Source organism: Melozone crissalis, unplaced genomic scaffold (genome assembly GCF_028551555.1).
Source record: "Melozone crissalis strain CALT ecotype California unplaced genomic scaffold, PUWL_Pcris_2 ptg000023l_1, whole genome shotgun sequence".
NCBI classification, from domain to species: Eukaryota; Metazoa; Chordata; class Aves; order Passeriformes; family Passerellidae; genus Melozone; species Melozone crissalis.
In genome coordinates, this window is record NW_026535801.1 from 18,012,247 (window position 1) to 18,084,335 (window position 72,089).

Here is a 72,089-nt window from a genome sequence, read left to right on the forward strand (position 1 = left end):
ACAAAATAGAAACCGCACATGATATTTTACTCCATCTAGACTAAATCTATCCATCTGCAAAGATTTAACTTTGAAAGATAGCTAATAGAGATAGAAAATATCTCTTCTTAACTTGTGAATTTATTTTCTTTTACAGCCTGCTCTTTGGAAGCAGTGGCATCTAAGTGCAGCAGCACCATTATTCTAAATATATGGTCTGTCTGTCTGAGGGGAAAGAGACACTCCGAGAGAATGAGCAAGTTGACAGGCACCGGCCAGTGCACCAACGCCTCGTGTTCCCTAGAGCTGTTGGATTTATGTAAGTGCTATTTAACTTTGTGGAGCTAAGCAGCTTAATGAACTTGAGAGAGATGGAGTATGGGGCTGGGAGCATCTACTTCACCTAATCTATTGCAGCTTCTAATTTTTAACACTTTTGGGGTAAAATACATTTTTGAGCGAAATGTCCGTCCTTAGAGTGCGACGTGCGGCGGCTGTCGAGCAGAACGGGCAGCAATCGCTCCCGCAGGCATCCATCCCCAAGGGGAACGGGAAGCCGCGGGGTCTCGCCCTCCTGCACCCAGGGTGCCGGTGCGGGCTCGCAGCCTCTCCCACTGCTCTGCCGGGCGAGGGGAGCCCGGCGCGCAGCTCCCGCACAGGCCGGGCCTGCGGGGCTTGCGGCACCGCCCCGGGAGCGCACCCGCGGCTCCGTCACCCCGCGGCCAAAGGCCCCGGCGCAGGCGGCCGTAGCCGGTGCGGCAGCGCCCCCTCGCGGCGCCCGACCCGCCCCTACAACTGCGTCTGGGAAGGGCGACTCGAGGGAAAACTTCTCACGGGGTTTGACGGTTTCGCTGGCTCGGTCTTTACTTTTTTTTGTTTCCCACATGGAAAGGTAGGAAATTAACTGGACTAAACAAGGCCAGCACTGGACTTGTTTTGTCCTAACTTTAGTTTTTATTTATGGTCGGATCCAGACACTAATGTTTTTTATTTAAGAGAGGTAATTCAGGTTATTTTTACAGTAATCAATGAATGAAGCTTAATTGATACCTTAATGTTTTTAGTTCTTCATCAAATCCATACTGATGAAAAAAAGTGCTATTTGAAAACAGCAACATATAATAGTGAATAGAATAAAAATGTCACTTTTCTGTGGTAACTAATCATTTCAGTGAAAGGCAGTACATTTGCTTTCCAGTTAACAGGGAAACCTAGGAAGGAGCAGAATAGCATAGGGTGTATTAATATTTCTCCTCAGACTACAATTTTAAAGTTGTCTGTCACTTTAAGTCCACTGCTTATAAATTAGGAACGGTAAGTACTGGTAACCTTTATTTAGCATGTGGTCAACAGTCTCAGCTTGGTGCAAATTTTCACAAAAGTACACACATTTAAAATGCTGGAATACATAAACACAACCGTTGACTTCTGCAATGGCACAAAGCTGCCTTCCTGAGTGTAAGAAATGTCATCACACTCTGCTGTACTTCAGCAGTAGCTTCATTCCCTTCCCATTTATCACTTCTGCATTTGCAGCCCCACTACTGCTGCCTGGCATTGTGAACGCATGTTAGGCTTCACATTTCCTACCCAACTGTATCCTTCAGATATAGGTCCAATGGCTGTGTTCAGAGGAAAGGTCTCCCACAAGATTTGTGATTCACCCTGTCTACCTATATGATATCCAGAAAACTAATCTCCAGGATGACAGCTCATTCAGCACTCTGGAAATTTACCCACACTGAGCTCCTCTTTAAATAATGACCTGACATTTGTTCTGTAGAGGGAGACAAAGCCCAGACTGATGAAAACGGTTGGCAGCTGCTTTCATTTGTGCCATTCAGAAGCCAGATGATAATTTGTCCTTAGGGACCCATCACTTCTTGGCAATCAGACCTGTCCACTGCACTTTGCTATTACTTTTGCTGTTACCTACTACCCCTGGTGCATGCAGCGCACACAGGGTCAATATTCAGAGCAGACTAAGCTAAAATTTACTGCCAAGAGTCATGAAGGATTTCATGTTTCTGCGAAGTGGGAGATAAGATGACGTATTAATTTGGTGTTGATAAATATAAAGCAGTAGATATTGGGAAAGACATTTGTTAGATCTACATAAAAGGGTAAATTAGTTATTGCTCAGAAAAAGAGATCCCAGCCTCTCCGAACAGTTTAATGAAGGCATCAGCTAAGCAATAAAGGTCAAAGAGGCAAAACATTCTTAACGTGTAGGCAAACAGATCAAACTGGAAAACATTGTTCCAGATGAACTTTGAGTTCATATTTTGCATGCAGTGTGGAGCGCTCATTCCTTTAAATTAGCTAGAGCAGAATTACAAAATGTACAGACAAGGGTGACCAGGATCTTCAGAGCATCTTCTATATAAGCCAAGATTAAATAAATGAGGATTTTCCAGGCTGGAGAAAAAGGTTACTAGGAGCTGACAATAATGATGACACATAAAATCATCAGTGGGATCCAGGAGAACAGACTTGGAAACACCATATAAATAGATAAGGCCATCCACACCTCAGCTGTGGAAGAGCAATAGCAAGGAGAAGACTCTATGCATTTATATTCATACATGTGGTCCCACCACATCTTAGATCCCTTTAGATCTGTGGAGCCTGTGGTCCCCATGAAGGGAGAAGATATATATATGATATATATATTTTTTTTCATACTGTGCCTCTTCTATCTATTCCTGACAGTTTTTATTTTTAAGGATCCCCAAATTGTTGCTAGTATGTTGGATGCCATCTATCCAGCAACAGAGGAAGTCATAGCTGCCCTCCAGAGACATGCATGCAGAGAGATGGGGAGAGACAAGCTGAAGCAGGCTTCCCTTTAAAAGGATTAAAAAAGGAAAAGCCCTGGTGTGCTGCAAATGTTCCAGCCACTATTTTCCAAGTACTTGATCTGCTCTCACATCTAAGCTGAACACTTGAATGTGTCCAACTCTCACTGCAAGGTCAGGCAGCAGTACAGGCAGCTGTGCCCTGCTCCTCCCTTTGGAACCAGTGCTCTATTACATAATCCCTCCTGTTGCCCTGGAACCTGTCTGCAGCCACCTTGAGTCGGTGGTTAGTGAAGGAAAGGGAGTGGGGTTCAGCCTTGGAAGTTACTGTGCAACACAAATGCCAGTGGTGCCACCAAGGAGAAGCTGTGCATAAAGCAGTGCCAAGTTCTCCAATGCATCTGTTTCCCTGGCTATAGCACAGGCTGCCAAAACAAAATGCTGCTTTATGGCTGAATCAAATTGCACTTCAGTCACACTACTGTCCCTGTCCTCTGCAACTGCTTTAGTCCAGAATTCCTGCTCAAGCCTTCCTGCTGATGATTTTTGCTGAAGAAAATGCAGGCAAAGTGGAATTCACTCTTCAGCCTGGAGTCAGGAGTTCTTCCTTTGGTGCTTCTGCCCACACAGACAAAACCTCAGAGGCAGAAGGCCATGAGCTCTTTGTAGAAGCTGCTGCGGTCTGCAGCTTTCTTCCCTCCAGCACTGAGGGCACTCAGGCAAGGCCCTGGGAAAGGCATGCAGCCAGGGCTGCCCTGTGGCTCAGAACTGCACCCAGCCACTGCAAAGCCCTTCAGCACTGCAGCTTTCCTTCAGCACTGCAGCTTTCCTTCAGCACTTTCAGTCATGGTGCAGGCAGGTGAGAACACCCGTGAGAGGCCACAAATCTGGTTCTCACACATGCAGGTGAAGAAAGGAAGAAGCTTGGTCTCATTTTCAGCAATACCAATGACCAAAAATAAGCTGGTACAGAACAGGAACTGGTGTACCACAAACCCTGAAAGAGTTTCCTTTTCCCCCAAAGGGTAGGGAGGGAGCAGAGCATGAAGCAGATCTGGTGCAGTTGATTTCCTTACAAGGCTGCACTAGCCTGGTCCTTGGCTTGGCTGCTCTGTGGTCTTGCTTTCTATAACTCTCTCCCCTTCCAGGCTATGGACTTGGAGCAATCACTAGTCAGCATTGATCAGTGAGACTGTCTCTTCATCAGGCACACCACACATCACTGAGACACCAAGAACATGTTACTGCAGGAACAACAAGGCTGATATTTATTAGCCTCTCCATTATGCACAGTATTTTTATTTTTTAAACACTTACATTTACCCATCCCTTCTCATTTGCTCTGAATGTAGCCACCAGCTCAGCTGAAGAGGGGTTTGCCCCTCTCTGTTCCTCAGGTGTGTCAGAGGCTGGGACTGCTGGTTTCCACACCAGATCATCATGGAACCCAGTTTGGGCAGCTTCCCAGCCAAATGCATGCATTCCCCATTCAAATCACAAAGACAACAGAAAAAGAAAAGCCCATCCAAAATGGAGAAGAGGGCATGTGCAGTATCTTCAGCTTTACACAAAAATGTAATTTCAGTTCACTGTTTCCCAAATACAGAGCCCAGTGATTGGTGATAATTTTCTGTTCTAGCTTCTTAAAAATGTAAAAGAGGATCAGTGCCATTCTTTGGTAGCATACAGTATTCACCCCAGCACAGCCAGGAAGGAAATGGTTTGAAACAACAGATGCTGTTCACAACCAGTGTTTTGGATCTATTTCCAGCAGGGGTTTCTTCCCTCCCCATGAAAACAGACACACATTCTCATTTAACAACTAATTGATTTATTTAACAATACAAATTTCTTTCTACTGCATGGTTTAGCAGAGAGAACGTGAGAAACAAAATTATCTTCTTTTCTTTTTCTTTTAAAGTTTAAATGTTTACACAAAAACAACCTTTACTTCAGTAAATATAAAATTTACACACAAAAAAAAATCTACATTAAAAAAGAACAGAATCATGACAAACCAACAGAAAAAGAAAAAAAAAAAGAGGATGGGAATTCAGTGTAAAGGATCCAATTGCAAGGAAGGCAAGATGGGGCAACACTAACAAGGCATCCCATTTGTACACCTAGGTATCTGAAGCTGGAGGTACAATACAAACCCAAAATACATTAAAATTATAATTAAAACCTGTATTTTTATAGCAGAATATTTTATGATATAAATATCTGTAAATTCTGTAGGCAACACAGTTAGTGCAAGAACTCCATAGTTTGCTCTCCACTGGAAGGTCACTGGAGTGGTGTAGGAGCACCCTGTGGCCCACGAGTGCACTAATGGTCAGCAGGGAGCAGACTTTAGATGTGCAGCCTGGATGTGATAGCCCCTTGTTTCTTTGCCAATCTGTGCTATTTCTCACACATCCAATGACATGACAAGAAATTCTGGTCACCTTCAGCAGTGATTTCCAGCACTTCATCTCCTGGCATTAGTCTGTTACCTGACTTAGGCATATTCACCTGCCAGATCCTGTTTCTCATTCCCTTTTGCACTTTTTAACCTGAACTCTAAAGCTATCTTGTAGCTACCAAGAGAGATTGGCTTCTAGGTTGAAATATTTGGGATACACAGTTCTTCAAGCCACCTTCAGGCATCTGTAGAAATATTTAAAGTAGGGTGAACAATTCATGGTCAAAGGTTATGTGATACAAAAACAGGGACCTGTATAGTAATGGTTAATTTTAGATCTAAATCTTTAGTATTTTTTGTATTGATTTAATATTTAAACTTAACATTCAGCTTTCATATATTAAATGAGCAAAGCATGTTATGGATGGAAGTGCTACGTTATCTCCAAAAACACCAGGTAGTAAGAGAGACTGTAAAATTTAAAATTAAGTGTAATTTTAAAATCATTTAAAGGAATCAAGTGTATTTTTTTATAATCGATACTGTGACTGGCAAACTATAAAAGCTTAAATTATAAAACTATTAGTGACTCTACCTTTTAAACTGTATGTACTATAAAGCTGTATTTTTGTACTTACAGATGTTACAAAATTTCCAAGGCAGGAAGTGAAGGGGGGAAAAGGTAGTCTAAAACACTTTCACAGATTTCATTTTTACTAAGAAAGGTTATTTCCTCCACAACAGTTTTATGTCATATAAATCTGAATAAATTCATTGTACTTCTCTCTTTTCTGGGTAGATGATACAGTGTTCAATCATGCTTTGGAAGACCTTTTTCAATGGATAACTCAGTTCTCTAGGTCAGCAAGTCCAACTTGCTTTACTCAGAAAAAAAAAGCACCAGACTATCTCTAACTTGGCCATCCTCCTGCAAAAAACCTTTGTAGCAAGACTGAGGCAGCCTGTTCTGAGAGCAGGACTGGCCCTGAAGCAACCAGCTACATTAACTTCTGGAGTAAGCATATGAAATGTGATAATTTCAACTTGAGAAAGAGCTGAAAAGTATTAAATTTCATAAAATTTTAGAAATTTCACTTGTTCTGTTAAAAACAAAACAGGGAAAACTTAATCCACAGGTGTGCATTAAATATTTAATAGCAAGCCTTTGCTTATGCATATTAATTTAAAAATTATCCACAGGGATCTGTGATACATTGGCCTTGCCTTGTTACTATAACTAAATTTATTAAAATATTAATTTAAAATAGGAAAACAAAGAAACTACTCCTTGGGGAACATGTTTATTGTGTTTGAGATGATACACTGGGTGCTCTCTGAGCTACAAAGGGAAAAAGGAAATCCTTTCATTACAAACTGACAAAGGTAAAAGTTAAAACAGTTTTCACAACAGCATGTACCACATATTGGAAATAGATCTGGGTTTAATACAAATGACATAATTCCTAGTAATCTACAGCTAACTTTAATAACTTCATACAGATAATGAATTAGGCTAAAATGCACTATAATATTTGGTTGACTTCAGGAACAGTATCCTTAGTACATCACAAAATACATTTTGATATCCCAAAGAAGCAAGACTTGCAAGTAGGCATTTTAAACATAACTAATCTACAGCTACAAACTTCTACTCTTGATAGCATTTACCTTTTTGGGGAGCAGTATCCCAGTCTTCAAAAGGATAAAAGCAGAGTAGAATCAGTATAACATATACACAGAAGTCCGTATTGTAAAGGCTATAAAGATTTGTTGCACACTGCAAAGTTGCCTTCTGCACCTTCACACTGCACAAGTAGTTTGTCATTTATGTTGCATATCTCTTGGTCCACTGTCTGGCTATCCTGTCATGTTCTGCTCTGTTGGTCAGGTACTGAGTGGCTATGCTTCCAACCAGAGGGTCAGCTGCAAAAGGCAGGAGAAAATGCATCAGAATTCATCCCACAAGTAACAGTCCCCAAGATAAAACATATTTTAAAACACAACATCCTTTCCAAAATATAGTTTAGACCAGAAATATAGTGGAGCTCTCATCATATAAGACATTACCAAGAAACCACGCATGAACAAAGCACAACAAACAGGAAAAATCTATTGTGGTTATCTGCATATGAATGAATCTTGCCTCAGGCAGGTGTTCTGCTTTCAGCCCTTTGCCTGTAGGACCCATTCAGCAATGCTGCCCCTAACAGGCACCCTCCTGTCAGGGAGGTGCACAGGATTAGTGGGAGTTAGAGCATTCGGGCTGCAGGACACACCGAGGGGAGCCCTTCAGGAGCCATCAAGCCTTTGTACCTAAGAGGCTGATCCATTTCTCCCTCACTGTGACCACTTTCTGTAAATGAACGGTCCCTTAGCACTATTGCTCAGTTCCTGCCCTGACCGCAGGCAATTAGCATCCATCGCCTAATGACACTGGTCACACATTGCTGCTGAGAATCTGTACTGCTTCCATGGAGCTCCTCCCCTCCCCACAGGATCAAGGAAGCCTAGGGAGAGTTCTCTCTGAACATCACCTCCCTCACATTTGCAAGATTAAGCCTTTCAACTGCTGTCTTAAGAGACTTCCTGCAGCTTCTTCCAACATGCAGGATTTATAACTCAGAAGAATGTTGCTCCTTTCCTGGACTGAACACTCCTTTGCTGGACCTCCTTCAATACAGACCTTCAATGACATCAGCTTATTTTCTCCATCATATCTTGGAAAAAAAGGACTTAGTGCTACTTACTTTCTGTTGTGTCACAGTAGTAAAAACACCATTAAAAGAGGGATCATATCCAATATGGAGTGCTTCACCACAAATTAAAAAAAAATTAAATTTTATTTAATCTGCATGCAATCAAATATACAAATTACATTCCATGGCAACTAAGTCAAATGACTGAGAGTCTCTCAGTGAACTATCAGCTCCTCACCTGGGTTGCAGTCTGTCAGAAGTGAACAAATAGACAGCAGAACCTTTGAAATAGTCAAAGCAGGGCTCCAGTTGTCTTTCAGGATATCCAGACAGATGACTCCCTGACTGTTGATGTTGCAGTGATAAATTCTGGTGCGGAAAGTAACCTGAAATCACAGCATAAGAGACACAGAGAGTCATTCAGTGCTATCCAGGGATGGTGCCCCTTGGCTCTGAGCAGCCTGGGGGACTCCCACTTCTGCAGAGCTTCTGCAGACACAGCTCCTCTCTGCTTGGCTTCCAAACCACAATTGTTTAACAGAAGAGTGACTATTTTCTGTAGCCAGGCCTGCCTTTAACAAATCTACCATGATGAGATTAGGGGCATAAACTGCTTTCACACAGGCTCTCAGGATGGTACCCACAAAAACAAGGACCTACTTTATATATGGTAGCTATTTAATGAATATACCACATGTCAGGAACATTCTAATCACAAATGTAACTTCACTGTCGTTTCTGAAGGTAAGGAAGTACACAGAATTTGTCTGCATGTGCAGTATTAGTTGATCTTTTTCTTTCTTTCAAAAGACTAAATACAGACCATGAAAATTAGTCTTGTTAAATTAACAATGAAATCTTTGTCCTTACCCTTCATTAGGCAGAATATAATATACAGCCAAAACAATGCTATTATACTAACTAAATCCATCCTTAAATTATTTCAGACTAATATTGATAGAACATGTGAACATTCTGCACAAATAAGAAGTGAGAAAATGTAACTGCTTTAATTACACAAAGCACAAGAACATATGGAAATTTTTCTTTTTCATACTGACGGGGGGGGGGGACTAGAATCCACAATGCATCCTGAAAATTTAAAAACTATTATGCTCTAAAAAAATCTACAAGATTTGAATGAGGAATTTGTCTAAAACCGTGCATCACTTCAGTATAACATTCTTAATTCAGAACATACCAAATGCTGTGGGTTAAAGAGAAGTGTGAAATACAGAGTGTATATTCTTTATGTTGCAATCATTCTAGGAATGTAAAAAGGATTTATAGTAACATAGTTATAGCCCCCAAAGATGTAAGTTGTAGAATGCTGTGTGGTAAAATGTATTTAGTTATGAGAGTTTTGCAGTGTCTTTTCTGGTGACTTGGTCAAGAGTTGTAATTTGGCAGCAAGGGAGAGGAAAAGGGAATGACCTTTACATTCTTTCATATCCATTAGTAAATTACAATTTATTAGGTGTCCATACTATTTCTGAGCAAGGAACTGACATTTTAATTTAAGATTAGTTTAATGTAATAAGAAGAGCTTTTGCTCAAAAACATTATCAAACAAGATTGCTTATTTTAGCGGTCATAAATAGACATTTTAAAATAATGGAAATTCATCACACCAATTTACCCAATTTTAAGACACAACACAATGCTCCAGTTTTCTATGTGAACTTCTTATAGCTTTTTCTTATTTCTTAAAAAGTTACTGATAATATTTAATATGGAATCTGGCTCATAATACGAAAGACTATTATACATATATTTTAGTAGCTAGAATGAGAAGAAGGAAACATAAGAAAGTCTTGTGTTGTCTTCTACTAGAACTAAAATTTCTTGAAGCTTACCTGTTGATCAGAATGATCATCTCATTTATCACTTGGTGAAGTTTGAAAATCAGTACTGACTGTGGTAATCAAGAAGTAAATTAGATGGAATTTTTCTGAGACTGCAAGCCAAGATTTTGGACCTTGTAGTTTTCAAGAGACATAAACAGATCTGATATTCAGAAAGTGATGTGCAGTCACTTGGCTGCAAGCTCATTCTTCTCACATGAAAAAATGATAAGCACAATAAAAACCTTACCCTTACCTTTGGTGGCTTGAATGGATAGTCAGATGAAAATGTGATATCCAGGAAGAAAACACCGCCTTCATATACAGAACCTGGAGGTCCAAGTATAGTAGATCTCCATTCATAAATGTTATCTCCTTTAGGACCAGCACTGTGTAAAGAAAAAAGGGGAGAGAAAAGAAAGAGTCAGATGTACCCTTGAGAGAGGCATTTTATGGATTCCTTCAGCATTCATTTTATTGAATAGAAACCATTTGATTATTTTTAACACCTGCCCAATTTCCAGATGATTTCAGTGGGCTAGGTGTTTTAAACTGGCACAAAAGCTAGGTACTCTGCTGTCCCTCTGGAGAGACAGCAATGAAATAGAATGATCATGCAATACTGGTTTTTCACTGTCCAAAACATATCCCCAGATCTATTTTCTTGAGTCATTGCTCTGAACTTCTATGTCACCCTTTCATCACCTTTTCCATACCACCCTTTCCATGCCATCATATTTGTACACAAAAGGAGTTTTACATCTTGACCATATTCATCTTCTCCAAGCTTTTAGCAGATCACACCGTCATAAAAAATGTAGCTTTCAAGTACATTGATACACATTTATTGCTACTTGTTTCATAGGCTAGAGTGAAATGTGTTACACCTCTGGGCAGCAAAACTAGGGAAGGGCTAGAGAATCAAGTAACAAGGAATTGAGCTTCTTGCAGCAGTCATTCCAAAGCACTGTTTCTTCAGGATATATCTGTGTTATGCCTCTGGGCAATCGGCAATGAGACAACGAGCCAAAAATACTTTCTTTTCAGAATGCATTTCTCACTAGGGAAAGGGTTACTGCATAATTATTATTAAAGTAAAAGTTTGGAAGAATGGATAATGACCCAGCATTTTCTCAACTTCTGAGCTGTCACTAATGCTATTATCACACAGTAACCATCTAACCTCCTCACAAAAACCCTAACCAAACAAAAAACTCCTCTCCCTTGTCCCCCAAAGGAACAACCACCAAAAAAATCAAATCTTTAGCAAGCCTGGATAAAAATTAACCTAACCTTCCACAAAGGGTCCTGAACCTGCTGAGAGCCAAACTTACTGAACTGACTGCTCTGGAGAACAACAGCAGACACAATGGCTTGATCACATCTGTGCAGATAAGCCAATAACACAGCACTGTGAAAGATCCTTTCAGTTTTCCCCACCTGGGCAGTTTCCCAGGCGCCACCTCTATTTCCCAGCCATGCTGAAGCAGCCCCATCCTTCTCCCTCTGTGGTGCCCAGGATCAGGCCCTGAGGACTGTCACACATGAATTGCACATGAAGCGAGGGACAGGGCATGGCACCACACCGCAGCCTGGGAATTTGTGGTTTCTGGAACTGCTCAACACACAGAGGAAACTCCCAACAAATAAAAGGCTCTTCCTATGCCATGTCACCCCACGTATTTGTCATACATATGTTTGCAGTCTGTAACACAACATGTTGGACATCCATCCTTACTATGTAGTCAAACATGGAGACACTCATCAGAGACAAGGAATATGAGCAGTCTGCACTATAGATCTGCAACTCCCCACCCCCACCACCGAAATTTAGCTATTTTTACATTAAGATCATTTTTGAGAAAAAAATGCTAATTTTGATTATGAATTCACTTTCAATTCATAATTTTCCAAGATGCTTTTTATCTTGTAGACATTTCATGTACCAAATGTTGCAGTTCTTTCATAAACAGGACAAAATAATAATGGAATTTGGATAACATCCTATTTATTAAAAACAAAAAAATATTTTATGAAGCTGTAGCTATTTTCCTGTTGCCAAAATGAAAGTAGATAACAACAGAATGCTGGCCTCCAGAGCACAGCTAGGGGAAAAAAAACCCTACAGGTGCTGTCAAAAATAAAGTTTGGATCTAAAATCTTTCTTTCTGTTTGCAATGCATACATAAAAGTGGAAGGAAAATACTAGATACATTTTAAGGGAAAAAAAGGGAAATCTAGAAGCAAACAGGTCCATTTTTGGTAATGCAATGAACCATTTGTACCTTCAGTCACTCCAGAAGATAATTTTATTCACGCTCCCTAAAAACCAATTAGTGTAAGAACTGAAAATATTGGGGCAGTAACGACAGCATTTAAAACCCACACAGGCCACTGAAATGTTTCAATTAATTCTGGACATTCATCAAGCTTACAGCTAATTAGTATTGTGCTTGAAAACCAAATTTCTGTGGAGCAAATCAATTTCAGCATAAGATGTCCTAATGACTGCTTTATAGTTGAATGCAGAGGTTAGTGCTCTTGCCCTGCATGTCAGGTACCTTTCTTTCATACACCCCCAACAGCTGGATGCATTTCACTCAAATTAATGAAATGGATGGATCAAATCTGTGACATGTTCCAGCCCAATGAATCAGTCACGATTAAGTGCAGTACCAGTCCAGGGTCAAACTCTCTGGTAATCACTTACCAAATCTAGGTAAATAAAAAAAATCTAGAGCTAGGGCATTCATAAGCTGGTAGCCACAAAACACAAAATCATTCAAACAGGTCTGAATGACAACTTCAGTGTTTTGGCTACAGAGCATACAAGTGCAGGCCATTGCTAACAGCCTGCTATCCTCCTAAATTAGCTTCAGAACATTACAAATTTAGTAAAGGCATCAATACTTCCTTCTCAATAAAAAATCCACTTGATTAATTTTTTCACAATATGGGCTAAAAAAATCTCAGACAAAATAACAAAGCAATTTAATTGAAAGGACAAAATATTATTTGCAGAATTAGGGAGGTTTACTTCATACATTAAAGATGGATTGCTTTTTAAAAATAAATTAGAGTTAACTGGCTGCATCTGCTTCCTAAGCAAATATTCATTATGCCACTTCACTGAGGGATATATACCTGATTCAGACAAGACAAAGGATTTATGACCATGCTGTAGCCAATCTAGTCCACAGAACAGATTAAATTTACAAGTGTGACTTCAGGTGGTAAATTTGAAAAGACATGAGGTTAAACTTGAGGGGCCCATGGGTTCACAGCAGGTCTATCAAACCTAACTCTGCTGAACCCTGGCTCTCAAGTTTTCCAAAGACGAAGCACAGCTTTTCCAGAAGAGTGTTAAGAGCATTCATGTGGATGCAGCAGCATTCACACCAGCAAGAAGCCTGTTAGACTCCCAATGCAGTGGTTACAGAAATCCAAGTTCAGCTTTTGTTACAATCTATTAAATCAAAATGCATTGAAGCTGCCCATATGGAACGAAATGCAGGACAAGAAACTAGGACAAGAAACTTCCAATCTACAATGATGCTGGTAGCATTTGAGGTCTACACCTCAAAAAAAAAAAACACTGGGGGCGTCTACATGGCACAAGTTTAAATGGTGGAATATTTTCTCATGTTCTCCTCTCAAAGGCTCCACCCTCAGGTGTGATACCCAGGCCGGCAGAATTATAGAAGTGTAAAGGCTGGAAAAGATCTCTACTCATTATTACCAAGGCAGCAGCTAACAAACCAAATGGGGCACCTGGGGTGAGAATTACGTAAGGAAAGACCTCCCTCCATCCTTCCCAAACATTTATTTCAAAATGAGATTCAGCCAGAGTAAAACTCTGGGAAGTTCTTCATAGACTGCTCAGCCACAATTCTGTCACTATATAATTTTTACAGCAGTGTAAGTGAAGTCAGTGCTTTAAGAGAGGGATAAGATATCTCTTTTGATTTTTCTTATTTCAAATGGAAGTACTAAGTAAAGAAAGAAAAATGCCCTCAGGCATGTTTCACAACCTTGTGCTTGAAAAATCCACTTCATAATGGTACAGTATAGTAAAGCTCTGCAAAATCTTCAACCAGCTTTGGAAATTGACTTTTACAAATCCTTCTGGAAGAAAGGCACTCAGGACGTTACCAGCACAAAAGGCTGTGTTTTGGACACACACACAGCTAAAGCTGTTGAATTATCTAGTTCAGTGTGACACCACGAGATACAAAAGGGGCTGTGACAGATCCCACCAGCGTATACAATTCAGGTAAATGTACAGACCCCATCTGTAGGGACTCTGCCTGCTTTACTGTCTCAGCTTCTGAGCTTGATGAACTCATTTCCAGCAGAAGAAAAATGCCCCAGGCTCAAGTAACTTCAACTTATCACAGAGGTGGAGATCCATATTTACCATGCAGGATATTTAGTGTGGATGCTAATGTTTGCCCCTCAGGCTACCCAGACAATCAGGCCAGAGAGAAGAGTGATTACAGCCCCCAGAAAATCTAAATACTCCCTAACACCAACATGCTCCATCTCCCTCTGGTGACCTTTCACCAACAGCATAGGGAGCCTGGCTCCTCACTCAAGCCGCTAAGCTCAGCACTTGAGAAAATCCTCCTCACCCCTCCATGTAGTGAGAAAGTGAGTGAAAACAGAGCTATACAACCCTACCTAGTAGCACACTACCTTTTTATCCAGCTACAGATACACACTGTCATTTAAGACCAAAAAACAATCTCACAAGCAACCAAGGGATCTTTATCTGCTGCAAGCTGTCTGACTTGCTCAGTGAGGCCTAGAGAGAGCACAAACACTTACCAGTAGTTATGTTTTAATGTTGAGCATGGGAATAGAAAATGCTCAAAATACTTTCTTGCTTTGATATTTTCAACATTTTGAAGAAAATTTGTCCATTATCCTTCTTTTTCTTAATTCTCCTTTCCAAGTGTGGAGGCACTCTTGTGGATTTGGTTATAGAGTGCAAGAAAGGAAATGAACATTAATTAAAAGGCATATGTTTGTGTGTGGCTTTCAGTTCTACGACCTGTGACAAGCATAGATAACAACTTATGTTTTCTTTATTTTTCAATGCCTTGTTTACAAGGCTCTCTGCGGTGCTTATTCTCAGCATTCATATTATCAGTACCAGTGCCTAAGCACCTCTACTTAAAGAATCTGGGTACTACATCCTGTAGATACAGAAAACATTCTGTTTTCACTGGCAGGAGCTACAAGTATAGCCCTAATTTTAGGATTACAGCATTTTTCTAAGGTTGGACACATGAGGGCTGTCTATGGCAATGTATCAAAACTGTGCAGAAAACATATTTTGATAAGGTGCTCACTATTATTAAGGTTTATAGGTTATGTGCAATTTTTTACAAAGAAAAAGTTCCAGTCTATTGTGTTCTTTATATAGCTACAAATGTTTTTATTTTACCTGCCACTGAACTACCTGCTACATTTGTTTGCTGGAAAAGGTTATTTACTGCTTCTAGCATATCCACAGAGGCTCTGTGGAATTGAGGATTTAAGGATCTAGTTCAGTGTACAAATCTCTCCTTGTGTCACTTCCCTAAAGTCTATAATGTCCTCATGATTGAAATCTAGAAATCAGCATTAAAAAAAAAAAAAAGAACCTATTTTTACCTCATGGATCCCCTGATAATTCAGCTGGTTGTAAAGCAGTGCAGGACTTGTGCCCAAGGACATGGTTCAATGCAAAGCAAGTGCAACTTGAGAGCTTCTCAGAAGCAGCATGGCTACTCCAAGCACAATGCTGGTCCAGCCTAAACTAACTTGGCCAAATCATACACGTTCACAAACCATCCATGGATTATTAGCTTTATGCTTAATCAGGTGTCATTTGCCCTCCTGCAGCCAGAGCAGGGCATGAACTTTAGCTGCTTGCTCTGGCTTAGAAATGCAACCACGGGGCTCTGTTTGGTTCAGGTCACACTGAACCACCAGGGGACCTCAGCCGGTGGAGATCTGCTATTAATCACCCTGAAGGGAAAGATGTGTTTTACACCACTAGAACCTCCAGTGCTAAACTTGCCATTACTAGAAGAATATACACTCATGTTACCAAAGGAAGCTAAGTAACAAATCATTTTCTAATTTCATCAAAGCTGTAATATGTAGAAAACCCAAGCAATGTATTTTGGAAAGCTGACAGTATTTCCACTGCCTAAAGCCCCATTAAATTGGTTCATTGCAACAATAGCTTTAGATTACTTTCCTCCTTGTATTCCTGCTAGTTCCTAGGACTTATCTTGCTGTAGTTAGAAGTCTGTGCAGGTCCTTTCCATCTTTCAGAACAAACCAAGCCAATTATGGAGGCAGAATTCCTGTAATTTTTCTTTCAAAAAGGCAACTAAATACCAGAACACAGTTTGCTAAATTACAACAGAAATACTTAAATTAAACACATAACAAAACACATTAGATTTTCTATGTCTATGCTCTTGACAGAGGAGTTACACCCAGGCAATACACAAAAGAGTTTACCAAATGTGAGTTGTTTCTGAACACAGAAATCTCATAGGCATGAAGAAATTTAAAATAAACCAAATGTTCAGCATGAACTAAGTTGCAATATGCACAGAAGTACATCTCATATGCCTACACTGGAGAAATTATCCATACTACCTAATAAAAACCAGAGCAGGACAGTCAGTAAAGGGAAACATTTCCTGCTACTCTGCCATGTGTTCATAATAACAAAGCTTTAATTTAGCATAAACTAAAAGAACAGATCCCTTTCATCAGTGTTGAAAGACCTGTAGTACTAATGTCAAAACACCATTTTCTTGCTGTCGATGTAAAACTCAATTTGTACTAGGGCCAAATCGTTGAAGAACTTTCGTTGAAGAAATTTATCTAGTGATACACAGTTCCCATTTTTCTTTCACTCAAAATTACTGATGAACCTGGGTTTAGCAAACATGGAAAATTTTGCTTTTCTTCTGTGAGAGAGGATCCCTCTCAACTTCCTAACACAAACAAAACTCATTTGGGATACACACGTATTTTGTTTTTCAGTATGTTTAGCCTCCACAGTGATTCTAGCCATTCACACTGAAAGAGTCACATGGTACCTGAGAAATTGTGAAGCCTTAGTAAAAGGTGTTCACCCACAAATACAACCAGAAGATGTGTGCTGTGGAGTATGACTGCAATGTACAACTCCCAGATCCCAGACCACCACTTCACCCTCAGGAGATTACATTATTAGTAACTCATTCAGGTATTCTGGGGCACCCTCATATTCCAGATATCAGCCACCTCCATCCTTCATTGCAAAATCTTCATGTCACAAAGCTAAGTGACACTGAGAAATCCAGCTTAGGACTTCCTCCCAATATTTTCAATAACACTTTTAATGTCAACAAAGAGAAAAACATATTGTTCCCAACATCCCTTATGCACACCCTTCAGATGGTGGAAGAAAGAAGTTAAAACAATTTCACTAAAAGACCTAAGTAAGACTAAAAATACAACTGGCTTTAAAAATGTAGTAAACTTACAAATACTCATGCCCAAGAACAAGAAATGGGCAATTTTCAACAGACTAAGTCCGCAAGTTAACTAAGCCATTCAAACGAAATCTCCAGCTATCCAGCTACACCAAATACCTAATTATTAGGCAATTCCAAATGTATTAAAATGTGACCAAGGTATTAAAAAAATCTTCTACCCCTCTGCAGATTATGTTTTGTTTTCTAAAGAAGGTACTTTCATTCCAAAAATTGAAAGGAACATCTACAAACAATTTTTCAAGACAGAAAGCACACTGGTGAATACAGAATCACCATCATCTGATAATTCAAGCCCAAAGGCAGACTCTGTGATTAAACTTGTGAACGGCATTATTGTTGTGGAAAAATTTGATTCTAATATCATAAAAGGATAAAGTGCAATTTATAGAACATGATTTATTCAGGTACTTCATGAAGGACCAAGAAAGAGAGAATCGCTGAGAAATCACCTGCACTGAAATGTGTGTGTATCCACCTGTTAAGACGGTGAACACCCAACATGCCTGGTGCTCCCACAGTGGAACCTCCTCCTCCACCTCCAGGATGTCCAGGATTGGGTTTCTCTACCACTTCACAATACCAGAGCTAGAAGTTGCATTTCCCCCTCCTCTAAAAAAAACAGCATTCAACTTCAGCAAAGAAGTTCCAGCTTGCCTCATAGAAGTAAAGACAAAACCAGTCAGTCAGATTACCTTGCCTCCATTTCCACACTCTGAATAAGAAGCACCTACTTGGCGATTTAGGAGCTCTAATACATGCATATCACTTCTGTACAGAGCTGTTTCATACTAACTTCCTGAAAGTTAACCTGTAGTGAGCACTGAATATTTTCATTCCAAAGAAGTCTGTATTTTCAGTGTCTAAGTCAGTTCTTGGTCCAGTCTCCCTAACCTTCTAGCACAGGCTTTCTCCCAAATGTAATTCCATTATTACCTTTAAATACTTTCTTCCTCTTGTCTCTATCAATTTCCACATCAGACTGTACAGCACAACAAACCAGAAAATGCTATGCCACAGCTCCCTGTGTCACACGCCTACCTTGAAGCCATAAAAGTCTGATGCAAATCTCTGTAACTAGAAAAAGGCTGTATTTCTCAAAAAAGAATTGTTCTTTCCCAGTTCATACACCAAGACTTTCTCCACTTTGCATGCAATACGAACACCTTCTCCAGTCCAGTCCATTTCCAAACGCGCTTGGGGTCACCATGTGGACTAGCTGAATTGAAAGTAGTTACCTGTTTTGAAGGGGTATGAATCTGATTAGGCAAAACTCAAGAACCTTGTTCAGCACAACAGTTATATGTTCAGAAGGTTTGTCTTTAGTTATATCTCCACGCTGGCCAGCAAAATTTCCCACACAGAGGGTTGATTAAATGAGCTTTTCACTTTTTTTTCTTTTTCCACTGAAATGAACACCAGAACTCTGGCTATGAGCTTTAAACTCTGCTTAGAGCAAAATGCTGACAAGCTTCACATTCCGTGCAGGGGACAGGTTTATCATTTGAAAATTTTTACATATCTAACTTATTATTTGATATGAATTGCTTTGTGGTGCTGAGCAAGTTGAAAAGTAACCAGTGCCTGCTGCCAAGACTCCTGGAAGCAGCAGCTGGCTGCAGACTGGCTCAGATGCCAGCACCAGCACAAGAACTGCTGCAGTGGGGAGGAGGGCAAAAGAGGGGCTGCAGCAGCTCAACCCAAACTGGCTTAACACATGCTGGAATTATATTCTGCATGTGTAGCTCCAGAGCTACAGCAGGGATAAAGTCAGGGCTCAGGATCCTCTCTCTGACACTGTTCCACAATGTTCATTTAGCCTGGGAGCTGGAGAGTGATCCAACATTATGGGCATATGTACCAGGACAGGGCAGGCTCCATTTGGGTTCTGAAACATTAGCCCAACAATGTCCACTTCACTAGTTAAATATGAGTGCTTAGAGAGTCTCAAAACAAATCAGCTGAGGATAAGAATCTGCTTTGTGTAATGCAGAACTGGAGACAGATGAAGCAACACTTGGTACAGAGACTATATAAATGTAATATGTGGATAAAAAGCATTAAAACACTCTGGGAATACCAACTTTAGCTCCAAAAGCAGAGCAATTCAAAGGAATAGAGAAAGCATCATGCATGCAAATACACATAAATCAATGTCTCATATGAGTTTCTTTTACTCCACAAAAGAAAAAAGTGAAAATAATAATAATTTCAGGGGAAAGAAAGGTCAATAAACATCTGAGTGAAACAAGTCTCACCTAGTAAAATCTGTTTTTTGAAAAGCCAGATCCAGCCCAACTATTGCTTCCTCTACCATTAATAATTTAATATTCAAAGCAAATGTTCTCTGTGGATATAGCTGTAGTGTTTGGGTTAGCCCTGGGAGCAGGGCTTTGTACCCCTCTCTAAGGGAGCTGCCACTGCTTAGGACAAGCTAGGGAATTTGCAGCCCCCATGGAATTCTGCTGTTGAGCTTGGACCACCGGTACCCCTGGACTAAGATATGCTGGAACTCCATTGTAAGAAAAACCACCTTCTCTCACAGCCCAGACTCGAGGCAGCTGTTGGGAAGTGTCATTTTACTGCCTGCAGCAGGATACAGAAGCTCAACCCTGGGCAAATCAAAAGCACATGGACAGCACAGACACTGGGTGCTAAATCCTTCTTTCCAATAGCTCAGGCAGCTGCACCAGTTGCACCACATTCAGCAATTAGATCCTGCTACAACACAGACATGGAATGGCTGTGATCTTAAGAAGAAAAGGCTCACACTGTGTATGGTTTTTATTTGAAGCTATAAGCATGATTTATCAGTGGAGATAATGTCTACTGCAGCAAAATTCATCAGGTTATATACAAATTAAGTATAGTCTCTTCCAACATGTCCCAATATTATATATTCATACATAACTCTACTTCCTTCATATTTTCAGTCACTATAATTTAGTGAACACCATTAACTACATATTGGCTTACATTTTCAATCTAGGAAAATTAATTTTCTTTCTGATAACAAATCTCAATAGAACTTTTTCTCTGCTGCAAATGCCTAATTTTTAAGTAGTGCACTGCTATAAAATTAGCTTAAGACAGGCTGTCTGCTTATTGCACTTAATAGACTCAGAGCTGAAAAGACAAACATTTTTACTAGCAGTGAGTGTGCTGGGACTGCCTGCTGACATTTAGATGGTAAAATATTTGTAAAAAAAAAAAAAGAAGTAGTAAATACGTAATTTGTTTTTAACCACTTTTACTGAAGACAAGATAAATATTCTGTTTTACACAAAGAATAATAAACATGACAGGGCAATGACTTGATGAAAGTACCTGCACAGATAAGGAGTAGAACAGGGTACACAAGTAGTCTCCCAAGTCTCTGACAAGTAACCAAAGCACTAGTTGTCAGCAATTCCCATTCAGTGCTTGAAGGTTTATACATCTGAACTTTAGAAACCCCACATACATTCCTTATCCTTTAACCAGGCGTAGATAAGTGCTCCCAAGAGACAACTTACAAAACTAACTTAAATGGCAAGTTTTCTTTCTTGCTTAATTTTCCTTAATAAAACAAACACAAAACCAAATAGTAACAACAGCAGTAGTATCAATAACAACAGCAATAATGATAATAATAACAAAAGGCTCAAGCTCTGGCCTGGCTCTAGGTCCCTTGCACGTGAGCATGCTACCTCACTTCCCTGGAGCAGGTTGCCAGGTGCCAGCTCTGAGAGCAGTGCCAACCCTCTCTGGCATTTTGGGCTGGGCAGGGGAGGAACCAGTCAGTCATGCCCCAGCAACTCCCAGAGGTGGTGCAGCTGCTGGGGAGCACGGCAAGCTGCTGTGGGGCAGGCTGGCATATTGGCTCAGGCAGGGGCAGCCAGAAAGAACTCTTTGATAGCTTGTTCCCTTTCCCCATCGTGCCAAGCAAATGCCAGAACAGAAGAAAATACTGCAATGGGAGAAATACTGGACTTTTTTTTTTGGTAGGAGTTACTTTTCCAAAGGGATAGTCATAGAGTTTTCCATAGCCCGCTGATAATTTGTGTTCACAAAGATCCAGCTTTTCAGAGTTAGGCTGCATCTCACTCCTGTTCTTCCTTCACCAAGCAGCAGCAGCTCTCACAGGGCAGGACTCCATAAGAAATGGAAGCTAATTACCAGATGTCTTGGAAATCTTTCCAATCTGCACAGCTTCATCCAGCTTCCAATGCTTAGCATTAGCTCTTTTGGAACCTCTTCATCCTTATATTGTGTAACAAATTTTCAACAAAGCAGGAGTTCTTTGTTCTCTCCTAATAAAACAACCTAAAATGTTAACATTTCAGCATGAAACTAATGAACTAAATGCACTTTTCTGGAGATCTGAGCAGATGTATGGGCATTTCCAAACTTATGTGAAAACATTAATTCTAGAAGAAGTCCTCTAGGCTGTGTTTTTAAAATAACTTCAGAACTACAAAAATTAATACAAACAACAGTTGTAAATTATCTGTGTTTTGCCAAGCATATGGCCACTCAAGTGCTGCACTTATTGAGAATAAGCTAAAATAAAATCTTATAGGAGGATGAAAAGAGAACTAAGGACCAAGTCAGACATTTACTTAGATGCAACAGCTTTGTCCACAATATTTTACTCCAAATAAATGCTAGTGGCAATGCAAGATATATACTCTGCAGAGCACTGAGCATACAAGTCTACAATTTACAAGGATGGAAATGGTTTTAAAATGTCTTCTCTTGGGGGATACAGTGAAAAGGATGAAGAGTTGGTTGAGTATGAGATCCTGCGGTACTGCTGACACAGGAGACTGTAACTTTTATACAACCTATTTCACAGGGATACTTACCAAATAACTGGATGGACTCAGTACAAAGTGGGAATATAGACCCCAGTATAGATCCCATGCACATGAATCCTCCAGCTGGCATGACTGGGAGGGCTTTGAAACACCATAGAAAGCAGCTGGCAGCATGTCTGTATGTGCAGGTGGTTGCAAAGCAAATGTCTGACCATGCTCTCACTGTGCTATGGAAGGGGACGTAGTAGGAAATGTAGCCTATGCCCAGAGCCAAGAGGAATGGGTGACATACAGATTTTTGGTAGCTGGATAGTGGCAATGTCCTGTTCAACATCATTATTGCTTTATTTAAACTTTGGACAAAAGAGTTTTCACCTTGGGCAAAATACCAGGACTGCTGAATGCCACCTGCAGAAAGACTGCCATGACTAAAACTGGAAGCGATACCTTCACTTTTATTTTGTACAAATTCTACCCTGTGGATGTTGTCAATTACATACTATAAAAATAAATATTACATACTATAAAACCTTTATCAGCACTCAGTTTTAAATGTATTTAGATGCATGCATTTTAGGTAATAAGCAAGCCTACAATACTCTGTACTTCTTGAGGGCTGAAGGTTGCGAGCATCATCTCACCTCATCTGTTGCGAGCATCATCTCACCTCCCTTCTCCAAAATACTACCTTAAGTACCTAAAATATGGTTCATAGTAGATGATATTCAAAAACATTCAGAAACATCAAGTTTATAAGAACTGACACTCAACTGAAGTAACATCCCAAACCACGTGACACATAAATCATGATCTCAATTTGACTACATTTTAAAGCAAACACTAGTATTCACTAAAACACCTCTGTGGCTAAAAGGAAGTGGCAAACATAGAATTAGCTGTGGTCACATGTGGATGACTATCCAGGAAGACTGTGGTGACATGAAGCCGCCCTTTTAGCAGGTACAAAATGAAATAATCCTTCTGTTGGTGGCATGGCCCAAGCAGCAAAACTTGGAAATGACTGGCCCCTTCTACTACATGTTACATCCTCTGTGCCTTTGGGAGAAAGGAAGTAAGAAGTCCCACTCATTCAAGGCAGTGCTGCTCCTGAGCTCCGTGGCTGTGATGAACTCGAGGCCCATGTGGGCTTCCACAGGGGCGTCAAAAATGAAATGCTAAAGCAGCAACACTGACTAAAAGTAAAAAACTGTTTACAATATATTCTATGAAGAGAAGTACTGCAAAATGTGGTATTATTCTCCTGCTGACAGTCAATGCTGAGCTGATTTATCAGTCATTTCTGACTTCTTCCATAAGCTTTCCTTGTCAATCTTGGCAATCCTTGGCAGCTCTCAGGAGCCTATCCTATGCTTTTGCATATTTAAAAACAAAAAATGATTTACACCATTTTCCTCCAGGGCACTTGGCTCCCCAAGCTATCCTGAATGCCTTAAACACTTTCATGAGTCTTCTATTTTTTTTATGTTAACAAATTTCAGTGGTTATAACAGCAATTTTATGAGTGTGGCTTTTTGAAAAGATAGATCACCTAGCATGCTCTGAAGCAGTCAATCTGTAACACTTTCACATGCCTCTCAAACACTTCAGAACTTGCACATCCTTTTCAAGATCTGCCCTGGAGAGACCTACAGCACCTGGCATGACCCCAATAACCACTGACTCATCTGAGCCATGGAAGATGCAGCAATCCATGCCTTACACAAGGTGTTAAACCACTCAAGGTATAAAGACAGCAATTAGCAGTATGAAGTGGAGCATGTCATGGTGATATATTTTTGATGATGCGTCTTTGTGTTCTTCTTTCCCTTTTGAAACCTTTATATATACTCTGCAGATTGGCATTTCTGTGCTTCTTGGATCAACTAAGTGGTTATGCCAAGCCTTCCTACGAACAAGAATTACATTAGTCACTTAAAAATCTACTGCCTACACAGTCATAAACTAATCCACTCAGCTCAATTATATTGGAGCTACAGATTCTGACCAGACCTGCAGTGTCACGTGGGGAGAACTTTGTGGAGCACTGAAAAGGGTGAGCCTGCCAGGCTCTGCAGAGAGAGTGCCATTGGGATGCCTCTTTCAGACACTCCCCAGGCAGCAGGAATGGTGTGGCAAGGACCCACCTTGCAAACATCCCAGCCTTCAAAATCCCTAATGCTCTGAAGGTCAGCCTCCACCCTCAAACCCAAATAAGAGCCAGAATGCAATTTTGCTGGCACTTCCAATAAAGCGCTGCCTAACAAACAGGCACAGGCTGGATTTTAGCTTCGGAATGGTCTCTGGGCACAGCTCCAAGCAGCAGATCATAGAGTCAAGGAAAAAGGTGAAGCAGGAATGGCTAAGGGTTGCATCTAAACAACATGGTACATATGATATGCCAAGCACAAATAATCTAAACATAGCTGTCTATCTGGCATCAGAAAGCAGCCAACAGAAAAATAAACCCCAGCTTTTAAACACTGACTTGCCTCCAGCTTTAACTATTTGCTGTTTGACTAATATTGACAAGTTTGGTCCACAAAACTAATGTACCACTTCTGCAGACTGTATGTTTCCAGCCTCCTTATAGTTCAAATTTTCAAGCTCTTTACACCTTCCCACTCTATTCACAGCCTTCTCAACCTCCCTTCAGGAATGCAAGAAAAAAAGTATGTCTTCACTAAAAACTCAGCCAGCAGAGACTGACTGCAGTTCTCCCAGAATGTGCATACGTTTTCTCTACCTCTCTTCCTCCATCTGGCTCAGCTGAATGCCTCCCATCTCTTCCAAATAGATCTTCTGCCCTTTCCTTGAATATGCCCCTAGTAATCCTTCTGTTACTCTTCTTACAATGAAGGCAATCCTTATCCCATGAGGACAAAATTCCTTTTCCTAGACAAACCCTCAGATTCAAGGAAGAAACATTATTTATAAAAGACATAGTTACATGTTTCCTATCTGTTGAAAATACATATCAGACACACAGCAATACCAAAGTGTCATTCACCATCACTGATTCCAACTTGCTTACATTTAGAATTACTCACCTTAGACTCATATTCAAACTGGAGGAGTTTTATTTACAAAGCTTTACTTCTGGGCATGCCATACAACTAAAAGCAACTACAGAGAACTAGAGTGTTTTTTCTTCCTGAATTTCTAGTCAAATGACCCTCTTTTTAGGTGGCTGTATGAATCAACACACACAGCTGATTGAAGACAACCAAAAAGTACAGCTGAAATGCAAAGAGTAAATTTATTTTGCTACATCACTGGCTAGAGGATCCCAAAACCAAATTGGGCTGTAGACACCCAAATTGAGGGCGCAGACACCATCAGGCTCAGCCCAGTCCCAGGCAGGGCACCAGGGCTGCTGTTTACAACCATTTATCAAAGGGCCACACATGGGTTAACACCATGCTGTGATTTTCCTCTCTGCTTTTTATGATCTCTGTTTTGATCTCTCTCCCAAGACAGGGAGCTCAAGCATGTCTGGGAGAGGGCCTCCAAGTTTCTGTAAACACCTGCGTTATCTCTACACAGAAATTCCTCGTCTCAAACAAACAAAAGATAAACAGCAGTAGGCATAATATATGGTTTCCCACACTGTTATTCTCCAGGCCTTGGCATTCCCAGCTGCAAGGTCACTCGATGGAATCTACCATCCTCCTTGCCATTCTTCCACTTTCAATCCTTCCCTCCCCACACTGGCAAAATACTTCTTAGCTGGTTTACGTCTGTTGGGTAATATGAAAATAATAATGTTTTTATTATAAATTAAGTCTAAAGAGGATGATGAGTCTAAACAGCCTCTAGCTGTTTGCATCTTAATCTCAAAACTATATCAATGCAAACCTGCTGCAGTTACCTGAAATACTTTGATCTGTTAACAGTGCTTATATTCCTCCTGTCAACATTTATTTCTCCTCAAAAGTCTTTCTGTTAAATCTAGAAATATTTCGATAGTAAGGAATAAAAAAGGAAAAGGAAAATGACAAGGAAATATTAGAGGAGATGATTAAATATCCATAAACTAGGTAATGCTAAATTCAAAGTTACACATGACAACTTTAAGTCTAAACTCTCCTATAAGTTCCTGACGTTCCCTTTAACCACCTGACTGTACACTCTGTCTTAGATAATATTTTGCAATTTCAGAGACACCATCTATTAGTAAGACAAATATTTTGTACCTATAACCTATACAGCAAACTGTCTATACCCAGCTTCCTGCCAGTCAAAATACCAGAGAACAGCTATGGCTCACATGCCAAGCTGAGTTCACCACTAATATCCCTTGAGAGAGTGACGACGGCAACAGTTCCACTGCTAAAAGGAATTACATGTTGTACAGTCATTAACTTTGACAAGGAAGAAAAAGTCTTGGAGAATAGCAAGGCCTTTTTTCTAGGAAAGATATCAAACTAATGCCACTGTCACAAAAGAAGAATGAGGCAAATATACAAGAAATAAAATATAACAGGATGTATTAAATGCACATGAAAACAGGCAAAACCAGCATCCTCAATTTGAAAAACAAACAGAAAAAGCAACTGTACAGTATGGGACAGTAGTATGTACAGTTTTAGAGATACTGCAATTAGCCTGTTTGCACATTCAGATTTGCAATTGTTTTACACTTGAGTATTTGTAAAGTTGTCCAAGCAGCAGCAGCAGCTGCATTCCTTCTGAGCTTAGTACTCCAAATCCTCATTTTTTGTAAGAAAGCCTAAAAATGGTAAGACATAAAAAATCCTCTGATTTCTTCACAGTCAGTTCTCAGCCAAATACGCCGAGAGTTTCCTTGCTTGCTCTCAGTTCCCCGACCACACCCCTTGCCCTGCACAGCGCTGCTTCCCTGCCTCCTGCTTTCTTTCAGATACCTGACACTGACGTTACTTTTCTGCGACTTGTATCTAAATCAGAGCTTGAGATGATACATGGCAATACTCAAATATTTACAAAAAGACAAAGGATTGAATAATTTACTCTGCAGACCCCCATCTGTAAGAATGGTTTTCATCTGTAAAGACATTCTCTCATCCACCCCTTAACTCAATAAATAAAATTGTAAACACTTTTTTTTTAAACACATAACAGAAACATTTGATTTCTTTTGATTTAGTTTTCTCAAATACTGTACTTTTACTTTAGCTGAGGACTTAGATTCAAACATAGCTGCATTACTGAAGAAGACAAAAAAATGATCCCAGCAGCAGCACATCTGAACTAAACCAACTCTCCCTGAAAGACAAAGAAAGTTCTTCACATGCCTGAGGCTGGGTATCCCAGCCTTGCAGCTCAGACACACCCACAGAAGACACATTGGCAAAAGCACAACACAACACACACAACCTACAGAAACATTCTCAGGGATTTCTGCACAGCTACTGAATTATGACCTTCAAGATTCTTCAACAATGATCAGGCTCCAGCAGCCATCTCCAGAAACAAGCAACCAGAGCAAAGAGCAGCAGGAAAACTCCACCAGCATGTGGTGCAGTGGAGTTAGATACAGAATAATACAGAATACAAAATAATAGATACAAAATAATACAGAAAATATTAAAGTTGCTTTTCCTAAAACTCAACTCAGTGTCATACTCTGCTCTGGGAATATGACACACCAGTGCTGAGGGAGGCAGAAGCAGGACTTCTTCATGGTGACTCTATGAATGGAGTCTGGAAACAAGCCAGCTGAATGCTACATCAATCCTGCCTGGCATAAAACAGGTGACGCTGAGAAGTTCAAGCTATCTGTACAGTGTTCACTGGCCTTTGGGCTGTGCCCTACTCTGTAACTGTGAGGCATTTTCCAGGTCAAATGCCATCTCCAGACTTCAACAGGTCCCACAGGTGTTGTAACAACAATAAGCCAAAAAGACCCAACAACTGAAAACTAAACCCTCAAACTCTGTGGTTAGTTGGTTTTATTTCGGGTTTTTTTTTGTTTGTTTGTTTGTTTTTTAATCATAGAAACACCAAAAACCAACTCTGCTGAGGTAGAGACTAATTTGGTATTTGATGAAGTAAACTGGACTCTATCAGTTGACTCACTGCATTCCAAGGAGCTGTTCATCAAATGAAGCAAATCCTCACACAGGATTTTATAGAAAGTAAAGTCTGGCTGGAAAGGGGTCAGTACTGCTCCCTCAGCACCTGAGGGCCTGCCTCTGTATGTTCTGCACCAAAAGGATGGACAAGATGCTCTATACTAGAGCTGTTACCAGTCTTAGATGGGAACACCTGCTGAAGGAGAGATTAAAGATGTCATTGCCCTGGCAGATGTACCCTCACGCAGAAACTAGCGACACCAAGCCTGAAATTTGACTCCAAGGCAACATCCAATGTCTTTTCTGTGTGCTGACACAATGTTAACTTTTGAAGCCTAATTATGATCATTGAGATTTCAATAAACTTACTCCACTGCTGAACAACAAACAGAAACATGTTATCAGGCAGGGTTTGTTCAGAGCTGCCAAGGAGACGCTTGGCATGTCCCACTCCTCTGTTCCTTTCAGTGGGGCTGTTCCAGGACAAACATGCTTTCAGAAAAATTTAAATAGTCTGGAGCCGCTGGATGCAATCTTGATTCTTACTTAGAAGAGCAGCATACAAACGCATGTCCAAAAATGAAACAAAAGCTGTGTGCTCAGGTCCAGACTTATGGGTAGAATTCACATGAGTGCTGAGGAGCTGTCAGCGGAGGGTCAGTGGGAACTTGTGAGAGAGGAGTGGAGCAGAGAGGACCCTTTTCCCAGTGGCTATGAAAATCAGACAGGCTCAGCTTTACTATCTGGGAAATGTAACAAATGCCAGCAGCAGGACGTTGACTAAATAGAGCCTTAAAATGATAAATCAGATCAGCAAAATACACAGCATTACCTTCTGTTCCTAGAGGGGTAAGAGTTTACATTGTCTGGAACAATTTTAGAAACATTCCATGCAGAACACACGACAGGAGGAGACCCTATTGTCCCCATTTCTGAAGATTTACCAGAGACCTTGACTAGCCTCAGGGAGCCAGGGACATCTAGGCAGAGGAGCTGATTTCTCAGCCTGAAGCTGGACTACTCACTACCTATATCAATGTGATGAGCAGGTTTAGCTCTTGAGCTGTTAATGGCTTTTAGCAGCAAATCCAAGAAACATGCAACAGGCCAGGAGAGAGAAGGCAATAAAGGCCAATGAAGATCCAAAACTGAGGACATTTTCCTATTTAAAAGGTTTCTGGGTAGATACTCCTCCCAAGTTTAATGGAGGAGGTTGAAAAGCTTTCAGCAGAGCTATTTTAATCTCTAGCATATCACAGGATGCATGCAGGGTTTATAATGGTATATTTAGTTGGTATGGAAATATTTTGCTGGCATAGGCTATGCAGAGAATTATTAAAATGAACAAGTGATTTCAGTCCTTTTGACCAAATTCTGTTCACAGTGTTGTCTGAGGCTCAAGTAATGTCACTGATGTCAGTGGAGTTGCTTTAAACAAATGCACACTTTGGACACTAGGAAATGCTAGTAAGAATTAATTTACTTGGTTCAAAATTCATTAAAAGATGGAAATTTGTGCTTTTATCTAAGGCATAAAGTATACTTTAATGTATATCTAATAAATGAACAATAATTAACATTTAACAACTAACAACTAAATTATTAATATTCATAACGTATAACTAATGAATTAATTTAGTCAATGAATTAATAAACAATGTAAAAAGAGGCAATAAAACTAAAAATGAATCAGACCTCCAGTGCTTTAGATAAAAATCTATTTATAATTTCTTCAGATTTAATATTTGTTTTACAGAAAAATCTGTAAGAACCTCTACAATCTCCCCAAATAAGATACAATCTCTTGGCATAAGAAACAAAATCTCTTCAGGTTATTTCACTGTTCTGAGCAAGGGCAAATCCCACAATCTTATTATTTACTTTCTTGGTAAACAGATTAGATCCATATTCAGCTATGGTGTTACATATGCATGTGACAACTGCTGGCATATTGCTCTGCCAGTGCTTAAGAACATTTCTTTACCAGTTAAACAATCTCTCCCAAAATAAACACATCTTTTCTGTTCTCACAAGCCATAAAGCAGTTCAAGAGCCCTGAAATGATCTTTTCATTAGTCTGAGATGCTTAAGGATCTCAGTACTGAAACATCCCCAATAAGCCTTATGAGTCAGGAAGCGAATAAATCCTGCTCCCCCATTCCCTTAATAAAAATGCCTAATAAAAATGTAAACTAATTCTCTTGACTGCCACTATCCTGTCTACTGAATGAAACCTTCCTTTTCCTTACCATATATTTCTATAACTTTAAAGCTACAATATATTTATGGCTGTTTGAGATTACTCAGCCAATGCCACAAGCTGGCACTAGTTTCTTAACTCCCCTCATTTTTTTCCCTTGGCTGAGGCCAGACAAGATCACCCGCCCTGCTAGCGAATCCATCCTCCTCAAGTCAATACTGTAATAACCTCAGCCAAGTCCATCCTCCATCAACAAAGCAATCACAAAGCCCTTAGCTTGCAATATTTCCTTGTTGAAGGTATACTTCAGTAAATTTGAATTATCTATTTGATTATGAACATTTATGGGGTTTTAAACTCAAATGAATATTAAATATACTTAAACTGTGCTTTCCTTCCTCTCGCTGTAAATGTCTCCTTGTCCTCCTAATGCAAACAAATACAGACAGCGCTTCTGCCCACAACATTTGTCACTGTTAGCAGCCAGGAGGACACTTCTGTCTCCTGTTCTACCTACACAGAGGTCCTTGCTGAGCTCTTTTCCTGCATCTCCAGGGTCTCTGCAGGGAAGTAAGAGCTCAGGCAAGTAACAATTTGCCTGTCCAGCAACAAAAAGAAGACAGTGGAGAATATGGATATTTCAGCTCATTTTTATGCCAGACCTGGAAGCCAACCAAGAATTCCAGCAGAACTTCTGGACAAGTTGAAAAGCTGTAAAAAATAAAATAATCCTGAAGCCTCCAACTAAAAGCCAGGGGTTATAAGAGGGATTCAAGAAACTCTGGGATGATGCAGAAAAGCAAGTTGTCTGGAGAATGGGTCAGGACAGAGCTGAAACAGGCGCCATTCTCACATGTGGCCAGTAACTGCAAAGCAGAACCATGCCACCCACACCAGCCTTTTGCCATTCTCTGCTCTAAAGCAGGATCTCGAGATGTGTTTCAAGGCAGAGTTACCACGGTGGAAGCTGCCTCAGAGAATATGAACAGGATGAGACTGTTGGAGAGGTGGGCTGCCTTCCAACACACAGTTCTGGAAGCAAAAGCAGGTTCCTTTGGTCCTGATCAGCCATTTAAATTGCTGTCAAGCCTTCTGCTAGGGAAGCGTTTCTCCAAGCTCACTCCTGAGGGCACACATCTTGCCAAGGGCCAAACAGGGAGAAGGCTGCCAATCTGCTTTTCCCCTCTGCAGCAGGCTGCTGCTCCTTGCAGCATGGTCAGCACATGAAAAGAAGTGCTAGGCCCTCAGCTACCCATGGACACAGAGGACACGGCTGGACAAACTGATCTTTTAGGTGTGCTTCTCCACTTTTGTTGGGCGCTCTCCTTCCTACTACCTCACATCTGCCAAATCACAGGTTCAGAATGGACTGGCAGGCACCCAAGCTTGTTCCTGGCTCTCACAGGTAAAACTGCCAAAAGTACTTTCCCTGGAAACAATGATCCTCCCCCTCCTTGTCTCACACCTAACAGGGCAAGTGTCTCCCTGGCCACAGAGAAGGCTTCCAGGCAGAGATGGTGCTTGGGAGCTCTGTGAACATCAAGGGAAATCAGGAACTGAGCACCATTAACTCCTTTGTGGGTTTGTACAATAGCAGTTAGACCACTTAGGAGACAGCCTCCTTGTTTGTTTACTGTAAGGGGCCTAATGCATAATTAGGCAGAGGGCCCTGCCCTTCCAAGTCCCTCTTCTTTCAGCCTGTGCTCTAACCTTTAGATGAAAAACACACAGAAGGGAACTGAAGATGTTTTGCCCATGTAATATAAGCAGGTCTGGTGGCATGCTGATACTTCCCTGTCTTCAAGAGGATAGCAGCTGTCTTGCTGCTTCAACCTCCTGCTCCTGAGTTGATTCACACAGTGTGAAAAAAAATAAAGCCACAACACCGTGGGTCTGAGCTGGGAGACAGGCAGAGCATCTTATGCAAGTGTCATTTCACCATTCTGCACACAAAATGTCCTGCACCAACCTCTCTGTACCTGCATGAGACATGAGTATTTCCTCCTGATAAGCTCCAGTTGAATCTTCTGTTCTAAGTAATGGGTTTTTCTTTAAATTAAAAAAAAAAGAAAAAAAACCCCCTTTACTCGAGTATTGATGTTTTTCTGGAGCACAGGAAGATACAAGGCAAGGGAAGAGCTCCTTCTGAGAAAACACTCTCCCAGTCTTCCCGCTCCAGGATGCTCCTGTTGTCTTCTCCACACAAGTGCAGGGTGTGGAGGGAGTCCCTCTCAAGGGCACTGGCCATCCTGCCCTTGCTGTGCTAGACTCTGTGCATTAACACAGCTCACAGGATGCAGTGACAGTTCTGTACTGAAGGACAGCCTTCAAGATGAAGTTAGGCCAGCTGGTGTTCCCTTACAGTATTCATGCCTCTGTGGAGATGTGCCTTTTGGCACTCCCTGTCAGGCCTAGCAGCTCACCTGTGCCTCGTGCTCCTTGCCTTCCTGCCAGCAGCACAGGAAGGGGAGCTCACTGCAGCACTGCCCCAGCCCTGCTCCTAATGCTGCCAGCCACACCCCCATTCTCAGGGAGAGCAGCTCCCGGAGCCAGCAGGAAATCAAGACAGATCCCCTGGTAGATTCTGCCTGCAAGTCTGGTCAATACTTTTCAAATATGCACATGACTCCATGTAAGAGCTCGCTGACACCACAGTGACCCTCAACACAGCCCTGCCTGCCTGCACAAGAGCTGAGGCTTTTCTCAGCTCCCTGCTTCTGGCATCTAACATGACTTTCTTCCATGTTCACAGAACAGACTCCACAAAAGTCACCCAAACTGTTTGGATCTGAAAAGACAGCTGGGATGAAATCACTGACAATGATAAAGGTGTGTTTCAGGTGCTGAGGACAAGCCAAAGTGTTTTTTTTTTTTTATTATTGCAACTGATTAAAAGCCAACAGAGAAATTCCCATGTCTGGTGTTGAGGTAAGACATCAGATCTGTTTTATATGATTTCCTACAATGCTGACTTTACAGAGGGAAGCTCAGCCCTGTGCTGAGGAAGACAACTTCTGCAGTGATGGCAGCCATGTGTAACACAGATCTTCAAGTCTGCTTCTCACAACCAGTAAAAAGTGCATTTGCTTCCATTTGGCATTTTCCCACCTTCCTGGAAATGCCATGGTTAAACAGTGGGGTTTTCTTCCAAAAAGTTGTGATTTAAAATAAACACACACAGTTTCTTTAAGAAATGAGAACTCAATCCTGATTTCAGCAATCACACAACTGCTAGAGGAACAGCACTCAGCGCCCAGGCCCACCAGATACACAGAACAGAGGCAGCTGGGCAGCCACTGCCCATTCCTGCCTGGTGCCTGAAAGGGACTGATGATCTTCTGGGGTGAGACATCCTAATTCTCACCTCCTCCCACCACCACAGATATGCAGACATTTCCTATTCAACCACAGGAGCTGCCAAGGAAGGGAGTGAATGAGGAGGATCTGCAGCAGCAGGGTTGTAATCTGCTCCTGTGACAGAAGAGGGCAGCTCAGAAAGAAACTGACTCCTGACCTGACTTTTTATTCCACCACTCATCCAGATTACAGCCCAAAGCATTCACAGTGTACTGTGAATTTGAGCATCCTTTGGGTCATTTCCTGTTTATGTGCACTGCTAATGAATTCAATAGCTGCAAATCAGGGAGGAGAAAAGGGAGCTTGAGATCTATGAGTGCTTCATCTGGCCGACACCTGCATTTCTGGCATACATGCAAAGTGCATCCAGATCATACTTTCTTCACTGCAGGTAGGGAACACAGGAATTGCCTGCATCCATCATGTGGAAAGTGTACTTAACTGACTTCTACCAAGGACAAAGCTCCTCTGTAAGACACTCTGAAAGGGGTTATGTGCTACCTCCCTGAGCAGGGCAGCAGCCTGAGCTCTGCTTCCTAATTATGTCTGACCTGGAGGACATCAAGATAAGCTATCCAGATCTCTTTTTCAACCAAGCAGGAGAACTTTTAGCTATTGCAGATTAACTCTTCAGTGCAAAAACTGTCCTTCTGGACATGTCTTTGTTAGGATTAGCACAACAGGGCCTCTGAGAAGTATCCCAAGTAAGAAACCAAAAGGAAGTATTTGTAGTGTTGAAAAGGCCTGTACAAACAGACAGTGCAAATGAACAAGAGCCCATGATGCCTTTCAACCCTCTTACTTACTGGGTAGTGCTAGGGTTTGCCCATCCTTGTCCCACATGTGAGCCCAGAGCCACTCCTGCCCTGAGCATTACACCCTTCAGCACTTACTGATGACAAAAGAAGGTGCAGTTTACACTTACTTTTACAGCTCCATTAAAAGGTGACCTGCAAATAAAAAAAAAAATCAAGCACATTTAGTATTATGTGCTGAATGCCCCCAAATAAACAGGATTAAATGAGCATTCAGCCCTCATGTAAAATTAGGGAGAAAAGACTGGCACTGAATGTGTCCTTTGATTTTATGCTCATGAAACAGTGTCCTTCCAAACAGCAATGTTCTGAGCAGTTCCTCAAAACTACTGGCTCCACATTTCTGCCTTTCCTGCTTGCAGACAGCACAGTGGGATGGAGGTGTGGCAGAAATATTATCCCTCTGAATGGCGTGTTTCTGAAACGGCAACAAGAAAGCTGGCAAAGCAAGGGGACAGCACGCATGCCCTCATTCCCCTGTTTTCTCTTTCCTTTCCCTGCTCAGGCACCAAAGCCTATGCTTTCTAAATGCACTGACCTGGCACTGGGCTACACCCCCTGTGGAGGCACTGGGGATCAGACGTATTTGAAGATGAGGTTTTGAGGTCTGGTACAAGTTTTAGCAGTGCATTGCACGGCTACAGGTAGAGCTTTTCCCTGTAAAATAATGAACAGAATAGCTATTTCCCACTGGCAGTCACCATGCTGGTTTCCCCTCCTCTTTCTGCTTTTGGCTCTGCTTAACTGACTCCCCTCCCTGAGACCCAGCTCAGGAAGTGTTTCTGCATGTGCTCAAAACCCAGTGCCTTCAACGGGATACAAGCATGTGCTTCAGTACCTTACTGGCTGGGGTGTTCAAATACATACCTTTCCTACCAGGGCTCTCCTGTACCAAATTTTGTACCTTTATTATTAATTCCCTGGTATAAAACAATGAAAAATAAGCTTATAAGTGACTTGATCGATTTATAGCTACTCACATTATTCTGATTTAAAAACATGGATATGTAAAAGAAGATTAAGGGTTTTCCTGTCCTGGTATTCTTACACCGCTTCCCCAGCACACGAGGAGCTGTTAAGCATTGTGCTGCAGTTCTCAAACAACCTTGCTCTCACCCCAGATCTTATTTGACATTTCTCTGTAGTGAGGCTTTGCAAAGAGCTACCTTCACATACAGAAATACACTGCACAGGTTTCCAGAAAGTTGTTCAAATAAGGTCTAGCACCAAATTCTAAATCTCTTTTATAAACAGAAGCTTTGGTTAGCAACTTTCATCAAAAGCTGGTCATGGTTACTGTTTGTTGGCTGCTTTAACTTGGCTTTTTTATTCCTCGTTCTTTTGTGAAATGTGATACTGCTTTATAGATGTCCAAACTGTAACCCCTCAACATTATCCTACAACTAAGATTCTACCATTAAGTCTTTAAAAACATTGTTTTGTAAATACAAGTGTTAAAACGACCAGAGGTGTGCACACTCCCTACACCTAAGTGTATAATTACAGGCAAACTGATTGACATTATCTAGAAATACTATTTAAACTAAGAAACTAAACAAGTGAGTTATACCAATTCTTGTCAACAATAATTCTTTGATTTTTAGCAGACTGATAAAGACATCTGCAATGGGTTGAGAAAGAATTTTAAAATAACTGTAATGTCAAGCAGGAGATGTTTTACATTAAAAGTGCTAGTGAACTAAGAAAAGGGAGTAGGTTATGCCAAATTCTCACTTACAGTTTAAAAGAGGCAGGTGATGGAGCTGAACAAAAGCTGCTTGGTTCATCATTTCTCCTTACCATCCTCCCTGAATAAATCCACCTACCTGACATCTTTTTCAGCTTTCAGCTAAATACACTACTTATATGAAAGGCAGGTATCCTCCAGCCTTGCCTGGGAAAAACACACCAGAGAACAGTGTGCAGGCATGGTCATGCTCCACGTGCAGGCACAGCAGTGTCACCTTACTGCTGCTGCCAGAGCATGACTGACCACTGACTAAACAGAGGAAACCAGCCAGGAAGAAAAAATGTGGCATGGTGTCTAAACCACAAAATAAACAACAGAATGAAAGCCCCAAACGACACTTCTTGTTTTTTTTCCATGTTGTCTGTAATAACAGTGGACATCCTACTTTAGAAACACATGTTGCACCAGGAGCTTTCTATAAAGTCATACTGGCAAAATTTTTGTTGCCTGTCTGCCCTGGCATCCTCCAAACAGTCCTTCTGCTAATATTTCAGCATGCCATTAAAAGAGGCTAATTGTGTATAGAGAACTATGCATGAAACAGCAGCACAAGCTCTGGCTGAGCCTCAACCCCTCAGCACACGACTTCAAGGAGTGCTCAAGCAAGCCAAGGAAGAGCAGAACCAGCAGAAACTACAGCACACTCACTACTTGCTTAAGAGCTACAACAGGCAGAAGTAACACTTCAGCACAACACCCTCTCTTCAACAATTAGAAGCATGATTGAAAAGGGAAAAAAACCACCTAAGACATACACAGTGAAAGATTTAAATGTTTAAATTACTCTACAGATTTACATTAATTTAATCTATTTTCAGACTCTCAGCTGTTAGACTACCAGGCAACGCCATCTAGTGATGCTAGCCAAGAAAAATCATGCTCCATTCTTTGTTGAAAAGAATCACTCTTGAAAAGGTTCACTCTTGCAAAATTCGTTTTTGTGGAACCACAGTATCAAGAGGTGCAAATATTTCAGTACCCACGAGCATTTTCAAACCTGCAGCATTAACAAAGCAAAAAGGTCTGAGCTATTTTATCTTGAAGTAATTTCCAGAACTGACAACACAGAAAGTGAGCTGGGTTAATCACATCACAATTTAAAAATGCAGACAATGTGTAGTGTTGATATGATATTGGGGTACAGTGCAAAGTCCAATAAATGACCTCCAGCTTTGGAAAGACGTAGAAATATTATTTGTATGATAAAATAATTTACCTAAATTTTGAACATTTCTCTTTGTATGTGTAAAATACCTGCTTGAAAAATGCTACCCCAGTCTTACAATTTCAAGGAAAAAGAAACCCCTGTGTGGGTTTAAACTTTCTTTTTTTGTGAGGTGGAACTAGTCAGTCATCTGCTGGTGATAGCTGTGAGCTGTAATTAGCTTCTGGTGGAAATTGCCAGCAGATGCAAGAAAAAGTTTAAGTCAATTGGCTCTGCTTCCTCCTTGGAAGAAAATTGGCATTTCAGGGCTGCATTCCAGCGTGATGGATCTTAGAAACCAAAGCTAATTTTACAAGAAAGGGAAGTGTCCCTTTTCCTGGTCTGCTTTAACCCTGAACATGCTGCATGTTTCTGCCAAGGATGTATCATTTTTTCCATTCTTTTGTTGGTTTTATTTTTTTTAATCCTCAAAGATTATACAAGAAATTCCACTGAAGAAAGGCCAGTGTTTAGTCCCAATTAGTGAAATCACAGGTGTGGAGATGGGAGAGGAAGAGAATGCAAAAAGTCACCAATAGTGAACAAAGGCAGCATGTAAAACAGGACTTGAAACAGGAAGCACAGCAAGCTTAGGGACATGAAAAGCCAAGCAAAACCCTGAAGCACCAGTACTGCAGCTGGTCCACACTCAGTCTGAACCACTGGTCTGTGACAGTTCTGCACTCTGGCTGCATCACACTGCACCTTTCAACAGTTCCACAGCAAATGCAGCATGGGTATTTGCTCTCACCCTGCTTCCCACCAGTTTCCTGCATTTGATTAATGTTTCATGATTTCAACATTCAGGCTTGATCAGCCTGTAGCGGTGTCTGGGTTATGCATCTTGTGACCCGTCCTGATCATGTCCTTCATATCTGCTGTCAAGTAGATAGTCAATGTTCAGCCATGACAAGTAATTGGCATCATTGCTTTGCCAGCTGGGCTTTGTGCAAGTTTGCTGGGATTTAACTTCCTAGTATCTAAATCCCAGGGATATCTGAAGATCTCAAATAGTAAAGAAACTACACTTCCCCAAAGCCACCATTAGTTTGCAATGACCACATCTAACACATAAGTGTTTTTCAATGAGAGGGTATCTATTCACTGAGTGTTGGAACTTCTCTTCAGAAACAAAAACTTCTTAACAAATCAAGTAAAAACATACAACTCTGTGTCAATGGCACACAGGCACACCTGCCTTATCGAACCAGGCAGCATGAAGAGAGGAAGGGTTTCTGCAGGCTGCCTTTCAGCACCCGCTTCATCTGCATACAACAAAACGTAGCTGATGATGTCTTCAGACTCACCACAAAGTAAAGTGATTTAGGATATGTAAGAAACTCACACGCAAAACATGCTAAATACGGCCCTTACACAAAAGCTTAATGGAACAATGGGGAGTTTTGTCAAGCAGAAACTCAAGCAAAGTGGCCTTTTTTGACACTGGATAGACTGGTCACATTGTAAACTACTGGAATTATGCAGATCATGCGACAAAAAAAATATACTAGTGACTGTTTTGATGCATTTCCTGAGGAGACATGCAGTGACAGCACAGCAGAACTGCCACAACCATTCTCACTCCAGCTGCCCCATATATGTACAACTCTTTCCCAAATACCTTTGAATGCTCACTTTGTAACAGGTCAGCTTCTCAAAAAGATATGCTAAAAGGGGGTTATTTATCACAATTTTTCTAGCAGATGAACCAGAAAAAACATACATGCACATGCTTGAGTACATTATCCTCACACAATATTGGATTTTTCAGAAGGTTTAGGAGCATTCTTAATAATTTTATTTCCTTTAAAAAAGGCCATTTTAATATCTTCCTATTACACTAGATGGCTTTAGCTAGATGGGACCCTTTCCCCTCCAATTAAGAAGAAAAAAATCCTGTAGGTCTAATTCTGCCCACAGGGTAACTTGTCCTTTCTCCTTTTTTTAAGGTTAATCCTTACTACTTAATTATAAATCTAGTGTTTTGTACAAAAATGGGATCTTTCTTAAGTCCTCTTCTGTTCTGTCTTCCTCTGAACTGCAAAGCTGTTTACCAAGACTTTTATCATGTCTTTCTTGTTAAACAGTTATTCTAAACAAGCAATAGAACAAATCCTGATTTCCTCTTAAAGCAGTGGAAAAGCAAAGTTTCTGCCAAAAAATCTACATAGCCAATATTGTTAGCTAATGTACCTCCATTGCTCTTAAGGCTAAATTATTTTGCACCACAAAGGAAACCATCCAGGAGCTGAAACTCTCAAGATAACAGCTCTTCAGGCAAAAAATGAGCAAGACACTAATATCTGTACAAAGAGAGGTAGCTAAAACTGGACTCATACTTAGCCCAAGGATTCCCTGCACACTTAAGTGCTGTGGAATGCTTAGCCGTCCCACATCCTGGTTTCACACTGAGTGGCTCTGTCCCCCAGCTGGGGTGGGGTGGCAGGACACAGAGCCAGCCCTGCCTTAGGTGTTTCCCAATGGAGAGCAGGTGGCTGCCAAACCAAATGTGCTGTGTGCAAACAGCACCTGCACCATTCTCTGCCTCAGTGAGACACCATGCACGCAAACTCCAACATCACCTTCACCCAAAGTATCCATTTGGGCAGAAATATGGCTCACAGGCTTTGCTACTCCTTTTGAGATCTCAGCTCAGTTTCTGTATGCTTGCTCTTCTCTAAAGGCAGAACAAAGAGAATATTTGGCTTTAAAAATGTCTTAGAAACTACAAATGAAAAATTGCATGACAAGTGTACAGCTTTAATTGCATCTCTCAAGGGGACGAGAGAGCATTTCTGCATCCCCATCTTGTCTTCTCTCTGCCCTGGAAATTCGTAAGATGATCCGAGGTACAAATGTTCATATTTGTAGGGGGGAAAATTACCTACATTACATTCCTAGCAGATCATGTAAATAACAGGATGTAAAGTCTCACAGAATTAGTTTACATTTGAAACATTTTCAAAATATTGTTTTAGCTGGGTATAATAGACCACCATAAGATGTGACACACAGCAAACACAGGGCTGCAATTAAACAGCTGGCAAACAGCCAGAAAGAGATAAAGGCCCAGGCTGTCACTTGCTAGACAATATATATGGCTATTTTGGCAGCCAAAATGAATGTGATAATTGAGCCATGACACATTAAAAAGGCACACAATTTCCAAGGAAAGAGTTCCTGAGCACTAAACAGGGAGCATCTATAGTGTGCTTACAGCCAAGCACAGTTTATGAGTAATAACAAGAGTGGACTGATGACAATTCAGCGGTGCCAAGCCAACCTTGTCTCATGCACTGCACCACTGTATGCACTGATTGACCACAGACACAGAAATACAGCACTCAAACCCACAGTGGCCTTCAGAAACAAAGGGAATCTGAAGAATGTGGGCACGGACTTGGAATGTTTTTCTGAACGTTTTTTATACTAATTAGGATTTTGTACAGTAGCAGTTCTATTTCCAGAAGTCACAGAGACTTGATGTGACTTCAAAATCCAGAAAAGACCCAGTTGATATAATTCATTTTTAAAGTAAAAATACACAGTAACACATGAATAGTAATTAACTCTTCAAAGTTATGCTTTTGCTATAAGGAAAAATGACTGTTTTGTTTAAGACATGAAGACCCTTAACATTGACAACAATAGCTGTTTGGAAGACAAAGTCCAGGAATTTTTCTAGTGATTTACTGCATGTTTTATTAAATAACCTAAGGACACAGCAAACAAACAAAGGTAGCAAATGAAGACATGGTTTTAAGTTAACACTCAGCAGCTGTATAAAGCTTCCTATAAATGTACTCCATCAAATTAACATGCTGACATCAATTGCATTTGCTTCTTGAGTAAAGGACTTGAAAGCCTCTACATGGTCAGCCCCCAGCCCATTCATTCACTAACCTCCCACAAAGTGTAGGTTCTTCAAGATCTAAAATTATGCTCACATAAAAGAAGGCTAAATTTAGGCTCTGTTACAGGAAAATCCCTATGAAGAGTTTACTTCCAGATCTTAGTCTAAACTTAACCACATTAGAGGTTTATTCAAATAAAGAAATTGCATATGTAGCTTCCCCAACCAAAAAGTGCAGTGCATCAAGACAGCTTACAAAAAGTAAGCTTTCTTGATGCACTGCACTTTTTCGTTGGGAAAAACCAAAAAGTGCAGTGCATCAAGAAAGCTTAAGAAAGAACCCACTTGTACAAAAAGAACCCACTTGTAGATCCATTCACACCAGTGATATCTAGAAGACACTGCACAGCTCTCCATAGCTTTGATACCAGTGACTCACAACTGACCTGAGGGATCCTGGCAAAACCTTTGTAAATGATTCCCTCTACTAAGCAGAGGAAAAACCTTTGAGACATTAAAACAGGGTCTCTTCAATGGAAATTAATTTCTTTTCTCAAACAAAAGTATCAAAGTGCTCTAAACCATTCAGATTTCCTCAGAAAGAAACTCCCTAGCTACCTCAAATAACCAACACAGACTTCCAAATCCAACAATCAGAGCAAACTAGCATTTCCATGCTGGGCCAAAATAAAGAATCAGAATCAATACTTGACTTTATACTAAACCAGTACAACTACAATAATTACATAATCTACTTTTACACAATTATCTTTAATGGTTATGATAGTAACTTCATTAAGTGTGAATAAAGGAAATGGAAAGGCTTAAAGATGAGGTCAGAACATGCACTTTTGGCTGCTTCCTCAGGAGATGCATCAAATATGTTATTTGTGTCTAAGGAAGAGCAGACTCTTGAGGGTAGCTGCAGTGCCCAAAAGAAAAATGAAATCATGACACACATTTTTCTGACTCACAAATAAGAAGGAGTATAAGGGGACAATTACAAGAATAAATTAGTTGACCCTCATCTGAAAATTTCATATTATTAAATCCATAAATGGCATGCATGCTAATAGTGAAATAAATTAAAGAAGTATAGTCTTAAATTTTTTTGTGCCCAATACTGCAGCAGGCATCTTATACCCAGGCATATTATCCCACAGGCGCTGTCCAGTGGTGTTTAGTAGCAGCTGAAACAAGGCCAATTCACATTCCCTTCAGGAAAGCATTTAAACACACACAGAGTTTCCTGGAAAAGGTGAGAAAGGTGGGCTTCCTCTGACTCAGGGCCACAAAGCAGAAAGGCAGTAATTAAAACGGTAGACACAAAAGAGGAATGAAGAGAAATAAGTCCCGCTTATTTAACATACTTCATATACTTGCCCCTTGCCCAAATATCCAATGAAATCTCAGTAAAAAAAGGGGTTTTTCAAAGCTCTTATATCCAGCCTGATTATGAACAGACATTTATGGAAAGAGTTTCATGGAATTAAATTGCAATCAAAAATTAAATTCTGAGTAACTCAGAAGAAGAGGAATACTACAAAGTAGGCTGTTTAATTACAGGGGATCAGGGAATCAGAGAGCGTTTCTCGTTATGGCTATGTTAACTCAAATCAACCTTTGGCCCCTAGTAATGAGCTGTAATTGCAAAAGAAAATTTGGAAACACAAGGAATTAAGGGAAAACTTTTTAATCTTCTGCTGCAGAGTCATAGCTGTAAAAAGGCGTGTCCCAGTATAATGCAAAGCACTAATCCTCCCCATAAAGCAGAATACCCTGGAGTAGATAATAACATTCTCTGTGAAGTAAATCCTCTATTTATTTATACTTTGGCACAGTTTCCAAGTGTTTACATTTATTCAGTAAGCCAAAAAATTACTCAGACTTATTTTTTCTTTATATTTAACATATAGAAGAATGGCAAAGCTCTGAGCACCTGGACCATAATTAAATCTATAATTCATACAGCAGCATGAAGACTAACACCTAAATTAACTCTACTTGGCAGAAGAATTATAATGCTATCAGGAACAACTTACTGCAGATTGCAAAAATGAGAATAGAAAGGTTTTATAGTAAAGCTTCTGTCTTTCAAACTTCCCTCAGGAAAACGTTTTTCCCCAAATTTCTATTCCAGTGGTGATCCAGACTCCACCATTAAAACTCCAGAGGCTAGAAAAAAACTCAGAGAAACTGCTGACAGACTGAGAGGCACGGTGCCTGCTAGCACAGGCACTGGAGCCACACTGCAAGCAGAGCACAGCTGCACAACAGCACACTGAGCCCAGCACTGCTCCTCGGCAGGGGAAAGAGGTGCCCTGGCTCAGTCTGGTCCTGGAGCAGAGCTGGGGTGCCCCAGGAACATGCTCACTCCTAACAGAGGTTTCAGCCTCTTAGCAACACATGCAGCTGGTGCAATTTCATACTGCAGTTTATCCACCCACCTAAGACAGAACAGCACAATGGGTGTTCCTGTGTCCTGCTCTGCATCCAAACTGGCTAAAAGCCAGGCTCTGGCTTGCACCTAGCTAAGAGACTGTAGTTACACACTCCAGCAGTGCCAGGATGACTCATGGTGCTTTGCACTCTGCCAGATGACTTTGAAGGGAACAGAGTTGCATATGGAAAGCACAAGCAGATGCAGCACAGCATCTCTCAGACACTCGTCAAGCATTCATTGCTTATGGCATCCACTGCAAAGCTAACCAGAACTGACCCCTTGGTCTGTGATCAGCAACCAACTGCAGAAAAAGACCAACAGAATTACTTTCAGAAATAACATTCAGTGCACTCCATGGACTGCTCACTGAACCATTTAGAGTTACCTTTTTTTTTTTCATTCAGGCTTCAAAAGCCAATGGCTCTTTCAAAGTTAACAAACATGAACTCTTCTGGGCATAAATAGATTTGGACTAAGACCTTGGGCAATACAGTCTCTCATAATTACCTGTTCTTCACACAGTTCCAAGAAGCAGAAAACCCAAATTATATTTCTATTGGTGCATTTTTTTCAAACAGCACTCTTATCTTTCCACCTCCTGGAACCAGCTGCTATCACACTGGTGGGCACGTGTCATCTTTACTGGAAAGCTGCCCAGCCTGGATGGATGATTTTAGCAGGGAGGTATCCAGCTTATCTCAGGTGCAGAGAGAGTTGTGTTCACAGTCATTCCTGTCTCCTTACTTGCATGTTTGAAAAAAAAAAGAGTACAAGCACAGCTGAGTCTGACAATCCAGATAAGAGATTTTATTTATACTTATTTTTCCAAGGTCAGAATCTGGGAGTTAAGAAAAATTAAGCACATCAACTTGCATTTGTCAGAAAAAAACCCCAGAGTTATCAAAATCTCTCTTACAGTCCTGCCTGAATGAAAAGTAGACAGTAGCCATCTACAGCAAAGATATCAAGCACAGCCTGCAGAGAAATTCAGAGGCAATGCAAACAGCATAAACAGTGTCCAGAAGGATGAAAAGTCATTTCTCAGAGTAGTACAGCTCACATCAGTCTCTATTTTCTTCATCTCTTACCCTACCTTCTCTAATTCCTAGTAAGACACACTGGTCACTGTACAGTAATTTTGCCAGAATGCCCTTTACATCTGGGAGAACCACATGGTGCTCAGCCTACAACAGCTGTTTTAGTATAGAGAGCTGCTACTGTTAGCTTGCTTTGTAACTGATAAGAAATTACTTTGCTTCTTCTATTCCTAAAACAAAAAAATCCAAAAAGGTCTAACAGAAAACAAAGACTTTAGATAATGCTAGTCTGCAGTATTACCATGAAAAATAAACCAAACAAAACACTTCAAAGTAAAATGCTTTCACTGCATTTGTTTTCAGAGAACCTTGAAAGTAACCGACTTCTCCACATATGGATCTATTTAAGGCTTGCTACTCTCTATTCTCAAACAAATCACTGCTGTGTTTTGATGATGTCCCTTTCACTTTCAGAAACTTGTTTCTTTTTGAAAAAAACAAGTTGTGGTGTGTTTGTTCTGGTATAACTAAGTACACCACCTGGAATTCTGGCTTATTAAAAAAAAGGAAGAAGCAAATCATACTCTAAATACACAGCAGCCAGGATGCTACTGCAACTCTTCATACTACTCCAGCTATCCAAGACTCTGTGAAAGAAGGGAAAGGTGGAGCTAGCACTACCTGGCTGTATAAAACTTGTATGAGTATCATACAAAATTTCTACTCCAGACAAGAAACACTTTTTCAGCCACAGACTGTGCTTCAGTTTATCAAGTGAAGACCACCCTCTCAGATTAATGTTTTTAATCACGCTTGTAGAATTTTAGGTTCTACAATATTTCTACCTTTTGCATAAGAATATATATCATTAGAGCAATGGTTAATGTGCAGCAGGCTGTGCTGTGTAACAGATCACTTAGATTTGCTTCCATGTGAATATAGATTTAGAGTATTCAATGCAAGTTGATTTTAGTCTCTTAAGACCTCTCTTTGCACTAGCTTTATAGAAATCAACCCAAACCTCATTATTTTCCTTCTAAGTCCAAAGCTCTGAACAGAAAAACAGGTATTTGCATAAGGATGTTAGTTCTTTGGGCCCTCAGGGTATCTTTAGAGGAAGATGTTGCTAAATCTGTAATGTCCAACTTTTGCCATTGCTATTAATGAAGTAGATACAGATATGCCTAGGGTATCTATGAACAAGTTAGGACAGGCACTGATGCACAGTGACAGCACAGAGCACTGTATCAGCTAACCATCCCTGCATCACTCACTCATCCCTTGGATCCTCCAGCCTGGATGGAGCCTTTGATGTTGGGATACCAGGGAGAAGGACAAACAGCAGCTACAGTATTAGCAAACCCCAGGCAGTGGGGACACAGCAGACAGGTCCTTAGTCAGAAAAGGTTTATTTGGGGAGGAACCTGCCCAGTCTGCCACAATAGCAGCCTTCACAGCAAGAACCTCTATCAGCTGAACATCTGTCCTATTGCATAGCTACTGATCTATTGAAACACTTTCCACACCCTCTAAAATCTACTCTGCTCAAAGCATTTACAGCATAAATGCTTTACTGAAATTGTAAAGAAAACCGGCTTTCTGCTGCTAACCTTCCCTTACAGAAAGGAGAGCACCCATGTTTCATTTGTCCAATGAAATCTGACCAGCTGATGCTCTACTGATTCACTCTATCACATTTTGGTGGCTTCCATGTCTAGGCTTCAGAGTGAAGTGATAACCTGAGTTCAAACCTAAACCACCTCACTGCAGCTTCAAGCTCAACAAACGGAGCCAGCATTGATTGAGAACCCTTGGCTTTCTGCAGCACCTGTACTGCTAAGTCAGCCACAGGGTGGCCTGAGTGCTGGGCACAGCTACCTTTGCTCAAGCTATGTTAAACAAGCTCCCAAAAGGCATGCTGGCTTTGCACTGAATGAGAGCCTTAATTTTCTTACTGATTTCCAGCCCTACCACTGAAGCTACATGAAGGGTTTCTGGCAAGGGAGGAACTCACCTCCAAGACAATTCATTGTGAATCCCTGAGGCTGGCCTTTAGCTTTGCTGTCTGTTCTCTGACTTTGCTGGCTGCCTTCCCAGCTCCTGCACCCTTCTGCATGCCTCAGAGAGGAACTACTCAAGTTTATAGCAGCATTAACTCATCAGCTGGAAACCTGCCAGGCTGCTTACATTTTCACTACAATCGTCTGAGCTCTGATTCAGGAGGGTGCCTCAAGCCAGGATCCATGGGCACAGACAGCACTACACAACTACGTTCTGATGTGCTTGATCCATTTGGGGTGCTGGGCAACATGCATTAGTGCTTGCATAGCTACTGCAAACTGCCTCTGTATAAGGAAAAAAATGCCTCTTGATTTTGTTTAGCTCAATGTTAGAGATATTCATGTGCCTGTGGAACAAACACAGAGCACCCAAGCACAGAGCGTATGCGGCATCAAAATTCAAGATCTACTGCAGATCTACTGTGCTATTTGCTTCTCACAAAGGTGACACACTTCTGGAGAACTGAGAACATGTGCCTAGTTAATTTCTAGTTAGCAGAAGGTAACAACTTTGTGCAATTAAAGTAAGATTAGGTAAAAATTAAAACAAAGCCAAAATTGGGGGAGAGGAGACAGACAGAGGGGAACAATAAATCAGCAGAAAAATCACAGGACATTTGCTTTTTTTGACTGACAACAGCACAAAATTTGTGCACTACCAATGACTTTTTAAATAATTGTTGCTACTGCTTGGAATCATAGCACCTGTATATCTTCCAGGATGATTATACTACAAAACCCTGACTAAATTACAGTTTTTAAATGAAATGAAAATCACTTCCCTACAAGCTTTCCTTTAGCATTATAATTTAAATCCAGTGTTAATGCTAGCTTGGTCAAACTGGTGTTTAAGAGGTCACTTAGTCTATTTCCTGCTTGAAATAGAAAAAACTATATCTAAACTGCTGCTGTCAGTCCTTTGTTTCTTAAAAACCTCTGGCAATGCAGACCCACCACCTTTTGCATGCTGTCTTTATGTCCAGGTACTCCCATATTGATATTAGGTCTTCATTATGGCAATTGAAGTTGCTTGTCATAATTACCAACCCTGGGCTAGCAACAACTGCCTTATTTCCTTTGCAGCAACTTTCTTCTATATCTGAAGATCTTTTCCTTTCTTTCCTTCTAAGCACATGATCCTCAAAGAGGCTACACCTATTGTGAAGAACTCCTCATCCAATCTTTTTTCCCCATAGATTTGTGCAGCTGATTAAGCCTATTAAAGCGCTGTACCTTGCAGTTCTCATTATTAAATTACACAATATTTTTAAGGTCACTTCCTACAATGGCCCCCATCACTCAGCATTCTAGTCCTGTCCTCCAATGTGCTACAACCCTTTGGTCCCCACTGTTAACTCCAAAGGCAGTATTTATATGTTCTAGGGCAGTATCCTCATCAATAAGGGAAACATCAATTACTAGGGACTGTCAGACTGTCAGATAGTCCTCTACAGATTCTTCCAACATGAAAGTGACTCACTGCTAACGACGGGTCACTTTGCTGTTTCATAAAAAAAATCTTATCCCTCCTTTGTTTCTGAAAGTGATGCTTACAATGGTAGCTTAACCATTGTCAACTGAATTTGCATCTTAGTTCCCAAAAGGTCTGGCCAGCCTGTTTTACTGTAAGTGCTATAAAATTAACAACTACTCCAGCCACAGTTCTGAACTAGGTAACAGTATAGTGCACTCTCTGCAGAGGGAAAATTAATCCAAATTAATGCAAGCAGGCTAGGACTCATTTATCACCAGCAGTTACTGGCTCAAAGTAAGGCATCAATGTAAAGGAACTGCAGAGCTCCTGGAGAGCTTAATGGTACACATGCCTCTGTCTGAGACAGCAGCTGGATATTCCTGCTCCTGCCTACGCAGCCCTGAACTCAGAAAATATGCTCAATGTATTTTTAATGATCTGTGTATTACCTGTCTCAAAATGTTCCACATCTATGCAAACCCGCGTTACACCAGCTCCAAGAAACCTCCACACATCAGTTTTATAGGGATTAGGTAATTTTACATAAAGAGTTTGATGCTGTTTAGCTGATTCTCTTGTACTTGCACTTTGTTAAATTGAATTTGAAGTAGGTCTCCCAAGTCTATAATAGTAGAGAAACTGATACACAGAGACAAGTCAGTGAGAGGGGGTAGCATTCAGTGCTAGGACCTTGCCACACATACTATTGATCACAAACTAAGTATGACAGGCTGGCAGGGGTGAGCAATGCACAGCTTGAGTGTAAAAAGAAAGAACTATACATATACTTGGCGTACTTTAGTCAGTTTTGTCACAGAGCCTGCAGGGCCTTTGTACATTTACACAAATCCAAAAAGCAGATTTGTCCTTAACTCTAAGACCCATTACTTGGCATTTTCACAAATTTTTGCACTAGTACCTAAAGAATTGTTTAAAAAACTGGTCAGGCTTTTCTACTGTTTCCAGATAAGACAAAATGAGCATCAGTTCTTTAACACCAGTAGCTGAATGAAAACGTGTTTGAACCATTTCTGCAACTTTAAAGTACATAGAAAAACATAAATTTTATTTTCTTTTCATTTTGACAGTAGTGCTATTATAAACTAGCCAAGTATCTATACAATCTTTGGACTAATACACAGGTTTCAGAGCAGGTAGGACAGTACTGTGGACACTGCTCACACAAGTGTCAAATCTGCAAATCTGCAGACATGAAAACTTACTCCCATGAGTAAATATGTTGATTTGTGTTGCATAACCCTCTCTTAATTATGCCACTGAGAATAATACTTGCATGAGAAATTTAATGTGTGGGGGCTGATAAAAAACCTTGGTTTATAGCTTGCAGGAGGTCAATACTAGCAGAGGGGAAAAAAATTCCCATAACTTGAGGCATTTTGAGTTAGTAGATCTGTCAGCTAGTCTCAACTGAAAATAAAGTAATTTAAATATTCTCACAATTCAAAATGTTCAGGAGTTACACAATCTTTCACTAGTGCAGTTTTTAAATGAAAGTATATTTAATATCAGTGCAGTCTGGCTCTACTTAACACTTAAATATTTTACTGAAATGCCTTTCTAAATTTGCATCATCCCTCTTACTTAAGCAGTTTCACTCACTACTAGCAAATAAGGTAAAAGCCACTCTGTAACATAAAGGTTTCTTCTCCAACTGGACGGTAATACAAAAACACCAGACTTCTGATTGCTGTGCTAAATTACACCACTCTTTCCTACTCTGACCTGGACTATAGTCTTCTGGTTAGAAAAAAGGAAGGAAGGAAGAAGAAGGGAAGAAAATGCTTAGGAGAAATAATTCTGGATAAATCAGATATGAGCAATACTAACAAGTAGAATTTCAATATTCATTTGAGAGTTACTTCAAATATGTTTGGAGAGGAGCCATGAACCCTCTTCACTGTATTTTTTTAACTGTAAACTTCTGTATAGGGAAGGAAGTGTTAGAACTAATCTTGTGGGTTGTATTCTCGAAACCATTCTGCAAACTTCAGCTGTCTTTTCACATAGAATGCATTTACTGCACTCAGTGGTGACAGTGCTGGGCAGGGAGAGACAATAAAAAGCATAATGTGTCACAAGATACATTATCAAGTAGAGTTTGGGTGATTTTTTAAAATTTTGCCCATTCAGCACAAGCATTTGGGGACATACTTTAAACATAACTGTCTTTTACACACCTTAATCAACTGCTCTTCTATAGGGAACCATTTAGTGCTCACAACTGGGTATTCACTGCAGAGGTGGAAACCAGAAAAATTGACGTTTTTTTTTCACTGGGATTCAGTATTTAGTACTATGAAGACATTTGCCCAACAAGAAATCAACACAAGAATAAACACAAAACTGGGAGACTTACACCGATCTGAAAAGTCAACAGCTTGAGTGGAAGAAAAAAACACACATGAGAAGAGGGGCACACACTTGTGCTACTGTATAAAGGCCTGCTATTTGACTGCATGCAATATATTCTTTCTCCTCCTGATTTCATAAAAGCAACAGAATGCCTGGTTTTGACAAAGGGGAGATGGAAACTTACTATATTTGAGAGACAAAGGAATGGATTGGCTTATTCATATCCTGGTGTGTGTGGCAAAAAGCTTTGTGTGAACAATGCCTACTCTGAGAGGAGAGAGGAAAAACCCAGCAGAGTTCATTTGAATCACCTATTTAAACCATTTAAGCAAACTTGGATGATTTTTTTCCCCTCCCTGGGGAGCATTACAGAGTAATCACATGAATCTGCTTCACTTTCTGACTGAAGTAGTCACCTCCGTGGCAGAACTGGAGCAAACCACAGCTGTGCAGTAACATCTTCAACAGGCACAACTGTTTGCAGAGTAAACATTTGCCTATAACTTTACTGCAGACAGAGTATGTTAACAAAAGGAATGCTTCTACAAGCTTAGCTGCAGCACCTTCCTCACAAACACAAGGCTGCATCAGCTCAAATCCAGCGCTACCTCTGCACGTGGACGAGTCTGCACCACCAGCACAATTTTTCATTGCTCCTCGTTGTTTCAGACAGCTCAACTGAAAGAGCTTAAATTGCTGGTCTGAGGAATACCTTCACAATATTGCTTTAAACACACACTGCAGTGCTCCACACTGATGGGATAACAAGCACAGTCCGACAGTTACAAACATCTGGATTCATGGGTCCATAACCAAAGCAGTAATAGCGTTCGCCTGCCAGGGTTTTGCAGGCATTCTTCTCTGTGTCAAACTCCAGACCCTGGTGTTGGCAACACTCTGCAGGGTGGAATTAGCCCAAGATGTGGCAGCAATGAAAGGGACAAATGCAGTTCTTAGGAAGCAGAAAAATCCTGTATTAAAACAAACCCCTTACACATCTTCCTTCCATTCGTTCTTAGTCCACATACTTTGGAGTGTTATTTTAATGTACATAATTTCAAAACTAACTACCCATAAACCATCAACCTATTTGCAAGTCTAGGAGAGGCTACAAACAGCGAAATCATCAACTGCCACCTTTTGTAGTACTGCTCAAGAAATCACATTAGTATATATTAGCATACAAGGCCTGAAAATAAATAGGAATCAATATTGCAATCCCTATTAAGGAAAATCTTTCCAACAGACCTGTAAGGTCAGGCAGTCACTGGCTAGAAGATGAGACAGAGCAGGGAGCTTTTGGGGTGATCCAAGCAGCTCTCCCTTAGCACTAAGTCCCATTTCCCAGCAGCTACAAAGAAAACAAGTTGTTTCTCTGACCAGCGCTCCAAGGCATGTGTTATGCCTGGCCTTTCCACTTTACTTTTTTCTTTTTAACCATCTGCTTTCAAATATCTGATTTTCACTTTAGTAAAGAGAAGAGATTAAAGCCAATTTACAGCACAGGATATAAAAGACTTACATTCTCCCGCTTGCCTGGGAAAGATGCACTATTTCAACTCACCACTTTTTAAACCACATGAATTAAGCTCTGAGTGGATACACTGAATTTGGTGTTTGCATTCATTTCTCGCAAAGTTTACACTAAAGTGGATTTGTTGTAAATGGGCTGTAAACTATAAACTAAGCTGACATGAGTGTTATTAAATAGAACTTCAAAAACTTTTCCACAGAGAAGAACAATATTTAATTTAGGAATGGAAATGAGGAAGAGTAAGCAAAGAAAACCGGGAATACACATTTTTGTTATTGTAGATCAGCAGGGCAGCCAGGAACAGCTAAAGGAAGCTGCTATAAATCACAGCACCCCTGGGAACAGCCCCACTTGTGCCAGCCCTAAAATCCAGGAAATACAATGAGAGCTGGAGACAGCAGCGCCCTGCTCCACCTGAGCTGCAGGTCTCAACAGCAGCCTCAGACAAAACCTTAACTACAGAGCAGTGACCTCTGATCCAAACAGTTTTATGCTATGAGCTGAAAATAGTTATTCCAAATATGTCAAACTTCTTTAAGAGCATCTCTGCAGCCCAGATTTACCATGCACTACGTGCAAAATCTTTGCAGCATTTACCTGAGAGTCTGTAACAGTGGGGTTTGGCACACTTCCACACCTTGAAGTGTGTATAAGTGCTTGGCCATGGTTTGAAACGGAGCTGCCTAGGAGCAATAGGGCCAAGATCTTTTTAGCTTTGCTTTATGCTATTAAAAGCACAAAAGAAATTAAATACAGCACACTGCATCAAGTAGCACAGCTTTGAGTTAAGATTGCAAAACCAAGAAAAAATGGAAGCAGATACCTGTCCTCAGTTTACACCTATGTGTCCTAGTGCTATGGTGTATGTTGGACAGTAATGTTTCAGGCTTTTATGTTGAACATGAGTGGAAAGCAGCACTTGATTTTTCTCCAATATCTTTAGTGGCCTAAGACCGAACTTAATTTTACAGCTTTTGATGCTTTATCTTTCTTGAAAATCACACCAAAATCACAGGAATTTAGTACTACTCATGTTAAGGAGTAAAGCTATCAGCATGAATATACTAAGTTTTACAGTTGGTACCCCCGAGATGCAGCTCATATTCACTGCTCACAAACATGACAGCATGATACATGACAACATGATTTTTTCAACAGTTCATTGTCCAATTAACAGAATCAGAAATCAATCCTTTTTGTTGAGACAGGCAAGCAAAAAACTACAGTTTAGTCAGTTTTACTGTGCCTGTCATTCTGCTATTCCAGTGCCTAAAATAGAAATCAGTGTGCAGCCCAGGCCTGCTCCGCATACCCAGGAACGGGGCTTTCTTGGGGCTCTGACATTTTTATAAAGCAGATGTTACAGCAATAGGTGTGACTGCAGGAAAAGCAACTGCTGGGGAAATCTACACCTCTTTTGCATGAGAATCACAGTGCAGCCAGTGGTGTCATTTTAAAGTAGATAAATCAGCCTCGGGTCACTCCCATGGGGTGACTCTGGGCAGTTGCATTGCCAGGTGAGAAGTGGCAGCAGATATCAGTATTTAACATGATATGGAGAGCTCAGCATATTTGTACTTTAGTATTTGTACTGGATCCTGTTAAAGTAACATTTAACATTTTATATGTGCCATTACTGCATTTTAAAAATTGCTAATTTTTCATTACTTATGTAACTGAGTAAACAGAAGGACTATCAGCATCCAAGAGCATTAGTCGCCAGTTGTATTCTTGTGAAGTTTGCAATATGTGGACTGCAAATAATAAGATTGTGCTCTAGAACTGGAAGAGAAACAACTGTGCATGAAAAACTGGTTCTGGGAGAACTTAGACACCTGGCTTTTATTTTTAAAGCACATGTGAATATGCCCAAATTATACAGGCTTTTAAATGTTTTGGGGTTTTTTTTTTTTTTACAAATTCTTTTCCTTTCACAAGAAATACAGTAAGTAGCATTCTGCTGCTTGTTGCCTGATGAGCAGTGCAGAGGTCTCATCAGCCGGCTGTGACGTCTGTAGCCTAATCTGTGCTACTACACCCTATAAGAAAGTAAAAGTGCCAACTGTTTCTGCACATAACACACAGCTGCATTTACTTCTTGGTACCAGAAAGGCTCCTTCTAACAAGTCAGTTTCAGTGGAACAGTAATTACTTAGGGCACTGAAACTCTGTTCAAACTGTTTATCATGAAAACCCAGATCTCCTGTTACAAAAGCTTGTTTCTCTTGTAGATTTTTTTTTTTTTGCAAAAGGTAAAAATGCAGTCATCATAAAGTTTTTACTGAGTAAATCCACCAAATTCCTCATAAAAATACCTATGGGAACAGAAGCATTGACTTCCACAATGGCAAAAAAATAACATTTATTTCCTACTCTCTGTAGGAAAGAAACTTGAATAATTTTAGACACATTGGGGGAGTTTCATCATTCTCAACATCATTCCTGGGCATCTGGCTGTACCAGCTCATAAGCAAAATGTTCTGCAATACTCCTTGTGCTAATAGGAGAGGAACACACTCTACCAGGGAGCCAAGTATCAGATAGTGCTGCAGAGTGAGAAAGCTTCTCTTTCTAAAAGCTGTAACTTGCTGTACCCAAAACTGCTACAATTATCTTTTTGGCAACTGTAAGCAAAGCGTCGGGGTTCTATTTCATTTAAATACTTTCTCTTCTGCCATGCCCCTTTGATGGTCCAAATATAAAGTGCAGGACCAACACAGAACTAGACCCCAGTAATTTATTTAAAGTTATCTAAAGCAGTTATTTAAAACCAAACCAAACCTATCTCCCCACAAAACAAACAAACAAAAAAACCCACCAACAAAACAAAAACACAAACCCCAAACCCTAAACAAACAGAGCCACTCACCCTACATGCAAATACATCAGATGGCCACAGGCAATCTACAGCATAGTCCTCAGGACAAGATGCCTTCACCACAAATTCAATAAAACACTGCTTTGGTTTAACCCCTGCACTCATGGATTAGTGAGCCACAGGAACAGCTCATATTTTATCAAATTCCAAAAACACCCACCAACTATTCAAAAGCCAAACAATTCCAACACACAATCAGAAAGCATTTCCAGCAAAATTTAAAAACACACACACGGCTCACTGTTACACAAGTTATTAAGATACCTTCCAGTCAGAAATCTTACAGAGATGTCTCAAATGAAAGCAACATTATTTAAAGCGAGCTTTACTGCAAATCTGAACACGGGATGCTCACAGCTAATGAGAATTTTTATATATCCTTTAAATAAAAGTAAAACATTAAAAAGATTTAAAGAAATCGTCCAACTGTGCTACTATCTAACTTTCCTACAGATCAAGTGCTTCAATTCCAAACCATCACTTTAAAACTAAATCACTCAGCCTTCCATGCTTAAAATTTTATTTTCTAAAACCAAACAGAAGTGCTTCCCAAGTTGGGAACTTCCTTAGAAATATTCTTTTTATCAAAAGACTACAACTTTGACCAACAGATACATAAATTTAGAGGCAATAGCTCAGTTTATCTGTTAAACAACATACTAAGAGAAAGCATATAAAAATCACATACAGTTCTTTACTTCAGAATGAAAAGATCACTCTAGAAACTCAGCACTCAAAAACCCAGTTCAAACTACATGCAGACATTTAGTTGAAAGCTTCAGCATATTTTGACATTCATATAATTAATGTTTCACAAAGGCAGTGACCAGCTATGAACAACAAACCGAACAGATTTCACTGTGTACATCAATCACTAATAACTACACCTCCAACATGCAAACAAAATATCAAACTTCAGTTTCAAACGTTGTGTGTGCTTGTTCAATCCTCTGTATGCAATCTCTAACAGTCACCCGTCATAAACACGAAGTTTGCCTTTTGTTAACCTGAGCACATTAATTTCCTACCACTGACCGCAATTTAAGAAGCCATTACATACCTGCAGTTAGGAGGAGGATCAAGGGTTATTTCAGCTAGCTCCTTCTGGATTCTGTTGGTGAAATGAGAACAGACACAAAGCATTTGAGGTAGTCTATAGAATAAATCAGGGAATTACACTGCCCTCTACCACCATGCAGTTAAATGCAAGATTGGCTTTGCCTTCAGTAATGCTAACATGGCTGCTTCCTCTTTGTTCTCAGAGGCATAACCCAAATCCCACAGCTGAGAAACTTTGCAGCTTTTTTCCTGCTCCACACTGCATGTAAACAGAACGCTTACAGCTGAGCTGGGTAGAAATTTCCCACAACTATTCAGGAAAGTAACTCTTTTTCACATCCGAGCACTTTTTGCCAGAGAGATTTTCTTTTCAAGCTAATATGCAAATGAGGCGGGGGTGGGGGGGGGGGGGAGCCTGCACAAGCAGATTTGACAATGACTTTAAACCAAAGCTACAGGACCTGTGACTGAGGCTCAAATGAACCGTGCTGGCAGCAGACACACTCTTTTCACAATATTTTACCTATTACTTTGCAGTGTGTTTAAAAAGTGGATTTGCAGATCTGCCAGGCTGTCTCTGTTACTAGAATAATCTCTCTGGATCAACTTTGCTTCTCTCCATACCTTCTGCTGCCTTTCCTCCTGCAACCTTATACAGTAGCTGTATTTATGTGATAAAAATTGATACAATAACTTGAAATAATCTATGCATAACTTTACTCTATTACAAACATTCCCAAGGAGTTAAGATCTGAAAAATGAGTACTGAAAACTTCCTGTCAATTTAAGTTTATTCAAGTACATAAGACATGCAATTTCAAAATACACATGGTTAACTCCTCTTAAAAAGACCAAGACTTCACCAAAGGACCCATAAGAGCAATACTGTGAATTTCATGTAAATAGCAGATGTTAAAAGGTGAGCTAACAGAAACTGCTCTGGATGTCCTTACATTAATACCAATAAGTTCAGCCTACTGAACTATCTGAGATGCATGGAATTAGACTTGCAACAATTAAATGAAAATAAGACAATATGGGAAAACTCTGTGTCAAAAACCTGTATCTTAGGCTTGTCAAATAAAGACAAGTAACAACAAATTACAAGTGCTACATAGTAGTTGCAAAACTTTTTCCTCTTTAGCCAGTCCTACTTCAAAGGGTTTCTTTAACAAGCTCAAAAGTCTTCAAAGCCATGCAGCCATTCTCTGCAACAATTTTAACATATTTCAAAAAGAATTTACTAAGTTTAAGTCCAATACAAAATTACTAAAGTGTTTGTAAAAGTCAGAACTACAACAGTCACACTGAATAAGCAAAATTTGAAGCTACTACAGCTATTTTACAACTTTTCTTGCTACAGGATACTTGTAAACATTTTCAAAGAAAAGCAACTCCAGGGAAAGGACTGGAAAGTTATGTTCCATCTCCAAAAACAGCTGGAATTAAAGAATTTGAGCATTTCACACAGTTGATCTTTGAGAAAATTACCAGAGTATACGTCTTGAGAGCCAGACTGCCAATAAATTTACATGCAAATGAAAGTGCAACCAATACAACTAAACAAGGTTTCTGAAGATTCTGAAGATTCTCATACTTAAAGGTAGAGGCTACCTGTAGAACATCCCAGTTTAAATCCACATATCCTAAGGGAGAAAACCCACCTAAGTTTCACCCAGGAGAATGGCAGAATGAACCCATTCCTTCAAGGTGTGTAAGGCTCTCCTGTGCATCATCATGAAAAGCCCTCATAAGACCCAGAGAAGCCACTGGGGTTTTATGACTTCTTTAATTAGACAGCACTGCCTGTCATCAGTCTACCAACCATAATGAAATATTCCAGGAGGACTCCACCCTATACCAATCAGGCATGGAAACCTAACTCAGGAAAAAAGCACCAAAGCTCTCTCACACATTTTTGCCAATACAAAACGTACCGAGGTGCCCCCCTCCCAGTCAGCCTGTAAGTTACCAAGTTCTGTACCAACTCTTCAAAAGACATAGGACCATTCTGTGTAACTGTTACCCCAACAAGACTTGGATTAATTAAAACACTGCTTAGCAGGCTCCTGTCAACTACCCAAGTTGATAGTTCACTCCCTTCCACATAGCCTTACAAGAAGAACGCCTCTGCCCTGACAAGTGCAGCACAAGTACTGTGACTCCAAATACCGTGCAAAAATACTGCAGGATGTTTCACTCCCTCCTTTACCTTTTTGCACTAGTAGATAGCTTAGCAGTAGTTTTGCTGGATAGTTTGGTGTTCTTCTTCTGCTGGGTGGCAGAGGGTTTTCGTTCTTCTTGCTCTTCAGGTTCAGGTGCAGGCGGATCCCTCTGATCAGCATCTGAACTACCACTGCTGGTACTTGGACTTTCATCGTCTGACCTCTGTCTATCACTGGACATCGTGGGGAACTTTTTGGGGAAAGAAAAGAGGCAGAGTTAATACACAAGGAAGGACTCTCTCTTGTCATTTCCCAAGCTCCACTGACCTCTGCCTATCACTGGACATCATGCAGAACTTGTTTGGGGAAGAAAAGAGGGAGAGTTCATACAAGGCAGGACTCTCTCTTGGCGTTCCCCAAGTTCCAGAAAACTTTGAATAGGTGACAAGTCAGTTTCAGTGAGAAATTAATCAAAATATACTTCCTTGTCTCATGCCTGAGGACTGGAGTTTGACAGCTACAAAGCAATATTTACATTTCTGAAAATACAGATATTTCCAATTTTTAAACCCACTCACATTTTTTTCATACTTTAAACAATATGCCAATTGTCGACTTTGTTCTAAGGCATGAGACAGATTTAGCAGGGTACTTAGGCAATGAACATTAATAACTTATGACACACTGTAAATAACAGACCTCACTGAAAATGTTTTTTAAAAAGTCACTAATAACCTGTAAATATTTACACTGGAGCAGAGCATTTTATTGGGTCCAAACGCCAGATCCCCCCTCTTCCCCTCTCTCCGAGAAAATACACTGCCAGTAACACTTGGGTTGATTTCAGATGGAAATGTACACTTGCTCTAAGCATTTAAAGGGCTGGCACGGGGGGAACGAGGTTTGGTTTTTTTATTGGTGGTAGGGCTTTTTTTAGTAAGGGGAAAAGCCCCGCGACGCATTTAAAGCCACTGGGGTAGCAGCAGCCCCGGTTATTTACATGGCCAGCAGCGAGAACTGCATTTGGCCACCACAGAGCTGCCGGAGGGGGAAGAAGCATAATTCAAACTGCACCTTCTGCACAGCTCTCCCCGCCGCCGCTCCCCGCGCAGCTCCGCCAGGCAGACCGACATTTTTCCGCCGATCGTGAAAGGCGGGGGGGGGGGGGGGGGGGGGGGGGGGAAGAAGGAGGGGGCTGCCCCGGCGGCCGGGGGGGCCCGAGGAGGAGCGGCGGGAGCTGCGGCAGGGCTGGATCCAGGCGGCCGCCCGGCCGCGCTTTGTGGGGAGCGCCAGCCCGCTTCGGCTCGCCTCGGCTCGGCGGGCGGCGGCGGCGGCTCGCCCGGCCCCGCTCCGCGCCGTGCGTGTGCACCAAGTGAGGCGTGAACTCGGGCCGGCCCTGCGTCCCCGGCCGCCGCCAGGCAGCGAGCGCCGAAAACAAGAACAAAGCTCCTCTACCAGCCCCCCCGCCTCCTCCCCGCCTCCCCCCACCGCGCTCGCCCAGCCGCCGCGGCGGCCGCCTCGCCCGCCGCTCCCTTACCTTCGCCGGCGTCCTGTCCCGCTGCTGGGTCGGAGGGGCGGGATGGCGGGGGGCCGGGCCGGGCCCGCGGCGCCCGAGGAGGGGACGGAGGCGGCCGGGGGGCTCTACGGCGGCGGCGGCGGCTCTGTGGCCGGGCAGTGTGGAACATTGAGAGCCGGAGCAGGGGGGGACGGGGGGAGGCGCGGTGCGGCCCCGCGGCCGGCGGGTGGCGCTGGCGGGCCCCGCTCTGCGGCGCGGGCTCCCGCGGCGGGCCGGGGGGCCGGGGCGGGGGGCGGCGGGAGCGCGCCGCGGAGCGGAGGCGGGGAGGGGGCCCGGCCGCCCCCGGGCTCTCCCCGCCCCGCCCGGGCTCCCCCGCCTGCCCGCGGCCGCCGGCGGAGCTCCCGGCGAGCGGGGGAGGGGAGAGGGGGCGCTCGCTCCCGCCTGCCGGCCGCCGGGGTGCGCGCAGGCGCGCTCCCGCCGCGGCCGGGGGCGCGCGTGCTCCGGGCCGGGCAAGGACAAAGCGGCGGCCCGGGAACGGGGGGTGGGATCGCCCCTCGATGGCTGTTCCGCCCGGCCCGGCGTCACCCGCGGCCGTCAGCGGAGCCCGGCTCCCGAGGGGCTCCAGCCTCCGGGCCGCCGCGGGAGTCCCCGGGCCGGTGCCCAGCAACGGCGATGCCGGGGGGGCGTGCGGTCTGCAGAGCCCTCGGCCTCGCCGGGCTCACACCTCACACGGCTCGGCTCGTGCCTCGTGTCGGGGCACGGACACGCAGGTGCGGGACCGTGGTGTTTCTTACCCCGCCGCCAACAAACGCCTGCCCTTGGCACTCTGTCACACATGGGAACTGGATAAACACCGGCCACCCTGCAGCCTCACCACTCCGAATAGAAATATTCGGCATCAAAACCAGAGTTAGCTGTTCTGCGAGCAGCCAGCCCACCAAATAACAAATGTTTTAAAGAGGAAAGGGACAATTGATAGCAATTGCGGTGTCACAGAAAGGTGGTGTGGTGTGGAGATGTAGTTTGTTTTCTGGCCCGTTCCAAATGCACGGTGGTGGTGTGCCCTGGAACAGCTCCTCGCACTGCCCAAAGTAATCCACCAATTTAGAGAATGTAAATACTCCAGTCTTAGAGCTTGATCACGGTGGCATTAAAATCCATTTTCTTTATAAAAAATCTTATCTATTCGTGAAAAGTAGACGAGGTTGACGTGGTGGATAACTGGCTTCTGCAGAGAAGAAATAAGTGTTTGTGAAATTTCCATGAAATCTCAAGACTAACAGCTGCTGTCCAGCACAAGGGCTTTTGCCTGGATAGCTTTCATCATCAACAGCCTAATGACTTAAAACTACTGTGTTTTCTTAGCTTGTGCAAGATCAAGGGCTCAGAGAGCATATACCATGCTCTAGAGGGAATAAGCAATTGGAATGTCAAGGAATATCCTTCACTGGAGTTAGTTAAAGTTAACTCAGTTGAAAAGCATGCTGAAGATTTGGCAGGAAAGTTGAATGATATGACATGGAGGAATACTGGAGGTTTGTTTGTTAAAGTAGGCTATAGAGAATTCCCAGCTCACCACTACAGGCAATTTGCCCCTGAGGTATGCTGTAGAAAATTCCTAGCATAAACAGTATCTGGCATGATGAGCAATCTGGGCATAATTAGTAAAAGGGAAGCACAGCAATATCAAAAATCTGTCAGTCAGCACTGAGAGCCTTTTCCCTTTCCCCTCCTCCCATGCTGTTGATGATGCTCAAGATAAAGCTTGCTGGAACTTTAAAAGTCAGGATTAGGTTTTTTAAATTATTTCAGGTGAAAATTTGCAGTCATCCAAAAGAAGTAGTAGAAGAAAGTACATCTACAGAATGAAAGTAGACTGGCCAAGAGTTGTACACCACATCAGCTACTACATGTGTGGCTTTTGTGGCTTTCAGGATACAAAGTGAAAATTAAGAAAGCCCATTTAATGGAGACTAATAGAAAAACTATTCTAGATTTTATTTTTTTCCCAGCATTTTTTACAATATTAAAATGAATTTACTACAGCAATCTGTGGACATAAGAGATATTTATTAGATTGAATATTCATTCATTTGACATCAGGCCTCAGAGGATGACACTTTGTTCTTATGAGGTTCTATGTTCCTTGGGTATGTTTGTTATTCACAGAAAGACAGGGTTCTTTCTTTCTGTGTTGTCATCCACAGAAAGAAGGCTGCACTGAAAGGTACAGTTTGAAGGAGAGGGGAAAATGCCAATTTTAGTGGCCATTGTTATAAATCTACATCTCTGTGACTTTTCATATCTCTCGTAATCTGACTTCAGTGTAATTTTAACTGATGTACAGAATAATGAATGTGTTTTTTCTGTCAGTTTATTGTGTGCTCAAATTGTGGAAGTGCAGCTGGCATTGCAGAGCTTTCCTAAGAAGTCCTGGGCACTCGGGCTCAGGCCTACATTTTTTTCCCAATCAGTTGCCTTTGTTGTTTCTGTTTTGTTGCTTTTGTGTTCTTTGGGGTATGTTTTTAAGAAGCCCTGTTTGCAAACCATGGTAGATGGTTAGATGTTTGTTTCAGAAGTAGGTGTTTATTTCAGAAGCCCAGTGTCTTTTTGGGTCTGTCTCCCCCCCTGTTCTGTCAGAGCACAGATATGAAGTTTCTGTTAGCACACAGAGGTTGAACAGCTGCCTTGGACTGCACAGACATCTGAACATATTTTTCTAGGTTTAGGAATTTAGAGTTGAGTCTCCTCCATGTGATGTGACGTTCTTAGATGGCAAATGATGGGACCAAAACCAGGTGAAAAGCATTTTGATCTCCTGGCCCCAACCATTTTAAGGGCAGACAGGTGGTGAAAAGGCGAGCATACATTTTGCATGATTAAGAGCAGCTCAACTGAAAATTCTACTTAATGTTTACAGTTGTGTACTTCATTTTTTTTATTACAAAGTCATAGTTTCCTGACACCTAGAAATGCATCTTTCTGTCCTAAGTGTATTTCCATTCCAGGTCGTGTTAAAGCCCCTGTTGGACCTCTGCTACAGCACCACAGACAAATGGGGACAAGCTGCAGAACCAGGAAATAAATAATTTTTTTTTAAGTGGACGGGGTAAAATTTTAGTTGTGTTTTTGTTTGTGGGTAATGTCGCAGCAGCAACTAGTGCTCTTTGTAAGGTAGCTCTTTCTCAAATATTTAGTGTGTCTTGTCCCAAGATAATTAGCAGTTTTAACAGGGAGTTGTAGGAAAGCAGATGATGCAAAAATCTTGGGCCAAAAAAGGGGTATAGTGACTTACAGAAGGGAGTACAGGAGTACAGTAACTGCAGCTCATCCTGTTTGCCTTCACCATAATTTTGATTATTCTTACATTGTGATGCTGTGGATTCTTTGGGGTTTATGAAGGAAAAGTAAACCCCTAAAGAACTAAAGCCCCCTACTTCATTTGTGTTCTCAAGAATTTACAAGAACAGCTGAGGAAAGTTTTTTGAGAAATAAAGTCAATGTGGCAGTGGACAGGTATAGGGGGATAGAATATAAGAAGATAGAGTAGAAAGTAATCTTACCCCTAAGGAGTTGCAGCTGGGCCAATTATCAAAGATTAGGAACAGGCCTGACTTTAACAGGCCACAGCTGCAAGCAATGAGAAGCAGAGTGCTATAAAAGAGTGGGGTGGCTGGGTGAGAAGGGAGCTAGAGTCAGTTGGCTGCTTTGTGAAGAAGAAAGAGCCAGTGCTCTGAGGAGCTGCTCATGAGAAACACCAAGAAGGTACGGAACTATTGTGATAAGGAGACAACAGTATGGAACCCTTGCAATAAGAGGATAACAGACATTCGAAAGCTACCTCCTGGTGCCTTTGTCAGCTGCTGTTTTGCCCATCTGTTGGTTTTATGTTGCCACCTTACAAAGTTTGGCATGGGAATATGGTGGAGGAAGGATGGGAAAGGGCTGGGTGGAAGAGATGAAGGCAAGAGCCAGAGCACTGCTGTGCTTCAGTTGTTCTTGTTTGAAGAATGACTTTTTGGTGGCTGCTGTAGCTTAGCAGTAATCTCAGGGCTGCTGTAATGCAGCCTGTCCTGAGGCCTGGAACTTGGGATTCTTACAGGACTTTTCAAGATATCTTTCTTTCTCTGAATCCTTGCATGCTTGAATAGAATCAGAAGGAGAATTTTGATGACATGTTTAACACAAGAGTTAGCTGTTTAGCTAGGATTCTTTCTAACTTTGAATACTGCTGTATCTAAATCCATGGAAAAATACTTAGCGTGAACTTAAGCACTACATATATTAATTAATCTTCATCATAATCCTAAGAAGTAGACCCTAAGTCGTTCTGTTCAGCATACATTGTATTCGACAGTTGTATTTTGCACACTGGAAGACTAAATGGTCAGTTGGCTGCTGGTTTTTAATGGACAGATTAACACTAGGTGCTCAAAAACGTGACAGATAAATGCATGTTTTCAAAGCACAAAGTTATGTGGATATGTTTGTATTACAGTCTTCACATGCAGTTCTTGTGTTCTGTTTTGTGAATTCTTTCCTTGTGTGTGGATTATTGATGCAGGGAAAAGACACAGTGGCCCCTTTGGAGTTCCTGTAGTCATTCATATGAATTCAGTGCTGTGTGTGTCAAATGAGTATCAGTGCTTTAAAAAATCTGTACTTTATTTTTTGTGGAAAGCAGCTTGTATTCACAACTTTTAATTGCTATAGTTTTCATTTTACTTGAAAAGCTTTAGGGAAAAACAAGAAAAATTAAAGTGGAATTGTTCTTGGCTACTGGACAAAAGTAATTTGACTTTCATAAGGATATTTCCCTCAATAAATAAGCGTTATTCCATCTGTAAGCAGGAGGATTTTTTTCCCCTGAAATTTTAATTTTAAATTTCTCCTTGATGTATAGATATGTGTAGTTACAGTTGCTTTAATGCATTTCATTTTTAGTGCAGTGTCTTGACTACAGTAGAGTAAAATGTAAATACAGACTTTACCTGTACCAAAGTGTGAGAACAATAGGTCTACAAGTAACATTATCAATTTCATAAAATTATTTTGTGGTGTATATCCATCAGTACAGTGTGTAAATCATAAGCTAGGGAGAGTATATTGTATCTCTACAGATACAACCCTGGCAGACCAGCACTTCTGGAAAACTTTCAGTATGAAATCTGCCCCTTTTCTGCTCACAGGGTGTAGTAAAATTGTGTTGTCATTCTTGGCATGTGATAATCTGCTTTGAAAGCTGTAATAGTGAATAATGTTGAAGGCCTAGTGAAAATTACATTTTCCTGTTACAAATAGAGGAAATTCCCCTCCTAAACTATCTCAGATTGAATTATGTGTAAGTCTACACACAAGCATATGTCTTAGTACTAACTACAGACTGCTTAGGATGGAAACTTTTGGCTCCATAAAAGCTCTGGCTCCAGAAGACCAAAGTTTGAGTGAAAGCAGAAAGTGAATAGGCTGGTAGTAATTGAGCAGATATCCTCGTTGATGCCAGCCAAGGGAAGGCAAGATAATTATTAAGTCAAATTCACCTGACCAAGTTGAGGTCAGAAAGAAATGTACACATGAGGCAGACATTATTCATAAGCTGATGGATGTTTTTATAGAAAAGTAATAATTAAAAAGTACATGACTAAATTGGCCCATCCTGAGTGTGTTATTAAGAAAAAGGATCCTGGACAGCTCATTACTGTCTCAGCCTGACTAACCTATTTATTTCCCTGGGGGTTAGGTGAGTAAAAGATTTCCTTCATAGCCTTTAGGGCTGGTGACAATCGCACAAACAGTTTTATCTGGCTTATCAGCATTGTGGCACTTCAGTCCCCATCAGGCTCTTCAAATTCTAACATCTCATTGAGGAAGGGACCTATCACCATTTAAAGAAGATCTTACAAATTTCCTGAGAGCCATCACACCTAGTGATGAGTCACAGTGCTTTACATTTGCCTGCTTGGAAAGCCAGGGACACTTCTGAAAGCACCCTAATTATAGGGTAAGACCTCTACATATTTCCCATTATCCTGTCTGTACTGTGTAAAGACTGGCTTGACTGATACTGTTTTGCAATAAAGAAAAGCAATACCTTTTTTAGCTAATGGAGATCAGGATTACCAAAGACTCCTGTGGAGTAGCTTTGTGGCATCTTGCTTTTTGACTAGGAACAAAAAAAACTATCTGTATTTGTGCACTCCCTTCGTGTGTTTCAGAAGTACAGGAGCCCTGATCTCCCGCAAAGGGACAGGAAAGTCAAATCAGGGCCCTATCATGATAAATCACCCCTGCAAATAACTGGGCAGGGCTGGTCTTCCACAGCCCTGATTTGAGCATGCTGGGCAGTCTCTGCAAAAGCAGCAGGTGCTGCACTCCCAGCAGTTTCTTTTGTGCCCTGGTCAGTGGGACTTGTTCCTATAGTGGGGACTTGTGTCCAGTGTTGCCGGTGGCAGCAGGAGAATGGATCCCCACCCACGGTGGTGCTGAGAGGGGAGGGCAGCCTCAGTTGAAGTGTTCCCACATATTTGGTCTGCTACCTCGTGTGCTGGAGCAGTTGCATACAGGCAGGGAGCCTGAGTGGTGAGGTGTCCAATAACTGCAGCTAAAGCCATCTAAGATGGAAAGTCAGGCCCTGGAAATATACTAGCAAAACTCAAGAGCAAGGATTGGATCCTCAGGGCAAGTGGAGGCCTTCTCTTTGTCATTCAGCATGTTGAAATGTTTCTCTGAAGTATTTGAGTGGTGAAGTGGTGCAAACTTAGAATTGAGCTGCTTTAATGTTACAGTCATTTTTATCACTCCGTCTGTGTGATGTCAAGATGTGACTGTCTTCAAGTAGCTCATTTAGTATCACCAGCCAGAAATCTTTGCACAGGAAAGAAGTTATGATTAGCAGGTGTGAGACCAGTCTGATTTTAGTCTTGTCCCGTGGTTTCAACAACAAACTCTTCTTTGAGCTTTTGTTCCTTTTTGTGATGAGAATTTCTGTTTTAGGATTTGGAGCAGCACCCTCTTTCTGAGTGAGAACTGAACCAGGCACTCTCTGAAGTCCTTCACTACTGCTCATCTGGCTGGGTGCCAGCTGGTGGATGAGTGTCCTTCCTGGCCAGCCATTGTGCTGTTTCTCCTGCACTCCCAGCAGAGAATGAGACACCAAGGATGCTCTCTGTGCTCCTGTGAGGCATAGCTGCACTGCTGAATGAAGGTATTTCTCAAATTCTTTTGGTCTTAAATAGCCATTGTGTCATTTCCCTACCTTTATTCACATGTATGTCAGCAGACTGACTGCTGTGTGTTTTCCAGTGCAGTAATCCCACCTGCTTCTGGAGTCCCCCTTCACAATGCAGTGTGGCACTGCAGTTTGTGCTTTTACTTACAATGTTTAAATATGTAAATTAACCTACTCCATCTCTTCAGGTAGGACACTTGTATGTCTGCACTTGTGTATCACAGAATATGCTATTCATGAAGATGGCACAGTGGGGCAGGAACTTGAGGTGGAAGTTTAAAATATAATTAGCCCAATGAAAGTGTCAGTTAAAGCCTAAATTTAAAGTATTTTAATGTCTCCAACTGGAGGGGAGCTGAAATGATGCCCCTGTTCTGTGCAACACTGGTGAGAAAGTGTAGGAAATGCAAGCTTAATTCATGCCAGCTCTGCTTGGATCAGACTACCTGTAGCATTGAATTTCTAACAGTTATCTTTTACTACCATTTGTTATGTTTTCACTCATATTTAACATGAATATTAACATACTGTGGTTTTATGAGTGCTTTTGGGTTAAATAAAAATAGAGAGGACTGTGCTATGACAGAACAAATAAGAACATGGTGCTAACTTCAAAACAGCAGAAAAAAATATGCCAATGAAGCTGCTTCCACTCATCTAACATCAAAAGATGACTTTACTTTGTACTGTATCCATGATCTTGAAAGCCACCAAAAATCTCTCAGGGGTGTTCTTATTCCTAAGTTACCTTACGTTGTTTAATTAATTAGCTAAATGGAGATCATTATTCCTGAGGTCTGCTTATTTTTGTCTCTCTTTCAGCCATGTGTGAGAATGAACTTCTGGCCTTTGCTGTCAGGCTGATCATGATTTTCAGTAGTAATTTTCTTCCTAGTAGACTGTATTAATCCTACTGGTGGAAATTTTAAGAGAGAACATCTTGGTCAATCAAATTAATGTAATTTAGTATTGAACTGGAACACAGGTTAAAGTTAAGTGTTTAAATGCCAACATATAAATAGATGGCCAGGTTGTTTTGAGAAAAGCCAGTAACTCTCCTCAATGCTTTACCTATGATATTTCCTAATATTCAATATATATTTATCTGGTACATTGGTGTGGTACTTTATTGTCTCAGTATAAAATCAAGAATGAAGAAGATATAGAACCAAAATGATTCAGCTAATCAGAAGTGTCAGCATATCCATTTAATAATTTTGCAATGTGCATTTTAAGTCTCTGGAAAAAATAGATGTTTTTCTATTTGCTTACCTTTCTCCATCTTCACATTGAAGTATTATGGTGCTAATATAGCCCTGGCTGAAACACTTGTTTGATATCTCTTTCAATAAAGAACTTCTGAAACAAAAAAACCTCTTTTTAATTACGTATTATTTTTCATTGGCTTCTTGTCCCAAGCCTTTACGTTCACAAATTTGTCTTTCACAGAATTCTACACAGCAAGTAAACATGTAAATGGATAAAGAGTTTTTAAAGTGCAACACAACTTCTTTTCTTTGCATTCTTTCTTAGCAGTTACTGTGCTATTGCTGGGGTCATCCTGAACCATTGAAAGGCACAGTTCATACAAGCAATATCCAGCAGAATAGGAAGTGCTTTTGTGCCCATGGCTGAGGGCTGGCAAGTGATAATCTCTGGTTCTGCCCCCTGTAAAGAAACAAAAATAAGAAATGAGTAGGATCACTTGCAGTGAAAGTGGAAGGACTGTACTGTAGGGAGACCTGAGCATTCTTAGCAGAATAGGTCAACCTTCTTTGGTTGGCAGTAACCATGCAGTGGTCACAGGACTTAATATATTTCAAAGAAATGGACAGATTTCTGGGAAAAGCTACTCCATGGAAATGTAAAAAATGCCTACTTCTGATTTGGGGTGATGCCTGTCCACCTTTGTTACAGAATGCTTCAACACCTGGCAAAGGAGCTGAGAGATTCCCAGGATCGTATCTGAAGAAGCAAATTTGTATTTTGTTCAGAAGTGTGCTCAAGTTAGAAACATTTCCTCATACAGCAGAGCTTCCAGCTGAAAAATAAATAGCTCTTTTCTGCCAAGCATTAGAAAGGGGGGATTTCTGTTCTGTCTTTGGGTGTACCTGCTCACTAATAGTTACCCTGCTGCCTAGAATCCAAGAGGTATTCTTCCCTCTGTAGTCTGGCCCTCCACAGGATTTGGGTCAGTTTCAGAATATCATTATTCAATTTAAAAGCTTTGTTTTCTAGTCACTTCCTGGAACAGCTTATTTTCAATGTTCTCTCCTGCCATCTACTTTACATTGTGAACAGTGTTTCTCCTAAACTCAATGGTAAGTCTCATGACAGCAGGAGATATCGAGACTTCTGAGGCCTTTGCAGAAACAGAGAGGAATGATCACAACATTCAAAGCCTTTACCCTAGAGTATAACATGTTCCTTTAGCTCTGCTAGCCCCACAATGTACTCAGCTTAAAGCATCAATGAAGAAAAGAGGAAAGAAGAAAAGGTCAGAATGGAGAGTGAGAAGAAGAAATGTCAGGTACACCCTGTCTGGGGAAAGGAAAGAGTGAATTTAGAATTGTGGCCTGTTGTAGTATTGGATATTAATTTGTGAGAGAAGATCATATACTGTGGGAAGGGCAGCAGAGATTGACAGATGAGATAGACAGCCTTGCTGCACTCTGACCCCAGAGTCACAGAGCTGTTCTGTGTCTCAGTTCCCTCATCTGTAAAATAAGAATAGTTCCTATTTATGTTTCAAGGTGCTAGGAACCATTAATCAGTGCATATTGTTAAGGCTTATTGAGACCACCAGTTGGAAATACAGGATAACCTGTGTCTTCTGGGCTGTCTTTTGTATGGCTGTGTAACGTAGCCAAAGTAATTTTAGAAACAAGTACAGAATTTAAAAATTCAAAGTTTGTTGGAAAATAATCAGTTTTAAAATCAGGAGAAGAAAGGGTTGTTGTGAAACACATCTAATTTTAAGTCAGGGGAGCACTACTAATACCCTCCCTCCCCATTTCCATGAAGCACAACCAAGCCTCAGACTTGACTGCCCAGGCTCCTTGTGGGACTATTATCTGGAAATAAAATTTACATTTTCTTTTGAAGGAAGGAGTTCATTTCTTTTCAAGAGTTGAAAATGAGATGCTAACCTTACCTCTTCCTTCTGGATCATGTACTTATCCTGTCACCAAAAGAGAGAACTGTTCAATAGTTGCTGTTATAGGGAAGGTCAAACTACGCCCTTTTTTCTGGAAAAGTGCAGTAGAGAAACTGAGAGATCTCAGCTCTGTAGGGGTAGAGCTGCAGCCCTTGTGCTCATCTCTTGATATCTGCCTTTCCACAGTTGTACAGGGTGGGACTTGCTCCAGTGACGTGGCTGTGAAGAGCACGGTGGGCATGGGCAGTTATGGAGAGCATTGCTTTTACATCGTGTTCAGCACTACCCACCACAATGTTCTTAAATAGCAAGGAGACTGCAAGAGCTGGTGAGATGTTCTGGCCCTCATCAAACCAATGTCAGGAATGGATTAAAATAATTCAGTTGCATTTTTAGGTTTTAAATTAGCATTAAACTCACAATAAATTACTAAATAAAACCAAGACCTTTTCATTGTCAGAGCAGGTTAATTGTAATCTTTACAATTATTCACATTTTTATAACATTTCCAAACTAGTTATAGTGCCAGTGACTATTTATGTTTACTGATTAATAGTTACTCATCAGCTGTCACAGAGCTCCATAACTTCTGTCACCATGATGTCTTTCCCAAGGCAATTCTGGAGCACGAGGCTTCTTTAATTGAAGATTATTTTCCAGCTTTGTTCAAATACCTATTCTGAACAGCTTCTCATTCTTGCAGTTTCAGTGTGCAACATTCTTTCTTTTTACCCTCTCTGCTCCATCTTGGAGAATATCAGTGACATTCAGAGCCTCTGAAAACTGCCATCTCTTGTGCCACGTGCAATAGAAAGATTTTTTCCTTTTGTAGGTTCCATTGCTTGCATCATTCCTCTGTGCTCCCACAATTGCTATTCTCCACAGGAGAGTTCTTCAAACTGTTTGTTACAGCCCCCAACAAGCTCCCAGTGGATCACAGGAGCTGTGAATTTTTAGACTCGCATCTTGAAGAAGCAATGAACTACTTTGACTTCCTGGCAGTCTACATCTGCAGCTGTTATAGAAATTGAGTTTTCACTTCTTTCCTTTGGAAGTGCTGAGCAGATGCTGTTTCCTCAGAGAAGTGGAAGGACTGAGTAGATAACATCTCCTGTGAGATGCCCTCCTCTTTTTCCTCACATAATTTGCGTGAAGATGAATGAACTTCTTCTTGCAGATAATTTGAGATTATATCTTCCAGAGGGTCTAGTTGTTAAGTAGTGTCAATCTTTACTCCCCAAAAAGCTAGTTTTTAATCTTCATATTCTCATCCATTATATATTTATTTCTTTTTCTATTCTCTGATATTTTTTCATCTTTCTTACTTTCTGTTTGTGTTTGTCTGCTTTCATATTCTTAAGTGCTCATGTGTCAGGTTGGCCACCCATGTCACTGCCTCATTTGACCTTTCATTCCAGCTCTTTCCATTTAAGTGCCTGCTTGTCCAGCCTTGTCACCACTCAACATAATAAACCAACGGCTCCTTGTTAGCTCTTCTGTCATCTGCTCTTAGGACTGGGTTCTTGAGGAAACAAAATGTCTGTGATTATACTGTACAAATGTATTCTAAGCCTTTGGCAAAACTTGGAAGAGGAATAAAGGATTTAAAGCATCTTTAAGTTTTATCAAAGAAGATGACCACACAATAAAAAAAAAGAATTTATTTTGTGTTAATCTGAAAAGAAAGAATGCAGTTTGATCTTATTTTTACTAGATAGTAGAAAATCCCTGCAGAGAACTGAGGGACTCAATGTATTAGGTATTACAGAGACTGTAGTCTTAGTATGTGTTTCTCTCCTCTGTGGACTCTTCATAAAATTTTTCATTTGGGGTTTTTCACAGGTGCAGCCTTGAAATTTTTTTCTC

General features: G+C 41.1%; 1 protein-coding gene across 1 annotated transcript; it reads right to left on the reverse strand.

Annotated features, from left to right (window-relative positions):
* Positions 1-4,591: 4,591 nt before the first annotated feature.
* UBE2E3 (ubiquitin conjugating enzyme E2 E3) lies at positions 4,592-59,992 on the reverse strand. The gene is made up of 6 exons (XM_054278349.1): positions 59,860-59,992; positions 58,370-58,572; positions 56,159-56,209; positions 9,978-10,110; positions 8,116-8,263; positions 4,592-7,104 (listed from the first exon to the last, which is right to left on the reverse strand). Exons 2-6 carry the CDS (start codon positions 58,561-58,563, stop codon positions 7,007-7,009), a joined length of 624 nt encoding a protein of 207 aa, XP_054134324.1. The 5' UTR covers positions 58,564-58,572; positions 59,860-59,992; the 3' UTR covers positions 4,592-7,006.
* Between the last annotated feature and the right edge of the window lie 12,097 nt (positions 59,993-72,089).

Coding starts and splice junctions, on each gene's coding strand:
- UBE2E3 (XM_054278349.1), bottom strand. CDS start 58,563: ATGTCCAGTGATAGACAGAGGTCAGACGATGAAAGTCCAAGTACCAGC. Junction 8,264..9,977: donor ATCCATTCAAGCCACCAAAG/GTAAGGGTAAGG, acceptor CTGTGATTTCAG/GTTACTTTCCGCACCAGAAT. Junction 7,105..8,115: donor TCTGACAGACTGCAACCCAG/GTGAGGAGCTGA, acceptor TGCCTTTTGCAG/CTGACCCTCTGGTTGGAAGC.